Raw genomic sequence first — 60,948 nt, 5'->3', positions numbered from 1 at the left:
CTTTGGTTTGCTCTTTTGTTTGAGCCATAATTTTTTGGTCATGTTGGAGCCTGTTATGTAATGAGGGGCAACCCAGTCACTGGGTTGTGATGCTGTATGTGGGGGCAGGATCCGAGAGGGAACAAGGTGCTTGTTCCTCTCTTTCTCTGATTTCAGTCCCCTCCGCCACTTCCCACAGCAACTTGGGTCCTTCTGATGCTGGTTCCTGGGTGGGTTAGCTTGTGTATGTTCTAGAACCCTGTGGGTCTCTCCAACCAACTCTCCTGTGAGGCTGGGAGTCTCTGCTGGCACCTTTTCAATCAGTGCTTTTAGGCTTTATTTCCTGGCGCTGGGGTCCTGGGTTGTGCGGTCTGCCTTGCTGCCTGTTTTTGCCTAGTCTATCTGCTTGTGAATATGTGACCCAGGTCAGCCCCATGCCATCTGTGCTCCCGGGTCTGGCAACCACCACCTTTTCCTGCTGCTACGCCTCTCTGCAGGCCACTGACTCCGCCCCTCTTACCGGTCTGGTTGAATGGTTGTTGGACTTCCATACAGTTAAATTTTCTGTCTGTTCTGGTTGTGTTTTTGTTTCTAAATCTTTGTTGTCCTTAATTTTGGTTGTGCAAGGAGGCACAGTGTTTCCACCTATACCTCCATCTTGGCCAGAAGTCTGCTTAAATAAATAAAATCTTTAAAAAAAGAATCCAGAGGTTGATTTGATCACTTAAAGAAGTGATCAAGGACACAGGCTCTTTTCCTCCCCCACCGCGCCGTATTCAGAACACTGCCTTTCACGTCCGGCTTGTCCCCTCGTGATCACGAGGTGGGTGTCAGACCACCAGACATCACATCCAAAGCAGAAGGAAGTTGGCAAAGGGCCCTTCTCCTGACGCTACTCTCTTTGGTTAAAAAGGAGAACTGTCAGCTTGCCCTGTGGTTCTGTGGCAGAGAGGCAGGGCAGATGGACAGATATGTTACCCGACTCAAGCTGAATTTCCAGCTGGAAATCAAGACATGCCAGTTCGCAGATGGGGTGAGGTGTCTGTGAGGGACCTGGGTGGCCAGAGTCAGAAATCAGTCTATGGGTCAGTGATTAGTCTTCGGCCAGGGCTAAGGGTCAGCATTGCCTGGGTTGGTCTGTAGCCAGGATCACAAATAGGTCCATAGTGTGGGTCAAGAATCAGTCTACGGCTTGAGTCAGGGGTCGTTCTGCGGTCAGGTACCACCTAAAGCAAGGGTCAGAAGTGTGGTTTAATGTCACTCTCTCTGTGCACTGCCATCCCTCTTGTCTTGTTCTCCTCTGGAAAGACCTGTTGGAAGCTTGGCAACTTGGGTCTGCAGGGAGGAGAGAAGGAGGGTTGGGTAAGACCCTACAGAATGGTATGTGGAAGAACCCAAGGGGACCAGAGGAAAACGGCAGGGAGAGGGAGAAAATAGATATAATGTATGTGGCCATATGGTGAGGAATGAAGGGCTTTGCAAAGCTGTGGCTTGTGTGACATAGTGGATTGAGTGCTGGGCCTGTGAACCAAAAGGTTGCTGGTTTGATTCCTGGTCAGGGCACGTGCCTGGGTTGCAGGCCAGGTCACCATTTGGAGGCGTGTGAGAGGCAACCAGTTGATACTTCTCTCCATCTCTTTCTCCCTCCCTTCCCCTCTCTCTAAAAATAAATAAAATAAATCTTAAAAAAATACACGCGCCCACAAACACTGACTCTGCATGCAGAGGATGCCTACAAGCCATGTGGACACGAGTCGGTGGGATGATGCCATCGGTCTGGGGTTTCTATTGCTCCAGACTGTCCTTTCGGCAAAAAAGTAACATGACGTTTAGAATGTCATTATTCCCTTTATATTTTTAAAATATTTTATTTATATTTATTTATTTTTAGAGCGAGGGGAAGGGGAGGAGAAAAAGAGGGAGAGAAATATCAATGTGTGGTTGCCTCTCACATGCCCCCTACTGGGAACTGGCCCGAAACCCAGGCGTGTGCCCTGACTGAGAATTGAACTGATAATTCTAAGTTCACAGGCCCACACTCAATCCACTGAGCTACACCAGCCAGGGCTATTTCCTTTATGTTTTATACCCTCACCTCCACAACACCCACAGACTGACTCAGTGTATGAGACAAATGCTAGCAAACACCTGGACAGGCATTGACTATGCACAGGCACCTTTGTAAGCCTCACATGTGTTAACATATTTAAGTCTAACAGTGTGTCCGTCCACAAGGTCGGTGCTGTTATTATTCCAGTTTTACAGATGAGGAAGCAAGCAGAGAGAGATTACATGACTGGCCCCACGTCACAGGTCACACAGTCCTTGGAGCAACAGGAGTTCCTAATGTTTGTCAGCTACGCCCGCTTGTCAGGCACTGGAGCTGGTGGGGAAGAAATGCAGAAATGAAAGAGAGGTGGGGTTGCACAGGTGGGGATCTCCCAGGCCTGGTTTTCTGCGTGCACCACCGTGGGACTGCACCTGGACCTGGAGCTGCGGAACAGAGGCAGGCGCTGGGGCCAGAGTGGGCCACTAGGGGGCAGCAGGGGCCAAGGAGCTGGCCTCCCGCTGATCTGAAGCCGCCTGCCTCGGCACCCGCCAGCTAGTCCGTAGACATACTGGGAGAAGGTGAGGTTTTGCGGAAGCTTCGGCCGCTGTGCTGCTGCTGTCAGGTAACTTAAGACAAGTTAATCATCACAGGAGAAGCTGGCGCCACCTGGCCTTCACCCATCGTGACATGCACTCCTCACCCCAACACTGTGGGCTGTAGGCACTTCTCTTACCTGTCTTCTGTGGGGATGAAACTGAGGCCCAGAGTGGTCAAGCACACTGCCCAAGGTCACACAGCTCCATTGGCAAAGGCCGGTTCAAAGAGAGGCAGGATGAGGGTAGAGCCCTTGCTTCTCTGAGTCTCGGTGTTCTCGCCTGTGAATGGGGTGTAAGGATATGGGGGTGGTTAGGGGCCGGGGTGCATCATGGGCGAGTCCCACGCAGCAGTCCCAGCTGCTGCGAGGAGCCAGTGAGGTCGTGCCTCGCATGGGGGCTCAAAGCCTCTTGCTGGGTTTTTTCAATGAATGACTTTTGTAGGAAAATAACATCAGAAAAGTTATTCAACAGGATGTTAACAGAGATAGATACGTGTTCAGAAACATTCATCTGTGACACCCACGTGTACCAGGTGCTGGGGCAGAGGTGGGATTTCCGGTGGTTTTCTCTTTCCTATTTATAACTTTAGGTTTTCTCTGAATCAGAGGAGGCTGGCACGTGCCGATTTAGTAATCAGAAAAAAGTCAGTTTTTTGGTTAAAAAAAAACTAAAGGAGATGCACACAACACCTAGAAAAAATCCTTGTAAAATCAAGGCGGGGGTGTGTGCAGAGTCGGGGCATTGGGACACCGGAATCAGTGGCCCTGGAGGGCTCCAGGGTCAGCTAAGCCTTCCCCAGGGGGCCGGCCACGTCCAGGCCCCTCTGAGCCGCTCCACCTCCGGCCCAGCCTGGAGGGGGCGCTGGGAAACTGCGCAGCCAGCATCTCGCTCTGGCCACACCCATCGCCCGCTTCCAGCACTGGCCGGGTGGAGAGGGGAGGCAAGCCTGGTCCGGGCCCGCCTGATCCGCTAGACCCCCGCCTCGCCTCGTGGCTCTTGAGGCAGACGTTTGGTGCAGTCGTGTTCGTCTTCTCTCTTCCTGTGTCTTTCTGGATCTTCTCCCTCGAGGCTGAAACAATTAAGTTGTGGTGGACCAAAATGAGCCACTAGCCCTGCTCTGTCCAGTACTGTAATCACCAGTCACAGGTGGCTATTTAAATTTAAAGGCTATTCCACAAAATTTAAAAATCATTTCCTCAGTCACACGTTCCACATTTCAAACGCTCAACAGTCAGGCTAGTGGCCCTGTGATGGGCAGTGTGACGTTTCCGTCACGGTCAAGTTCTGTTGGGCAGCACTGCCCTAGACGCTCTGTTGTCTTGCTGTGAAATCGCTTCCTAATTTTTGTTCTTTGAATCAATGCTCTCTTTTTTTGCTGATTTCCTTCCGGTAAATCTAAAATCAAACTTTGATCTATGCTCATAATTTGAGAAGTGTATTTTGACAATTGCCTTTCCATTATTAAGTATTTGAATGATGGAGTGAATTGCCAGGTCTAGCGTGGAGAAGTCCTGACCAGGGAAGGAGTGGGCATGCGCCAGCCGGCACTGGAGGGTGAGCCGGGGACACCCGGGCCGGGCAGAAGCCAGGGGCTCCCAACTCAGATTTAACCAATGGCAGCGGGAGCCATCAGAAACTTACAGGAAGTGTGAAGGAAGCCTGGAGCAGTTGCCAGGGCTGAGAATTCTAGATTTCTAAGCTGTTTGTACCTTCTGACTCTTGTCACCCATGCCCCAGCCAGGCTGGAGTAAACCCAAGAGATAACGAAGATGATAATATGGAGACTATCTTTCAGACAAGACTATGACACAGATTTTATTATCCTTCCTTTTTTTTTTATAAAGGCACAGGCAAGATAAAAGGGACATAGAAAGCAGAGGAGTCTAGGGCTTCACGCCCCAAAGGCCCCTGGGGTTTCATGCCCAGTTTGGAGACCTGTGCCTGGGAGGGCAAGGACCAGATTTTAAGGGGACTTTCCAAGTCTTTTGTCAAAAAAAATTCCAACAAAGGCCCTGGCAGGCAGCCATTCCCCGGTGCCAATCAACTCATTCCTGAGTGAGAATGTCAGCAGTGAGGACGTTAACCACTCTGAGCGCTGGCATCAGGGGACCTGAGTCCTCCACCTGTGCAAGGTCAGAGTCCGACTGGGGAAGACTTCCAGTGGCTCCATTTCTTCCCCGACTCCTGCTTAGGGACAGGTCACATTTTGGGATTGGGGAGACCAAAGAGAGACTGGTGTCTATTGGCCCCTGCTTCTCGGTGGGCGGGGCTAAGTGTATTGAGGCCAAAATATAAATTCCTAACCGCAGTGCCCGTTGTGGCCAAGCCTGTCTCCACCACTGTCCCTGGTTCGCCAGCTGCAGCCGGTCTTTCTGTGCAGTGCGTGTGCCAAGCTCCTTGTGCCTCAGGGCCTCGGTGCTCGCTCCACCCTCTGCTCAGAACGCTCCTCCCCTCGGCCATCCTGGCTCCTTGTAGCTCCTCCTGTCTCAGATCCTGTTTTCTTCACAGCCTCCACCAGTATTTGCAATGTTTCCTTTTCTCTGTTCGCTGTCCCTCTCCCCCACGGAACTAGAACATCCAGGAGGGAAGGGACCCTGTCTCACTCAGTCTCCTCAGCATCCAGTGCGTGGCTCTCCTGCTCTCTGCTTCCTCCTTCCCTGTGCTAAACTGCAAATGGGGGTGTGGGGAAGCAAGAACAGTGGCCTTTCTCCAGCTTTCCTGAAACTGGGAGGCTGGATTTAAATCCTGGTAAGAGATGGGGGAGGTGTCTCTAATTCTCCATTCCAGCCTCCCCACGAGCAGCTAATTCTGCACTATCAGCCTGAGTTGACAACTGGGGTCTCCTTTTCGTGTAAAATCCTGAGTAGAGAACAGCTCCGGCCTCCATTCTGTTGGACTCCTAACCCAACTGCCTCTCCACCGCCTACACAAAGGTGCTCCTTCTGTTTGCTGCTTAACTTTTAAATTGGATTTTCTGAGACAAAGCTCAGGCAGAGTGGGTAAGAGCTGACACCTGACAGGTGCCATGCTATACATGAGACGGTGCGGCTGGGAGCTGTGCAGTCGGGCCTGGATTCAACTGTGTGACTCCAGGCATCCCTAGCTGTGCAACCCTAAGCTAAACCTCAAGGCCTGCTTCCTCAACTGTAAAATTGGGATGATACTTGGACCTGTCTGCTAGTGCTGGCATAGTAGATATACAGCATCTAACATGTTGCTTGGCAGTAAACAGGTATGGCTGGTTCAAGCTCCGCCATTCACTGTTGATCTTAACAAGTCCCTCTTCCTCTCTAGAGCAACGTTTCCCCATCTGTAAACCATGTGTGTGTGTGGGGGCTGTAGGGGTGGAGGTGGCTCTGGCAGCCAAAGGGTTAGCTTTGGGCTCAGCACAGTGCAGACATTTTTAGCAAACATCAGGCTGCATGTAAGGTAGTGAGCTCCCCGTCACCACTAGTGCATTGTGCAGAATACCAGAGCAGGAAGGAACCTCAAACGGCCAAGCCCCTCACCTTGCAAAGGTAACAAAGCAGCTACTTGGGGACATAGAAAGATCACATAGGAGGTTAAGCTTCCCTGCCTGCCTCTGAAGCCCACTCCACCATGCCACCTACCTACCTAGATGTCCAGAGCAGGTCAGCTGCCGAGGCTGGGTGACAGACACTGCCTGGGCTCAGCTACAGGGCTGCCACCAACCAGCTGTGTGACCTCAGCAAAGTGGAGCAGCAGCTGCTGCAGTTACCCCTGAAAGCAGCCATCCAATGGTGATGGGAGACAGTGCACAAACACCCCAGCCTCCAGCCCCCCGCCCTTTGCAGGGACACCACAGGTGTGTGCTGTGCACAGCTTTCCAAAGCTGCCGGCAGGACGGAGCGGCGGCTGCCACACCAACACTGTCAGGTAACACACCCTTTACTGCCTCCTGCCCTTCCCTGCCTCACTGCCCCACTTCCTGGGCAGTTTCCTGGGAGCACTTCCTAAATCAACTAATTGTACTTGAACCCCCATCTCGGGGACACCCAAGCAGAGAGAGCAAGTTATTTAACCTCTTGGGCCCGGCTCCCTGGATGGAAGGGTTCGATGAGTCGGTAGAGATGACCCACTCCCCATGGCGCCAGGCAGTGTGCTTGCTTCATCAGTGACGAGAGACACAGAACCTTTATTTATAGAAAACGCCGCCCCTCCCACCCCGCCCTCCTCAGCAAATACAAACCCAGGTCTCAACCATCTTTGAGATGCACACACACAAGCATTACTGAACCCCAGGTCTGAGCCAGCGTGCAGGATGGAGGTGCCCGATGTCAGTGTCTGGAACGCCCAGCTCAGCCAGGTCACAGGCACGAGGCTCTCCCTCTGGCCTCTGTGGCTGCCAGCAATGGTGTCCGTGGGGGCGCAGACCGGCCCCAAGGGAGCTGGGTGTGTTTATTCTGGGGATGCCACGCTTAACAGGAGCCCAGCCTTACAGCTGTGTAGGGCTCTGGCAGCAAACTCACCGCGTGGTAATCACTCCTTTTCATGGGCCTCTGTTGCCCTGACTGAGCAGCCCCCACGGTCCAGATCCTGGCTCCAGTGTCAACCTGATGAAGCTCCGTCCAATGAATGGCACCTCTGGGCAAATAACCACCTTCCCAGGGCCTCACTCTCCCATCTGTTGCCCAGGCCTCCCAAAGCCCCCCCTGCTGGCCAGGTTACTTTCTAGGCTTGGCATCTAGGCCAGTGACATGGCAGCAGCTGGTCCCAGGACTGGGCAAGACAAGGGCTGTGAGGGCCTAGGTGGACAAAACATGCCTTGCGGGGACATGATGGGGAGGGTACGCTGGAGAAGCTGTGGACCGATGAGGTGGCAAGTGGCTCCTCCGAGTCTCGGCAACCTGCCGGCCGGGCTGCCTTGCGGGAAGGCGTTCACAGGCGCAGGCGAGGGGCTCGCAGCAACCAGGGGGCCCTCGCCTAGGATGCACTCGTGCACACGGGCCCTGCAGAGGGCGTGGCCGCCACTTGGAGGCTCCGGCTGGGGCTCTGAGCATTGCTGGGGCCAGGCGGGAAGGACGGGGAGGACTTGCCCTCCAGGGGAACCCCACCTGGCAGGGGGTCTGGGCCCCTCAGAGGGCTCGTTGGGGGCTCGGACCTGTCTTCACAGTGGCAGCCACAGCAGGGGCTGGACACAACATGGGCCTGGCCATGCTCCTCCTGGCTGTCACACCACTTCAGGTGGCCGCAGAGGTGGCAGGTAACGGCTGAGTAGACAATGCCACTGCCCAGGTCGTCCCCGAGGGGGTCTGTGGTCAGCTCCAGGGAGAGCAGGGCCTTCTGGTGGTCCTCCCCCTTTGCCACTGGCTCCAGACTGGGGCTCTTGGGGCGGCTGCTTGGGAGGAGTGAGTCCTGAGAGCTGTGAGGCGGCTCCATGTCCAGGCCAAAGGTGAACAGGGGTTCAGGGGCAGGAACCCCTGGGTGGCCAGAAGTGAGGCTCTGGCAGGGCCTGTAGCACCCCTCCCCACTGCTGGCCTCAACTCCAGGTGTGCCTGGGCAGGTGGCACCGTGGGTGAGCAGGCTGGAGAAGGCCTTGTACCCAGCTGCTCCGGAAGGGCCACAACCGGACGACCCACCGCCCAGGGCGCTGCCCTGCTGCACCGCGCACACAAACTCCCGATAGCCACTGGGGGCGGCCGTGGCGGGGGCTGCGGCTGCCCTGTGCTGCAGGACGCTCCGGCGGAGGACCTGCTCCCAGGTTTCTGGCTCAGGCTGGAGTGCAGCGGGCAGCTCGGAGGGCTGGGGAGCAGAGAGGATGTTGGGGTCCCCTCCCCCCAGGTGTTCAGACAGCTGTGCATCTGAGGCAAGCTCTCCTGCACCTGAGGACTGGCTCAGGAAGTCGCTGAAGCTGCGGTAAGAGGGGTTGTCGGCTACGACTGCGGGTGCCTCTGGGAAAGCCAGGTGGGCGGGGCTCTGCATCCGAGGGGCTGACTCCGGGCAGAAAGGCTCCTCGTTCTCGCTCTCCTCGCTCTCCTCACTCTGTAACTCAGCCCAAGGTCTCTGAGCACTCCCGCCTTCTGAAGGTGGACGACAGCAGGACTCCCCCAGGCCCTGCGGGCAAAGGCCCCCATTCTCAGCCCCGAGAAGGTCCAGGAACAGGCTCTCTGTCAGCCGGGCCGCGATGCCCTCCCTGCTGTCCTGGAAGCTGCCACTCTCAGGAGACGGGCAGAAGCTCCCTTTATCTTGCTCCACCTCCTCCTCCTCCTCACTCTCCACCGGGGCCTCTAGCAGCTCCACACACTTCACCACGCTGACGCTCTCCGGCGAGAGGATCGTCGTGCTGACTGGCCCAGGGCACCGCGGTGATCTTCCAGGCCCCTGGGAAGGCCCCTTTCTGGCAGCCTTGAAGAAACTGTCATCCCTTTCTGTGTCATGCTCCAGTAAACAGGGCAGGAGCTTAGTAAGACAAGTCTTCCAGTGTCTGCAAAAACAAAGAAAGGTGTGGTCAGGGTTCAGTGTCTCCACTTAGAAAACTCCTATTCATCCTTCAAAGCCCAGCTTAGTATCACCCTGGGCTGATGTCTGTCTATCGCAGAGATGCTTCCTGACTTTACAGTCACGAATCCACCAGCCTGTCCTACCGCCACCCTGGGAGCTCCCTGAAGGCAGGGCCTGTGTCTTACTTTGGGGTGTCTGAAGACCAGCACACAACCTGGTACTTAGTACAAACTCATCTATAAACTAGGGAAAACACCGTGTCAGGGATGATGGCATTTAAAATACTTATTGCCACACAGCATAAGTAATGACCAGTTACAATGGCTGTAGGGTCCTGGGGCTCCTGGCGTCCCGAAGTCCCCCTCTGTGCCAGGTACAAACCCTCTAGCTACTGGACTGTGGGCAGGCCCAGGAGGCCCTCGGCAGGAGTTAAGGAGGCCAGGGTGGCGGCAGCACACTCAGGGTCTAGATAGTGGTATCTGCCAACCAGTGTGCAGTGACTCGGCATTTTAACGGCTGGCACCGCTGCACTGGCAGTCCACTCTGCCTGCCTTGCTCGGGCCAGACTGTGCACTCCCAGGGGGGTTCAGCACGTGCCTGACGCACCAGGCAATGCAGGGGGCTCGGTCAACAGCCTACCTACCCAGCCACTCCTCCTCTGCTGCCCCTCGAAGGAAAAGTGCTGAGTGTGCTGAGTGCCAAGGAAGAGAAGGCAGATACGGGGGGGGGGGGTGTGACCCCCCTCTCATGGTGGCGCCCACCACACCGATTCCACCCCTTCCAAATCCACACAGGCTGTGACCCAGGCTCATATACATACGGGCGCTTGGCTGGCTCCTGGCCTCCAGGTTTCTTCCCCCACGGTGACACCTGGAACAGAGACAGCCAATGAAACTCGGCAGAGAGCCCCCCAGCCCACCTGGCGTACGGCGATGCTCGGAAAGGAAGCACTGCGAGCCTCAATGCTGTGGGAAGGCTGTAAGCCTTGGCATCACACGGTCCGAGGTCAGATCAGCTCATTCAGCTCTCTGAGCCTCAGTTTCCTGAGAACTAGCGAGATGACCCTAATATTAGGTTGCTGAGGCTGATGGGAAAAATGGCCATAGTCATTTACAGCTCCTCCCACATCTTGAATCCAGCCTGGCCACGTGACTTGCTTTGACCAATAGAATGTGGTACAAGTGACACTGTGCCAACTGGACCAGCCTGCCGGAGGATGGAAAACACATGGCTTAGTCACGTCCATTGGCCCAGGTAAGAGTCAGACAACTGCCAGACCTGTGAGGGAAGCCACTGGGGACGAGCCAGCCCAGAGAAGACATACCTGGCCTGGCCCAGATCCCCCCAACCCAAACCCGCTGCTGAGCCAACCTGCAAAAGCAAGAGTACAGACATGGCTATGGTTTCAACTAAGGTTTGGGATAATTTGTTACACAGCAAAAGCTGACTGATACATAGTGACGCTATGCGCAGGACCCTGTAATATACACTTTACATGCATTGTCCCGGTGAAGTCCCATTAGCCCTGTTCCATAAACACTGCTATAACCCACTGTGGAGGACGGTGAAGGCTGGCATCAAAGCTAAGGTTGAGTGCTTGTCAAGGCCGCACTTGACTGCTTGTATCTGCAAGGCAGATCGAGCCAGCAGTGACAACAGCAGGGACCCGCACGGGTTGAGGAGACAGTTAACCGCAAGCTTCAGCTGAATGAGACTGTAACTTTTGCAGAAGAAATATTTATCATTTAGATAGCCTGGGAACAGAGCAATTATGCCTGCAGTTTTTCCCTAAGTCTGCAAAACGTCCTTGAGTTTTATCCAACTATTTCTTATAAAATAAACACAGAGAGCATGTTCAGGGTCATTGTCTCTCCATCAGAGGACAATGCCCCACCTGGCCCCTGCTTTTCCTTAAAACTGTCTGTGTCTTTCTTAATTTCCCATCACACCCCGCCCCCCAGGGACCTCCTCCCCACGCTGGTCGAGGCAACCCACATGAGAAAACTGAAGCTCGGAGAAGTTCAGCCATTTGCTCAAGTCCACCCTGCAGGTAAGTGGCAGAGCCAGGGTTCAAAGCCAGCACCACCGGACTCCAGAGCCTGCCATAGGGTCCCTGGAGAACTGGGAACCCTCGGACCTTCTAGACACGACCTGCATCCCCGCCTCTCTCCTTCCTAGAGAACCCTGACATAGTTTGGGCAAACCACACAGGCCCTCCCACTGGGGAAGCTGGGCCCCCCCCCCCCCGTGGCCACCTGGTGGGTCTCAGGCATTCCCACTCCTTACAGGGGAATGGTTTGGAAAGCAGCATGTGATGCAGTTCAGGCCAATGAGAGATGAGGAGGGGTTTGCTGCCACCTGACCCTGACCGGAAGAGGGAGACACGGGAAATGCGTCCTTGCCTCCCTCGCCTTTTGACCACCTGCCCTGGTACAAGTACCTCCCCAGGAGATGACACGCAGATGACCTCAGGGGCCATCCCCTCCCCCAGGGGGGGAGGGCGGGGGAAGAACCCAGACACCAACCTGAGAGGAACCCACCAAAGGCTGAAAAAGTAGCTACGAAAGCTGCGCGGAGGGGAGGGAAACCTCTGGGCTCCTAACGACCACACTGAGTGAGCTGCTGCATCCACCTCCCCTGAAACGCCCCTGACGGCTCAGGTGCCTTCCCAAAGCCAGTGGGTGTCTTTAACACCCCGCACGTCCTGAATCCCACTTCCTGATACAGGCAGTCCAGAGCATCCGAACCAACCCACGCTCCTACCTGAGGCTCCTGGATGACGATGGTCACGAGGGGGCTGTGGGCTGGGTTGGGGATTTGGTCCCACCATTCTCTCTTAATCCTGAGAAAGGAGAAAGAAAGGTGTTGGTCTCTCCTCCCATAAAAATGATCGCAGTCGCCGGTTCTTACCAGGGGTCAGACACGTGTTGACTGGTTTTGGATGTCTCGCCCTAATCCCGCAGAACAGGTTCTGCTGCCAACCCCACTCACAGATGAGCAGACCGAGGCCCAGAGGGGTGAAGTGCCGGCCAACAGGCAGAAGAGCCGGTTGTGCCCCCGCATTCTGCCGCCCAGAACAGGGGTCCTCACTCGACGTCTCCATCCTCAGTGGGAACAAGCCCCAGAGAAGTAGGAGAGACTCAAGCTGCAGAGAATTCTGGGCTTTCCCATCAAAATCCCCTCCACAGAGCAGCCGAGAGCAAGGTGCCAGGGAGCGGCAGGGGCGGCCTGAGAAGCCCAGGAAACTCAGGAGAAACAGATTCCTTCCTCTCCCTGGGTTGCCTGGAGCCACGGAGAGTCAGCTCCGAGAGGGAAGGTCCTCAGATTCCCCCTGGATGAGCCTCTGCTGACTCCACTCAGTCAACATGCCTTTACTGAGCACCTACTATGTACCACTCACCGTGCTAGGCTTCAGGGACACAACAGTGAACAAGACAGACAAAAGCCTTGCCCTCACAGAACCGACCTTCTAGAAGAGGGAGACAAACAGATACTGAATGAACACATGACACCCCGTTGAGTGCCATGAATAACAACAAAGAAGGGAATAGAGAGGAATGGAGCGTGTGATCCGGGAGGGCCTCCCTGCAGAGATGGCCTCTGAGTGGCAACTGAAGGTGGATGAGGAGGGTTCGTGGCGGTGCCTGGGAAAGGGCTCTCCGGTAGGGAGCAGAGAGACTGCAAAGGCTCGGAGGGAACTTGCTCGGTGCGTTCGAAGAACAGCGAGGAGACTGGAGAGTGCTGGGACACAGTGCGTGGGGCTGGGAAGGACAGGAGATGGGGAAACTGAGGCTCAGAGAAGGGGAAAGACGGCCCAACGTGGCTAAGAGGTGACGGTGACAAGACATGCAGAGGAAAACTTGCAATCCCTGCACACTTAATGTGCGCCCAGCAAAGTGCGGGCGCCCTGTGTCAACCCTCAGCCGCCACCGACCCTTGCGTGGAGGGCAGGGCTCGTCAGTCCCACTTCAGAGACAGGAAGACTGAGGCTCTGAGCCGCCACGTTTCCTCGGGCTCAGCCTCACTGGAAACCAGGCTCCCCCCGCCCTGCAACCACCCAGATCCAAGACTCTCTTGGGGCCCTGGGGGCTGACAAAGTAGGTCCTCACTACATCCCGGCCTGCAAAGGAGGAGCCCAAGGCTGACGGTTGCACAGCTGCCGAGCACCAGGGCCGGACCTAACCCAGGTCTCCCGCTTCTGTCAGGGCAACTGTGTAGAGTTCTCGTCCTCCTGTCACGTGCCCCCCACTGTCTGTCTGGATCACACCCTGGGCACGATCCACCTCCCTTTGTCAAAGGAAGTCCCTTCCCCAACCCCACCCGGTTCAGCTCAGCCCCCCAGTCAGGGCCTGCCCTGGCCTCCCCACCTACATCAGCACCTGGAACGTTCCTGCCCTTCCCCTGGTTACATTTCCTTCAGCCATGGATCACCGTGGAAACAGTGTGGCTACTTGTCAAGCTCACATCTGTCTCCCACAAGGAGCACAGATTCTTTGTCAGTTTTGTCTCAGCTGTTGCCTCAGTGCCTCGCACACAGCAGCTGCTCAATAAACATTTATCGTTGAGCAAAGGACTGCAAGCCGGTAAATGAGAGGGGAGACTCCTGCTCACTGTGCACCCCAAAGTGGCCAGCCCAGCACTCACTTGATGATGCTGAAATAGCAGGACACGCAGATGACCAGAATGACCATGCAGGCGATGAGGACGCCAAGCGGCAGGTGCTGCTCCCAGGATGTGTAGTCTGGAAGTGGGAGGGAAGCCGTGAGCCTACATTGTGCCCAGCGCAGCCTGGCTTCACTCCCCAGAGCTGGAGACCCAGACTCAGGAAAGGGTCCTCCCAGACCCTGCACCATCTGGCCACCCCCAAGCCCTCCCGCCTCAGCCCCTCCTCCCTCCCTTGTGCTTTGAGCTCTTGTCACACTGGTCCTCAATGTCCCCTGCTCCTCCAAAGCTCAGTGCCACCTCAGGATCTTGAATTTGCTGCTCTCTTTCCTGAAGCATAGAGGTCAAGGGCAGTGACTCTGGACCACCTGAGTGCAGTGCCTGACTGTCATATCCTCACTGGTGACCCAGGACATGCCCTGCACACCCTCTGCACCTTGGTTCCTGATTGGCACAGTGGGGTGGACAGTGGCACGTGTCTCACAGGGTCAGGAGGGTCACGTGCTACATTTGCCAGAATCCCTTGCAGCTATGAGTGGCCATGTGGCCAGTTTCACCAATAGAGCATGAGAGGAAGTGATGTGTGTCGCTTCCAGGCTGAGGCTTTTAAGAAGCAGGTGAGGGCTCCCTGCTCTCGTTCCCCTTCTGCTGGCTGGATGCAGACAACGGCAGGGCCCTTAGATATCCTTAACTTGGGGTCCGCACACCTCCAATGAGGTTGCAGGGTCTGGAGGTCAAGGGTCCTGGAACTTGGATGGGGCAGAAATAACATCTTTATCACTAACTTCTGACACCTAGCACTTCCTCCCATTAGGAACGGAGGGAGCAAACCACAGTAAGAGCAGCATCAGTCACTTAGCTCCCAACAGGAGTCACAGCTATTCTCATATCACATTGCAGCTGCCAGACCATGAAATATCACTTCTGCTCGTCTACTCAGAAAACCTAGTGTTTATGAGAACTACCACCAGATCTTGTTTTCAATGTGTGAATATATATTCCTAGATAACAGATACATTTAAAATATTTTTATAATTGCATTTCAATAAAATTAGTTTTCCCCTGTACCCTATGTATTTTCAATGTTTATTTATTATATTATTTTAAAAGATTTTATATATTTATTTTTAGAGAGAGAGGAAGGGAGAGAAATAGAGAGGGACAGAAACATCAATGTGTGGTTGCTTCTCACATGCCCCCTACTGGGGACCTGGCCTGCAACCCAGGCATGTGCCCTGACTGGGAATTGAACCAGCAACCCTTTGCTTTGCAGGACGATGCCTAACCAATTGAGCCACATTGATAAGGGCTATGTATTTTATTTTATGCATTAAAAAAATTTATTTTGGCCCTGGCCAGTGTGGTTCAGTTATTTGGAGCATAGTCCCATAACCAAAAAATTGCAGGCTTGATTTCCAGTCAGGGCACACACCTAGGTGACAGGTTCAATCCCTGGGTAGGTGTGTATGGTCCCCAGTCCAGGCTTATACAATCCCCCATTCAGGTGTACACTGGAGGAAACCAATCAAAGCTTCTCTCTCACATCGATGTTTCTCTCTCTCCCTCTCTCTCTCAAAGCACTGAAAAAAATGTCCTTGGGTGATGATAAAAATAAATATATAGATTAACTTGGGGTTGATTTATTTATTTTAAGTAAATATTAAAAAATAAAATACAGCCCTGGCTGGTGTAGCTCAGTGGATTGAGCATGGGCCTGTGAAGCAAAGGGTGGCTGGTTCGATTCCCAGTCAGGGCACATGCCTGGGTTGCAGGCCAGGTCCCCAGTAGGGGGTGCATGAGAGGCAACCACACACTGATGTTTCTCTCCCACTCTTTCTCCTTCCCTTCCCTTTTCTATAAAAATAAGTAAATAAGATATTAAAAAATACATAAGATTACAGGGGAAACTAATTTTATTGAAATGCAAGTATCAATACATATATTTTACTCTAAACAGGGTCCACTCCACAGGCTTCACCAGACTGCCGAAGGGGTCCATGATACAAAAAGGGTTCATCGTCTTTGTCCTAGAAAATGATAAGGCCTTCAGGAGGAAAACCATCCACAGGCCAGCAAAGTTCCTGTCGGACGGTTACCCAGGCGAGAAATACATCTGCACAGTGTTCAAGCACAGGCTTTGTGGGCTTGTCCGTTCCTGCAGCCCAGCCTCCCCGCCCGGGCCAGTGCGCTGCGTCAGTTTGAACCCTGTGACCTGCAGCTAGAGGCGCCCAGGACACGGCAGGGGGAGCGTCTGGCTACACAGTGAAAGTGGGGAGGAGAGACTCTAAGTGCTCAGGACTCACAGGACACTCACGGTTAAGCCACGTGACGCTGGGGCTCCACTCACTCCAGGTGCTGTTGTATCTCTGGGCCCAGGCCCTCACCTGCGCGCGGTAGGAAGCCCCAGGCTTTAGGGTGCTGGCTGGGAGGTGGAGGGTGGGCTCCCTGTAGGTCACATTATGGACTGTGTACTGGTGGAGGAAAGGAAGACATTACTGCACCAGCTGGGGGAGGGGAACACCAGCCCCCACTCTGGCTGCTGACCTTAGCTGACCCCACGGTGGTTAGAAGTCACCGACCAGCCTGGGTATTTGGTTATTCCTGCAACCCAGGCATTGTTTGGCACCTCCACCAGCGCTGTGGGGGATGGGTCCAGACAGTACCCTCCCCCACCCTCCCAACCCCCACCAACTGGCCACACGGCATGACTGGGCAAGAAAGAGTGTTTCCTCATCTGTAAATTGACGGTAAGGGTGCCTCCTGTCACTTTCTGGCTGTGTGACCTTACGTAAGTGACATAACCTCTCTGGTCCTTGATGTCCTCTTCTGCAAAATGGGGATCATAAAAGTGCCTACCTCCCAGGGTTGTTGTGAGGATCAGTGGGTTAATTAACGGAGGTGAGCCCTTAGGACAGGGCCTGGCACGCAGGGAGCGTGACAGTGATCTTCCTGAAGCACAGACAGCATCGCTGTGCCCCTCTCTCTCCTTTGTGGGCTCCCAGAGCCTCCACGGTCCAGCCCAAATTCACTGGCCTCGAATCCCAGCCCCGCCCACTAGCCCCCACTGGGAAGAGACGTCCAAGGTCTGGTGTTAAGTGGGAAAGGTGAGCTGATGATTAGTATGTGTTGTCTGCTGCCTTTCGTGTTAAAAAAATGGTGGCAGGCAGACTCTGAGAGTCCCCCACCCTGTATCATGCCCGTGTGGTCCCCCTTCTCGAGTGTGGGCAGGACCTGTGACTTGTCTCCAACCAACAGATGGTGCAAAGGCAATGGTGTGCAGGACTGTACCTGCGTGACTGTGTTATGGAAGGCTGTAATCCCAGCTGGCTAGGACACCTTGCTCTGCCCCTTGCTGGCCTGGAGAAGGCCACAAGGTATGGAGGGCAGCCTCCTGCCAAGGGCCAGCAAGAACCTGAGGCTCTTGGTCCGACAGCCCCCAAGAAACCGAATGCGGCCAACATTACGGGAGCTTGGGAGGGGCCCTTCTCCAGCCAAGACTCAGGTGGGAACACAGCCCTGGCCAACTCCTGGCTGCAGCTGGGGACCCAGCGAGCTGTGCCCAGACTGCTGACCCCCCGAAACTAAGGCAGTAACTGTGTGCTGTCACTAGTATGTAGCAGTGGGCTCAGGGGATGGACACGCACGTTTGCCTGCACAGGCGTGCACCCTCTCCGGAAGGAGACTCGTGCCTCAGCCCCGCCCCCGCCCCAGCCAGCCTCCCTGCCCTCCCGGCAAGAGGCGGAGCAGCGGTTGGCCTCTGGGAAGAGGAACTGGAGGTTGCAGGTAGAAGAGAAACACGTTTTCCTTCTAAGTCCTTTTCCACTATTTGAAATTTTTACTTCACATAAATACTACTTTGATTTTGAAAAACTTTAAAAAAATGAAATAAAGCCTGTGTTTGAGATCAATTCTGCCAGCAAGTGCGTGGCCCGAACCCTCTGCCTGGGGCTCCTCTCCCTGAGGGGCCGACCCCCTGTGGCTCTCCCTCCCCCTCAGGCCCCTGCAGCGCCTTCCTGGTGCTGGCAGCTCCAGCAGTTCTGCTTCTGCTTGGGTTGGAAAGCGCTGGGGTCAAAGGTCTGGTGTAAAGTGAGCTGAGGACAGGCTGCTGGAGAAACTGGGGAAGCCGGAGCTCCCACAGGAGCTGAGGACTGGGTGGCAGCTGAGGACAGGGTGAGAGCTGTGGGACACCAGAGCTGAGAGACGACAGCCTCTCAGCCTCAGTGTTCCTCTCTCTAAACATGATTTAAGTTGGAAGCAACAGCTGGACCTGCTTCCCCAAGGAACCAAACACCTAGAGATGAGTGGAATGATGGGAAATGTGTTGTTACTAAGGAACAAAAGAGAAATCAAGCTCTCAAGGAACACTCTGTGGTTGGTTTGTTTTTGAAGAAAAGGCCAGGTGTTTGGGAGACCCCCTCAGAGAGGAAGACCCTAGCAGGAGAGACAGCGTGGGCTCTGGAGGTTGGGTCCTGCTGCAGGTCCCAGCTCCACTTTCCCAGCAGCAGGACCCTGGGCGAGTGACACCACGTTTCCATGCCTCAGTGTCCCCATCACTAAGATGGAGACAAGCACTTCCTGCCTGCAGGGCTTTCACAACTGTTGGTGACTATGCTGTGAGTGGCACATAATAGGTACACAAGGAATGGTAACCTCTGTGACCACGAGCATGGCATTTATGGCCTGGAATGGACTGGTGCCCTCATTTTTTGCCCCATATATTCCCACCTCCCAATAATCCTCAGACATGCCATGAATTTTCATATCTCCAAGCCTTTGCTCAGATCGTTCCTTCTGCCTGGCCTAGTCTTCCCTTCCTTCCTTATCTAGGATACTCCCACACATCCTTCAATGCCTCGGCCAAAACCCCACCTGCATGATGGAACCTCGTCTGGAAATCAGCTGGGACAAAGAGTAGCTCCTTTTCCAAAATCCCACAATAAGCTTCTAATATCTCTTTTTAGAATTGATCCCATTCAGTCTGAGCCACAGCTGGTGTCTGCAATACTGTAGCAAATACGGCTGGACCCCGGCCCAGAATCTGTGCCACTGGGGTCAGGTGCCCAAAGCTCAGGGCAGGCAAGCCTCTGTCTGCAGCTCCAGGGTTTGTCCTCTTTGATGTAAACCAGAGATGTTCAGCTGGTGCACTGCAAGAAGTTTAAAAACATGCAGTACCTGACTATTTAGTCAGGGGCACTGACCTCTTTTCCCCTGGACTGTCAAATAAAAAAATAACAAAGCCAACACAACAATAGCTGTCCAGTGTGAATGCCCTGTTTTGAATCATAAATGCATAGGTCATATAAAAGAGTTGCATCTTATTGACCACGTTGCATCATAAGGTTAAGTCTGATTGATTAATTCTTGGTAACAAAAATCTTTATACACAAATACAGGCACCTGATTTTCTAAAAAGTCACTTTGGAGCAAAAAGGGTAGGTAATTACTATTTTCTTTTTGTAAACAAATCAAAATTATACTTTTTAAGATTGACAAAAAGTATATTTTTTGGTGTGCTGTAGAATTTTAGTAATTAGTTATATGTAGCATGAAATGGAAGAGGTTGAAAATTGCTGGTCTAAACCAATTGTGGCCATCCATCCCTAGCCTTTGATTGGTTAGAGAGGAGCATGTGACCAGTTCTGGCCAATGACTAATAAGAGGAATTCTTCAGGTTCAGCTCTGACCTTGGAAAAAGAGCCATGGGGAAGGAATGCCTCAACAGCCTCTGCCCTACCGACAACAGGAGAGGCTGGACCTGCAATTCTGAGGCCTGGGATGGCTGAGCACCTACAGGCCCACTGAGCCATGTCCCAGGCCCACTGACCGGTTCATCCTCTGGCGGGAGTCTGGCTAACCCGGGCTGCATTCCAGCCCGCCCAGTCCCTGTTCCCCCTCCCCGGAGTCTCCTTTGGGGAACCACCCCCCTCATTCTCAGCCCATCTGGCTTGGGTGGAGCTGACCACACCTGCAGGTCCAGAGATGGGCACATGACTCATCTCTGGCCAGTCAGAGCGTGGCACCATTGCCCTCTCTCCTGCCCACAGCCGGGCCCAACGACCCAAGCCCAGGACTCTTGTTAGGACTCTCTGGAAAGAAAAACTTTTCCCACTGCAGCCTTGGGACCTAGGCCTGGAGCTGCTTGTGGGCATGTTGGCCACGCGAAGGAAGAGCCTGCCTGAAAACCAAGCCAATGCAGAACAAAGCCAGGCCAAGCAATGGGTAGAGTCCTGGAAGCTGGGTCCAGCCAAGAGAGGCAAACACGTCCGTCGTTTGGACACTTCTCTCCCGTGCAGGCTGTGTCCTGAACAGGCACAGGACTCGGGGAGGCTAATGGACAAAACTGGACCTGCCTCTTCCCTTGGCATCTGTGCCGCCCCCTCCCCCCAAGTGCTCTCTGAGCCTCACAGTGCGCAGGCCCCACTCTGCTCCTGGCCCGCAGCCTGGCCCGGGGCCGAGAAGGAACCACAGCTGAGAGATGGAAATCCACACCCACGGCCTCCCTGGCTTGGCCAGGAAGAGAAGCGGCAGCAACGGAAGCTGATGTGGGGGCGTCCTACATATGTGGCCCGCGCCCTGGTGGCCAAGGGCAGGCCAGCCAGGGCCCAGTACTAAGGCACGGCCCAGCGCGGGCCCCCGACAACTCTGACGGAGGGCGTTACAGCCAGGGCGCTGGAGGGCGAAGCCGATGGGGATTCCCAAGGCCTGTGGCCGCAGGCGGAAGGGAGGGGGTGTTTATGACATTCTTCCTGCCAGGCATGGGGGCTTGTCTGTCACCCACTTTGTGCTCTCAGTAGCCCTACGGGGCGGTAGCCTCGTCATCCCCAGGGCAGAGATGAGGAAACTGAGGCACAAGGAGGTTAAGGGACAGGCTCAAGATCACGCAGCCCGCAAGTGGCTGGGCAGACGTCGGAGCCCAGCACTGTGGGCCGCAGGGGCCCGAGGTGTGCAGATGTCCTCCAGCGGAACGTCCAGGGGGAAAGGTGGTGGCAGGAAGTGACCTCCACCCCCTAGAGGGACCGAGCCCTCCCTGTGTGCAGCCTGCCGTCACTCACTTCACAGAGAAGTCGGCTCTGCGTGTGCAGAACGCCAACACACTCCTTTAAAAAGGGGCCGCCACCTCTGCTGCGACTGGAACGCAAGCATCGCATGCCATGGGGTGTCACGGGAAAGCACACGCAGTGAAAGCCCGGCCAGACGGCTGTAAGTTATGGCCAGACCTGTTTTCTGGGGGACGGGTCTGAGCCGCAGCCTCCCACCGTCACACCAGGGATGAGCGGCCCTGTCTGCTCAGCTGAGGCCTCCCTCACCGGTCAGGGTGGGGAGGGAGGTGATGCTGAGCGACTGTCTCACTGTGGGACTCAGTCATCTAAGTGTGTTCCTGAAACCTCAGTGTCCCTCCTGGCCCCTGGGAAACTCAGACGTGGCCCAGAGCCTTCCTTCGCAGACAGAGAGCAGGCCCAGAAATAACGTCCCTTCTCCGCGCACTGGGCATCGGGCCAGGAGGGAGGTGCTGGCCCCGCACAGAGCCCGGGCAGAAGCTGGGACTCTGGGTCCCTGGCTGCTGTCAGCTCCGCCATCCTCTCCATCTCCCACCCCTGGGCCTGCGTCTCCACCCACCAGAGTCCCGAGAGGTGGTGCAGAGCCCCCGCAGGACCCACTCACCGACGCTGGGTCTTCTTCATCTGAAACGATGACCTGGTAGGAGAGCTCGCGGTGCAGGTAACTCTCCGGAGGGTACGGGTTGTCCCAGCACAGCTGCCACAGGCGGGGGACGACGGCTTCGACTGTGAGGTTCACAGGGGCCCTGGGCTTCACTGCAGAGAAGTGGCGTCTGGTGAGGGCCTGTCGGCCGCAGGCCCCGGCCTGTGGGGCTTTCGGTGAGCACGGCCTCCGTGCGGCACGTCTGTACGGTGCCGTGACTCTGCTCAGTGCTGCGGTGGCCGTGACCACCTTCCTCCAGTGAACGCGACTGTGCCCACTGAAGGTCCCCAAGCTCCAGCATCTCCTCTGTCGTCCCGCACACTGTGGCCACATCTGTGTGCTGTTATTTACTAAGTATTTCTCTTTATCTTGATTCGTGTGTTAAAAAACTTAGTCTCTTTTTAGGCAGTCAGACCAGTATATAATGTGCATCAAAATGAACATACATAAGAATTATTTTACTTTGTGGGTCTGTTCACGGGTCAATCCAGACACCTCCAACCACCAGCGGGATGAGCAGGCCCTTCAGGAACTGCTGATGGAGTGGTGGAGGCTGTGAGCTCTGTGACACCTGTCACAGATTCCTCTGCTGCTTAGTAGCTGTGTGACCTTAGGCGGATTACTTGCCTTCTCTGTTCTACAGTTTACTCAATTGCAAAATGGGGATAGTAACTGTCTTCTGGGAACTGAGGCCCAGAGAGGTAATGTGACTCGCCCAAGGTCACACAGTGATGAACAGTGCTTTGAACTCCTGAACTCCTGTCACCCCACCCCAGTGAGCTCCTGGGAAATGTCTGCAGGGACTCTGGGGGGCAGGACAAGGTCAGCCTTCCGGAGCAGCCCACAGAGGGTGGAAGGACAGTTCCCCCTTCAGTTTCTGATCTGCAGCAAGCATGTCTTCTGTCCAACAGGCCTGCTCTCCACACCCCAATCAGGGCTCTTAAATTCTGGGGCTGAAGTATCTGAGCTGAAGGGGGCCGGATGGACCGCTGAGCCCAGCCAGTCCCATTTCAAAGATGGGAGGACCAAGGCCCAGAGGAGAGCAAGAACCCAATCAAAGAAGAGGCTGCAGGGGCCTTCCCCTGCCCCGGGCCCAGCCGGCTTGGGAGCACCCGAACCCTGCCTGGCCCCACTCACCGTGCTCGCCGGGCTGGAAGGAGCCACTCCACAGCAGCTGCTTCCCAGCCCACAGGTCCAGCTGATAGGTGTCCGATTTGACCATGTCTTCCATCAGCATATCGCACAGGCACAGTGTGCTTTCTATGTTCTCAGGGATGCACGTGTGGTTTCTGCAGACATGGGGCTGTGTGAGGCGGGCACGCACACACGGGTGTCTCCAGAACATGCCTCAAGCAACCATATGCTCTTCCAGTTTCCTGGTTGTCCTGCCTCAAGGGCAAGATCAGGGGACTTGGAAGCAGAGCAGCCAGGGTGAGTGGTGGGGACAGTGGACCAGGATGGCCTTCCCTGCTGGCCACAGCCCCCACCACACCCACCATGGATTCTCATACACCCCTGGCGATGACCTTGGTCCCAGGACTCAGCTCGTCGCTAGAAGCCAGTGCAAGGGAAGAAGCCGTGGTGTTAAAGAATTTGTAACAGCCTCTCTGTGTGTTCTAGCCACATCTGGGGAGCATGGCCCCCCCAGTGTGCAGAGAACTGGGGTGCATGCTCTGTGCACCAGTGTGACCCTAGAGTGCCTCCCCAAACAGCCAGCCCCCTGTCTCGGGGGCTGGGCCAGTGGGCGGCAAACGTTTTCTGCAAAGGGCCAGAAGGTACAAGTTTTGGGCTTTGGGAGTCGCAGCATTTCTGTCCCAACTACACAGCTGTGCTGACCTATCACAAAAGCACCCACAGACAACGCATAAGCAAATGGGCGTGGCTGCGTGCCAACAACACTACATACAAAACCAGGGGATGGACCCTCTGTGGCGCATGGGCCCTAACTTCCCATCTCTGGTCCCGCCCACTGACCATGCTCAGAAGCACCGCCCACCCACCTTAGCAGCTGAGGAAGACCGCCTCTCTATCAGTGCGTCCGAGCTCAGGGTGGCCCCGACCCTGTGCGCCCGACCATGTCCTGGGCACTGCCTGTCACAGTGCCCTGTGTACACGGGCCACCCCGGTGAGCCACAGAGAATGACGGGCCCCACGGTCCACGGTGAACTCCACCACCAACACTGCGCCTCGAACAGTGGTCTGGGCCAGCGGGTCTCCGAGAGCGGCGTGGGGACCAACGGGGCCAAACCACTTTCACAGTCACACCGAGTGTCATCTGCCGTTCTACTCTTTCTCCCACAAGCGTGCCGTGGGGTTTTCAGAGGCTACGTGGCATGTTATGATGTCGTTGATCTGATGGCGTGTGTGCTGGTGTGATTTAACTTTTCTGTTTTAATTCCTTATCAGGTAAACATCGATAGCTATGAGCCAGCGGCCCCCAACCTTTTTGGCACCAGAGACCAGTTCACTTGCTCGATGGCTGCTCACCTCCTGCTCTGCAGCCCGGTCCCTAACAGGCCATGGGCCGGGACCAGTCTGCAGCCCAGGGCCTGGGGGCCTGCCATACGCTCCCCAGACAAAAGCCTCTGGGGCCCTCACTAACTTCTAGGCAAGTGAGAGTCTCGAGACCACAGGTTCGAGAACTGCTGGTGCGGCCCAGCACTCCATCCATGGCCGCAGGCCACTGCCTCGGGGACAGTGTGCCCTTCCGGGGCCCAGTCAGCCCCAGGCCCTCCGGGGCACTGCCGGAACCAGGAGGACTCCCAGCGCCAGGCTTGCCGCCCGCCCACTCCCACACAGGCTTACTCAGAATTCGGGAAATCCAGCTGGTAGGTGAGGCGGAGCTCAGTGCTGCAGTTGGCGGGGCGGTCCACCCTCCACTGGCAGGTGGAGGTGCTGATGTAGTCGGAGAAGCAGGTGGGCCGACGCAGGACCTGCACACTCCCTGGGGAGACACAGGGGTGCTCTGAGCAGCCAGAACCCAACCAGCAAGAGGGACCTGCGCCACCAGGACAAGGCGCAAACCAGCCCGAACAGGACCAAGGGGCCCATCACAAAGCCAGGGAACCACAGCTCCAGACCCGGTCAGGCGCCCATCCTCACAGAGCGGGGCCAGGACCGGGGCTCCTGGAGCCTCCCAGCTGGCACTGAGGTGATTCCGAAGCTGAAGAAATGCCCTGGGGTGCAGGGTCCAGTACAGGGGACACCCCAAATGCACTTTCTGTTATGCAGCCACACCCCAGCTCCAGCCCCGCCACAGCTGCCACCGGTTTGCTTCTGTTCTCCAGGTAAAGGACTAGCCGTGCTAAGGAGAGTCTTATATGTCTAATAAATGTCTGACTCTCCTCATGAGTCCCTGCTCCCCAAAACCATACCCCTCTGCACCTCAGAAATGATGACTGTGTCCTTCCTGGTTGCTCGGCTCAGAAACCCTGGGATGCCTCTCTCTCTCACCCTGTTCCAGTCTGTCTTCAGATTTCCTCTCTGCTGGGCCGAGCCGCCCGGCAGCTGGGGCGCCTCCCCCCCGGCCCCCCCTGTGCTCACAGACACAGGGGTCCCTTTTAGTGCAAAGGGCACGCTGCTCCTCTGCTCACACCCTGCAAGGTCCTTCCAGACTCGGCCACCCCGGCACCTGGCACCGGGCAGCCTGCTCTGGCTCCTCCTCCCCGAGACCCTGCTCCCCAGACACCTGCACGGCCCCCTCGTCCTTCCAGCCTTTGCTTGACTGCCACTCAGGGGGGCCTTCCCGGAGCACGGGTTTTAAATTGCAGTCTCTCCTCTGTTCTACAGGGTCCAGCACAGACAACGCCCCTTTTTATTACAAAATCTTAACCATGTGATTCTGCAACGTAACAATATCACACTCAAGCACACCACGTGACATTTTAGGTGAAAAGTTCACATTAAAACTATGAGTCACTACACCCATATGATTACCCCACCGAGCCCACTGCAGCCGGCCTTACTTCTGCCAGACGCTGTGCACTGTCTTCTTCCTCCTGAGGGTCTTTAGAATGCACCTATAATTAGGGCCACCTGTCCCTGGCTGTCTCCTCCCACTACGGTGTGGTCTCCTCAAGGCCTGGGGTCTTTGTTTTGCTCACTGAGCGCTTGGCCAGAATGGGCCGATGAGAGGTGGTGACTTACCGGAGCCTGCCGCCCACGCCAGGACCAGGAAGCTCACGGGGAACGTGAGCCCAGAGCCAAGACGCCCCATTGGGAGATCCTAAGGCACCTGCTGAGAGAAAGCGACCCAGTTAGTGCCGACTCATGGTCCCCACGACCCCCGTCACCCTGAGTGCAGCCTCCAGAACTCACCTCACTCCAGACACAGCTGTGCCCGCCTGTCACTGAGTCTCTGTCAACACCCGGCCCTCCGTGTCCCCAAGACGTGTGTGGATAATCACGAAACCCAACCCAGACGCACAAGGCCCAGAGTGAGAGCCACGAGACGCCTGTCCCAAGAGATGCTTGGGACGTGTTGAAAAAAAAACAAAAAAACCTCCCACAGCCCGCTAAGTCTGAGCACCGCCCAAACGGGTGGAAGTTCACACTGCACATCTGCATGGAGAGGCTGACGGGCCCTGCAGTAAGGGAAGGCGTTTTCTTCGCTTGTCTCAGTGACCACCAAACTAATTTCCACACCCAACCTTCATTTCAGGGTGTGTCAAAACCCTCATTAACCCCCTGGGGGATCTGCAATTCCTTGAAACACAGTTGGAAGGCGCTGGCCTAACCGCCCAGCCTCACAGAGCAGGTTCGGTGGCTGAGGGTGCACCCAGGCAGAGAAGGGTGCACTCAAAATGAGGCGACTGTGTTAGCCCGATGGCATTAGCGGCCCCGATGCTTCACTCCTGTGTCCATGTGACCTCACAGTGTGGCCCCCCTGCCCCGGTCAGAGCGTCCTCCCTGCCCTGGGACGCTGGGCTGGCCACGAGACTCGCTTTGGCCAGCAGAGTGTCAGCAGAGTGAGGCACGTGAGGCCCCTGGCACCACGCTGCCTGGAGAACGTGCCCGGGCCAGCCTGGTGGAGGATGGGACAGGCAGGAGCCGGCAGTGTCCTTGCACTTTAGACAATGGGCAGCTGTCCCCTGCCCTGTGAGTGGGTCACGCATCAGCAGGGCTGACCTCAGATGCCTGCAGGAGCCTGTGAGACCAGCCACGCCCAACACTGGCCCCACTGTCCAGCTGAGTAAGTGCCTCCGTATGTGGCCCTGAGGCTCTGCGCCCCTTTGTCATACAGCACGGGTGCTGGTTCCCGTCATCGCCCCTGACCCGGAGGCCCTGTGGTTTGTATCCATGCAATCGGTGGAACCCTGTACTTCCCTCATTTTGTTCATGACATCGCACAAGACATGACTGGGGAATAAAAATGAGGAGGTGCAGACACCCAAGAAGAAAACACAACTGAACTCGCCAAATCGCAAGGCCCAGCAATAACCCCACTCACACATGAACATCTGTCCTTTCAGAAGCCGCTACGAGTACAGGGAGGGAAATACGAATTTTATTTACCAAAAATAGCAGCACCCTCTACATACGACAGCTTACATTTTAAACCCACTATATCGTTAATATCATCAGTTCATGCCACAAAATTTGGAACCAAAGCACTGGGCTTCACCGCGTTTACCCCTCGTGTCACTCGGCCGCGCACGGTGGGGTTTCTGGGGCACCCGGGGGGGCCACCGCCACACCTCTCGGCCCAGAGCCTTCAACGTGCACACCTGCTGAGCTTTACTCGGTAGGAACCTTGAGCAAGCTGCCTAACACCTCCATGCCTAAGTTCCCGAGTCACTGGCAGGGCTGCGAGGATTAAGTGAGCTGACAGCTGTGGAGGCCTCGGGCGGCGACCTGGACACAGGCGCGGCTGCAGCAAGGTCGCCACTTATCCTCACTAAGGAAAATGCTCAGGAGCGGAATCCTGTCGGGTCAGGGGCGTGCACTTCCCCCACACTCCTGGCATGCGACGCCTAATGCCCTCTACAAAGCAATGTCCTGGGGCACATTTCCGGTCACGCTGACAGCGCCCACCCACGCCCCCACCCGGGTCTCGGTTCTGGGGTCATGTTCAGAAAGGCCGATGCCCAACCTCCTCCTGATGCTTGGTAGCTGCGAGCCCTTCCGACAAGTTACTGGGTTTCGGACTCTGGCTGCTCCGTCTGCAACACGGGAGTGACGCCCAGATCAGGCTCCGGGTGTCCTGCTGAGGAAAGGCAGGTGTGGACCCAGAGCACCTGCACAGTGTCTGGGGCACGGAAGGGCTGAAGGCCACAGCAGGGGCCCCACGCCCCCACTGCACGCTCTCCAGGGACTTCATCCCACTGGGAGGCTCCACCCAGCCGCCCCTCCCCCCCAGCCCTCCACAGCTGGGCCTGGCGCCCCTGCCACCTGCACCCCTTCACTCCCTGCTGCTCCTCAAACGCACCACCTCATTCCCACGCCCACACCTTTCCCCTCCTGTCCTTTCCACTCATATCTCCCCCCTCAGCTCCTCTCTCTCACCTATTTAGTCACAAGGAATAAATCAACCCCCAACACTCTCCTGTGCAACCACAATGCAACCGTCACAATCAGGAAACCGCCATGCACGCACGACGGCCATCTGGTCCCCTCACCCTCCTCCAAGAGTCTTGGGTCCTCGGGCCCCTGCACACTGGCACTCCCTGCCCTTTGGTCCCCCGCGGCCTTTGCCCTCAGAAACCCCGTCACCCGAGTAGGAGGGTTCCCCTGCTACTCCGTCACAGCACCCTGTTTTCCTCGGGCGCATACTTATCACCATCTCTAATCTCACCACTGATGTTACGCGTGTGAATGTTTATTTCAGGACGCAGACGGCAGAGACGGAAAGCTCTGACTGCAAACGCTTTTCAGTTTCCCCAGACCAAACGTGTCGCAAAAAGACACAGCAAGCAGAAGGCTGGAAAAAGGTGGCATCTGCACCCAGCAATCTACACCTCGGACGGTTAATGGCCTTAATCGTGGCCTTTTTGTGAAGGCCTTAAAAAATCAGTAAGACAAACATCCTTTACGGAAAAAAAGACAAAGGACATAAATGGTTCTCCGAAGAAGGATCCTGTGCTGCCCCCACGCGAGGCAGCCCTTCCCATCCTGCGGCCAGTGCACGGAGCTGGGCGTAACCTGCGCGGTCTCACTGTTCCTGCATTTGGGAGTTTGGGACCGGCCAGGGCTAGTGCACGAGGCCCGGTGGGGGCGGGGCTTTGCGTCGCCGTGGGCGGTGCTCCGTCCGCAGCGCCTGCGCAGCACCTGGCACACGCACAGCCTGTGCTTATCAAACAGCTAGTAAATGGTTGGCGAACCTCCAACAATTACAAGTTCAATAATCTACCTTTAAACACAGGTATATACCCAACTTTTGTCGCTAATAATTGCTATGCACAGATAGTGCTAATTAAGTGCCTGGCATTGTTCTCAGAGCTTACAAGGTATTAATCAACTTGGTTCTCACAACTCTATGGGGGGCACACTAAAGACCCCATTTTACAGGTGAGGCACAGAGAGGTTAGAGCACTTGCTGTGGTCACGGAGCTAGTGACAGCCTGAGCCAGGAAGACAGCAGAAGCGCCTGGAGTGGGAATGCACCCCTGCGGGCAGACAAACACATTTAACTCACTCTTTTTATTGGGGGGGAGGTGAGTGGCGAGTCTGGTAAGTCAGAAGACCGCAGCGGTCGGAAGTGACGGAGGAGGCTCTTCCTGAGCCAGCGGGTGTATGTAACAGGCCTCTTGTTCCTCGGCTGACTCTTGACCTGAAACCGGCTTGAAGGGCCTGGATCACAGACAGGATGCACTCAGGCCCGGGACAAGAGGCGTGTGGAGAGGAAGCCAGCGACACAGCAGGGGCTGCAGGGGCCTCCCCTGGGAGCCACTGATCCCTGAAGCTCCAGTCTTGGGCCAGCCTGGAGCCTCCTCTGGCCTCCGAGACAACTGGGCCAGTTTGGCAGGGAGCCAGGGACACACTTCTCCCTGAGGCAGCAGCTTTCCCAGAACTGCTGCCTGGCTGGGGTTCCCAGAACCGGCAGCCACGTCAGCAGCCCAACCCAGGACGGTGGGGCAGGCCAGGCCAGAGTCCCAAAATGGCCTGGGCTCAGCCTACCTACCCCACCTCCAACCCAGTGAGTGAGGGAGGGGTGGCAGCAGCTGACTCTGCTGCTACCAGGGGCAAGAATCAGTAACTTCAGCCCATAGAGCCCACGGACCTACTGTGTGCTCCAGGTCCTCACCCACTTGTTCATGCCCTTGTGTAGTCTTGTTGAAGGTGTTTTCTGATCACCTACTATGTGCCAGGTACTACAGATGCAAAAAAGGCCATTCATTCATTCATTCATTCTTTTTTTCCTTCTTTCCTTTGACAAATATTTGAGTGAGAAGAGAAGTTACTGGGAGGTTTGAGCACAGAAGTGACATCATGAGACTTTTCAAACCATCCCTCTGGCTGTGTCATGCAAAAGGCCTGTGGGGTCAAGGGCAGAAGCAGGGACCAGGGAGGAGGCCACAGGGCTGGCCCAGGCAACAGGTGCTGGCTCACACAGGGTTGTGGGGAGGGGCTGGTAAGAATGGGTTGGATTCCAAATGTCTTTGAAGGCAGAGCCAACAGGGTTTGCTGACAATGGAACTTGGCAGTGGCTGAGAGGACATAGGGTTAATGAGACTGGAGCCCCTGAAGGATGGGGTGGCCATTTACCTGGACCGAGTGGGCCACGGGAGGAACCAGTGTGAGAAGCAGGCCCCCAGAGAGCAGTGGGGACACCACCATCGGAAAACGTAGGAGGCAGGCAGGAGGGGGCTGTCGGGGAGCGTGCCCGCTGCCCTCGCACGCTGCCCTCGAGGGCTGGGGTGGGGTGGGAGGGTGAACAAGGACTCTCCGGGCGAGGGGAGGGGTGGGGCGTGGAGAGGAGGAAGAACGTCCAGCAGAGGGCAGAGACCGAGTCTTGTCCACACAACCCGAATGCCGAGCCCAGTGCTGGCGGAGCGGGCACTGACCGAGTGACCACATGCACCTCACGCTGGCCTCACTGTTGGCGTGCACAGAGCTTCCTGAGTGCCAGGCACGGTTCCAGGTCCTTTATAGCGCCCCCTTGAGGTGAGTACAATTCTTAAACCCATTTTACAGATCCTGAAGGATCTGGAGAGAAAAAGGAATGGAGGGGAGGAGCAAGTGAAGAGTGGGTGAATAGCCAGGTAGGAGGGAGGGCACAGCCCAGTCCCCGCCACACAGGGTGGGCCCTTGGCTGCGGCGATGGGTAAGAGAGGGCAGGACGAGAGCAGAGAGGTTGGCAGGGCCAGAAGGTGACACTGTCTCCCAGGTGTGGTAAGCAGTTATGACTCCATCCCCAGGACAGTGGGGGCCACTGGAGGCAGGTCAGCAGGACAGGCACTGCTTTCCAGAAATCCCACTCAACCGGTGTGAGCAGATGACCGCAGGGCAAGATGGGGTGGCCGCGAGAGGACAGGGTGCTGCTGGAGCTGCAGACGAGGGGCTGACTCCAGCCTTGCTTGGGAAGTGGGCATGGCAGAGCTTCTGATGGCTGGTGGGGGGCAGCTCAGAGTGGGGAGGTGGCCTCGGGCAGACAGTGGTGCTGGGAAGGGGAGCAGGCTTGCTGGGGGGACCACACACTCTGCCCCGCTGCAGACACAGTGACTTCACGTGGGCGGTGGGCCCTGCGAGCCATCCAGGAGGACAGACGTCCCCGTGGCCTGGGCTCAGGAGGAAGGCTTGGGCTGGAGACAAATTTGAGGGCCACCAGCTATGGCTGAAATCCAGGGGGGGGTTGTGCACAGTGAGATACGACTCTCCTGAGAGGGACAGGAAGGGTCTGGAGAACAGGACCTCCTTCATGGGAATGGCCAGTCAGAGCCCCTGGAGGAAGGCGCCATCTCAGGGACAGGCTGGCATCTTGTGCCAATGGCCACTTTGGGGCAATGTGTGAGCTAGTGTTGGCCGTGGACACACTGAGTCCAAGCAGCCAATGGGGCCCCCGGGAAAGCATCCAGGCAGTTGCTTTCTAGAGAGATCTGGAAGCCACGGCCATCTGCAGAAAGCATTGGAAGCGGAAGCTGAGGGACCCGAGTCCAGACACCACCTGCTCAGGACAGGCGGCTGACCCCTCCCTCCAAACCCTTCTCCTGCTCTACTTCCTGCTCAGCACTTGACTCCCTGCAGCACGTTGCGCACACTCCCTGTTCATGTCCACGTGGGACGCAGCCCCACAGCCCAGGACCGGGCCCAGCACAGGGCAGGGGGCCCACAGACGACGTGCTGCTGGACGGGAGAGTGAGTGAAGAGACTTCCCGGGCCATGTGCAGGGGCCCGGTCAGCTGGCATTCTCCACCCCTCACTGCTGGGTAAACACTGGCCAATTCTGGCTTGGAGTCTCCTTAATACCCTAATATAGGCGCTGATGGGCCGCCCGGGGGGAGGGCCGACCTCCGGGGAGCTGGCAGCTGGGGCCTTACCGTGATGTGATTATCACACACCTCCCCGAAGAGCAGGCACGTGACGGCAGGACTCGGGGCCCTGATTAGGTCTGGCTGTGTCAGGAGCGGTGACAGCCGTTACCGGCCTTGGAAATCACCACAGTTGCCTCTGAGCGGCCCCAGTCCCTCGAGCCAACAGCCACCGTGGGTCGGCTCCCTCACAGCTCTTCTGCCCATGGGCTCCGCCCTCCCCAACCAGGGGAGCATGGCAGGCGCAGCAGGACTACCATTCCCATTGCAGACACGAGAAAACTGGGGCCCAGGAAGGTTCAGAAACCTGCCTAAGGATGCACAGCCAATAAGTGGGTGGGCTAGCCCTGGCTGGTGTAGCTCAGTGGACTGAGAGCCAGCCTATGAACCGAAAGGTGGCAAGTTTGATTCCCAGTCAGGGGCCATGCCTGGGTTGCTGGCCAGGCTTCCAGTTGGGGTCGTGTAAGAGGCAACCAATCGATGTATCTCTCTCACATCGATGCTTCTCTCCATCTCCTTCTCTCTCCCTAAATATAAATAAATCTTTTAAAAAAAAGTGATAGGGCTGGGATTTGAACCTAGACCCTCTGCCATAACCTTGGTGCTGTTACACACTTCTCTGCTCCCCCAGCAAGCCCCTCTGTGAAAAATGTGGCCAAACCTTCCTCCTGCACAGAACGGGACACCAAGGCCCAGAGGGGTCCAGCAACAGCCCAGGGTGATGAGGCAGGAAGTGACTGAGCTAGAACTTGGCCTCCGTGCTGTCTGCCAGTCCTCTCCAGTGACCTTGTCTCAACAGTACCCGGGACTCTGCCCCAGGCAAACCCAGAGCCAGTCACAGGTCAGCACTGACAAGAGCTTCCTGTTCATTCTCCGTCTGCACACAGGCTTGTGGGGCAGGATCAGGGGGAGACTCTGTCCCTCGAGTGCTTGCTGTCTCGCCCCAGTTCCTGGCAGGCAGGCTGCACAGATGTGTGGGGCCACTCCTGTCGGCAGGGGCCCCAGGGCATCTGAGACACAGGGCATAGTTCTGGGCCCAAGTGTGCGGGCCCCGCCTTGACCGTCTGGGAGACTTGGCAAGCTGGGGTCCTCTCAGAGCCTCGGTCTCCTCATCTGTCAGGTGCAGGCAGAACCTCCGCATCACGGCGCGGCCGCAGGGAGGCAAACAGGCCGCGGCTGGGCGGAAGCGGCCTCAAACAGTGTAGACGGGGCGGGTGGCCAAGGCTCACCTCTAAGCACCGAGTAACCTCTGAGGCCCGAGTGCAATGACACTGCTGTGACCACACAGACCGGCCTCGTGGGCACGGCTGAGCGAAGAAAGGGCAATGCTGGTCCATTTACATAAAGTGCAGGAGGTGACGACCCGCTCTTGGGGGTCAGAGGCCAGGAGTGTCCTCTCCTCAGAGGTGGGGTGTGGGGGGAACCTCCGGGGGGGGTTGATTATGCTTTTTTAATAATCCTCACCTGAGGACATCTTTTCTTTGCTTTTGAAAGAGAGAGAGAGAGAGAAAAACACTGATGTAAGAGAGAAACATCCACTGGCTGCCTTCTTGTACATGCCCTGGCTGGGGATCGAACCTGCAACCTGGGTATGTGCCCTGGAACTGCCTGGGAACTGACCCCAAGACCTTCAGTGTCCACAGGACAACGCTGCAACCAGCCGAACCACACCAGCAGGGCCGTGCTTTGTTTCTTGACTGAGTAATCCATGCACATGTTCACTCTGTGAGAACGAGTGAGGCTGTGCTCCTGTCTGCACATTTGTGACAATACAGAGGAAAAGAAAACAGATGGACAAGGGGGAGACATCGGCACAAACAACCCAGGGTACTAGCGGGCTGTGTCAACAAAAGGTCTCAGGAACGTCCATCCTCAGGGCTGGAAGGATCCCCAAAGACCCTGAGTCCACTCCCACTGCCATGGAGGTCCCCTGGGCCTTCACAAGGGGCCATCAACCTTCTGTTTACCTGCCTTCAGCACAGGGCACTCACTGCCTCTGGGGGCAGCGCCCGGCCCTCTGCCTCCTGCTTCATGGCCACAGAGTCGCCACCTTCAGAGGAAACTCAAATACCTGTGAGAACGCAGGGAGCAGAGAGGGGCCGGCGGCGAGCCTGTGCTCAGTCCCCAGGGGCAGCTGCACGGCTGCTTCAGCGGTTTCTGACCCAGGAGAATGAAGGCACAAGCATCACTAGGTCTTTGATTTTTCAAAAGAAACCAGAAATCCAGGCTTTTCTGTGCTACCCCGATTTTCAGGTGTTGGAAAAGAGTTCAATATTTACAAACCACACCCCACATTCGTGGGCCCTCTGTGAGCTGGTGTCCTCCTGGGCAGATGTTCTGAGATGCCAGCACAGCCCAAGTGGGGAGGAGCAGCAGGCAGGGCCCCGCACCTTCCCCAGCACCAGCACCCCCAAGGTGAAAGGCTGCCTTTCAAATGTTCCCTGCCTTCTGTCCCTATTACCTCTTGCTCACTACAGGGTGCTGGTTGCTATGGTGATGAGAAGGGAGGGGCCTGGAGACACCCCATGGCCCATTCTGTGTGGCTGAGTGGCACTGCGGTATCAGTGAGGATTCCAAAAATTCTGCAAGGCCCTCCGCCTTCCTCCTCAGTGGGGGAGGGCTGGGACCCAAGAGCAGTCCCTACAAATCCTGCACTCTCCCGCCCCTGCCCCAGCTGTCCCCAAACGTGCCACAGACGCCCCGACCCGACCCCTGCACTTGCCTAGGGCCGGTGCTCAGCCCCTCGGAGCCCTCCTCCTGTGCCCCCACTCAGGGAGCTGCTGGTAAGGCCCTGCTCTTTTGCAGCCCACCTCCCCGCTCTGCCTCGCCCTCCGTCCCGACAACCTTTCCATTCTCGGTGACAGTGAGCTGCACTGTTGGGGACTGCTCTGCCTGGTTTCAGGAACTGTAAACCGTCTTCCATGTCTAAGGCTGTGCGCGACCTGCGGAATGTGAGCCACTGAGGAGACAAGGCTTGTCTCTGGCAGCAAAGATGCTGCCCCTGCTTCATCTCCCTGCCTCCAAAGTGTGGTCGGATGGTCAGAGACAGGTGAGACCCCTCAGAGGAGGGGCCACCTAGGCCAGACACGATCACTTGGGAGGCCATCATGGAAGGACTCGGGGGGCTGCGACAAAGAGGGAGTGATGGACCCTCACCCTCCAGCTTTGACAAAGCCCAAGTCCCCATGTCCCCTGGGAGAAGTGCTTCCTGGCTCTACTCCACTTAAGCCTGAAGACCTGTGACAGGGAAAAGGGAGCAACCTTTCACCAGCTAGCGCAGGGCTCGGGGTAATCTGGCAAGATACAGAATTCTTAACAATCCTGTGAGACCTGCTTTGCTAAGAATGCTTTTAGTTAAATGTTTTTATTTTCCCCCAGTTTTTTTAGTTGATAGACCCTGATTTAAGGAGAAGCCCTAACAGTTCTTTGTGTACTATCTACTGTTTACTGCCTATCCATGATTAATAAGTTATACCTGAACTCCTGTGCAAAAAACTCAATAAAAGGCTGTCTAACCAAGGGTAGGTGAGTTCTCTCTCTCCTTGAGAGAGAGTTGCCCAGCCACCCCAAGCCGCTCTCCCCTTGAGAGGGTGGCGAGGCTGTTCTGAGGCCCTCCCCCCTTGAGGGAGTAGCCTTGCTGGCCCTTTTCCTCCACAGGACTTGGTAGTTTGTGTGACTTTGTCTCACGTCTCATCCACGATGCTGCAGGCACTGCTGGTCAGTACATGCGTCACTGCGTCATCATTTCTCCCCCTTCCCAGACTGAAAATTCCTCCAGGCCAGCCAGGGACTGAGTCACAGGGGGTAGCCAGACAGAAGACACCGGCTGTCTCCTGCGGGCATGATCCCACCTCTGGCCTCCACACACGTCATCCTTACCACCTGGGAAGCCGGCTGTGTTCACACCCAGTGACCAGTGTGGGTACAGGGGGTGGTGTCTGCCATGTCTTTCATGTTCACTGCTGCAGGTACTTTCACAAAAACCCAGACAGAAGGGCAGAGCAGGCCCTGTCCTTATTTTACAGACAAGGAAATTGAAGCCTAAACAGGAAATGACTTGTCCAAGATCACTGAGCAAGTGGGTTGCAGAGCTGAGGCTGAGACGTAAGTTTTGTCTTCAGTTCACCTGGCTACCAGACTGGGGCCACATCAACGTCCTGGAGCCTTACAGTCAAAGAAAAGAACGTAAAGAACTGGAAAAGGAGTGAAGAAAAATGCAAATAAAGATTATACGTATAGGAATATTAACACCAAATAAAACGGAATTCAAGGCATCAAAGTATTGAATGAGAGAAAGCTGGCTGTTTTATACTGATAAAAGGAGCAACTGACCAAGAGGGTATAAAACTCACGAATCCTTCTCCTATTCACATACAGGGTGTTCTATCGATATGCATCTAATAACAGCTTTGAAAAGAAAGCAAAATACGAGAGAGGGCCAAGGAAAAAAGAACGGATCCTCTATCATAGTGGGAGATTAATCAGGTAGAAAAAACAGATAAAAACACAGACAATATAAATGATATAGTTAGCAAGCTTGACCTAATAGAAGTATTTCTAGAACTTTATACCCAACAGACAATATATCTCCTTTCAAATGCAACAGGAACGTGCAGAAAAATTAACCAGAAAATCTCACAAAGAAAATCTCAACAAATTCTCCATCCTGATATCAGAGAAGCCACCAATATTGACCACGATGCAATAAATTTAGAAATCCACTAAAAAACTTCCAAACGTTCCATCCACCTTAAAACATTTTAAAAGCACATACATGTTTAGACAAAAAGGTAATAGTGAACTACTTCAGCAGTGAATGAAACTGTGACAAGATCAGTGGAATAAAGCCAAAATAGTACTCGGAGAAAAAAAAATATACCCATTGCCTGAAGCAGATTTATCAGAAATTAAGAAAGACTGAAAATGATGGTTAGTCTCAAACAAGTAACCTCAGAGTGGAAAAAACTTTGATCGACAGGAGCTCATGAACTCCGGGATGAGTGACCTGCAGGTTTTAACTGACAAGCCCAATATGACCCCAGGTGGACGTGGCAGCTACTAAGCACGACTGCAGGTTGCACCAACAGAAGTACGGGCTCTGCATCCAGGGAGGTAGGTGATAGTCTCCCTCCTCTCTGACTGAGCAGGCTTTGTGGGAGGTGATGGGTTTTATGTGGGACTCTGACCAACTGGTCCATGTCCAGAGCTGGACTGAATTCTACAATTCCCTGAGTCAGGAGGAATGATTAAAAGAACTGTGGGCACCCTGGCTGGTGTGGCTCAGAGGAGTGAGCACCAGCCTGCAAACCAAAAGGTCACAGGTTCGATTCCCAGTGAGGGCATATTCCCAGCCAGGGCACAGGCCTGAATTGGAGCCAGGCCCCCAGTGGGGGTGCCTGAGAGGCAACCACACACTGATGTTTCTCTCCCTCTCTCTCCTTCCCTTCATCTCTCTCTAAAAATAAATAAATAAAATCTTAAAAAAAAAAAAGAACTATGGCTGTGCAGTCCTCAGAGAAGCACCCAGCTGAGGCTGGAGGGCGATGACCACCACCTCCAAGGGGCAGAGCCAGAGCCAGAAAGTGAAAGCTCCTGAGAGCTCGTCTGTTTGGCTAAACCTCAGGAGGATCTCCTCCCAGCCAGGCCGCCCGGTGTGGAAATCGCGGCCAGAGCCCGCGCCCCGTCGCCGCCGCCTGGACCGCGGGGACCTGGGGCCCAGAGGCCTGGCGTCTCTCCGGGCAAGTTCCGCTTCCTCTTCTGGGAAGCCTGCTCCGGGAGAGCCTCCCTCCGCTCTCCAAAGCGGTTCTCAGCGACTGTGCGCCCTTATTTCCGATCAAGAAATTCATTTCTTCGAAACCCTCCTCCCCGTGGCGGTCTGGCTCAAACTGCGGTGCAGTGCAAATCAAAGACTCCCCGGTCAGCAGCCCCGGGTTTGACGCCGGACAGCCCTTGGGGTTGTGTCCGCGGTGAGTCTCCGCCCGGAGCCCCGGTTTCCTCCTCAGGGGATGGGAGGCGTCGGGTCACCTGCCGCCTCCCCCAGCACAGTGCGCGACGTGGGGCGGGGCTCCCTCCGCGGCCCGTCTGGCCTCTGCGCCTGCTGCTTCGGTGTGTCCTCGCTGCCTGACCCTGGGGAGGGCGCCCATTGGTAAATGGTCTGTAAAATGACGCCAGTCCTGGCCTGACCACACCCGCAGGGCTGCTGGGCTGACCTGAGGCCGGCGGGCCCACCAGCAACGACCTAAGCAGGAGGTGGGCCTTCAGCGTCTGAGCCCGTTTGGGTCACATGTTTAAACACAGTGGCGAAGACTGACGACTACGGGGCTGCCGGCTTCTAGCGCCGCTCTGCCACCTTCCAGCTGGGTGACACCGGACAAGTGACTGAACCATTCTGTGCCTGTTTCTTCATCTGCAAGATCCGGGTACGAGCAGCTCCTGCGTCGCAGGGTTATTCTACAAGTGGAATGAGGTAAAGCAGGCACCTGGCTCCTGTTTACCTCCCCGACCTGTGTTCCTGCCCCTCTCCGCCTGGACCCAACTGCCTCGCTCACTGGTTGTGGGTCAAACGAACCAGGTCTGTCCCCACCTCGGGGTCTTCGCACTTGCTCTTCTCTGCCAGGAACACTCCCAGACAGCCACTGTCTCTTTACTTCAGATCTTCGCTTAAAAGTCACCCCCCTCAGAGTCACCTCCCCCCACTAGACTGTCAGCTCCTTAAGGACTGACTGGCTGCTGTGTCCCCAGCCCCTGGCGTGCTTGCTGAGTGAATGTAAGCCCTGAGCCCAGGGCTGGCACGCAGGACGTTACTTTTAGCTTGTAGGCTGGATGGAGGCTGTTCCTTGAAAAATCCTCTGCTCAGAGCTACACGCCCTCCCCTCGGGAAATCTGTTCCCCAAACCCTGGAGGGCCACGCTCTCCTGCCCTGACCAGGCCCCACATCCTGTCTTTTTCTGGGAGGGAGGAGAAGGGCAGTCAGATGTTGGCCGGCTGGTGGGGGTCCCGGCAAGTCGCAGCATCCAGACCTGCCTGCACCCAGGCGCTGGGTTTCTTAACCAGCCTCCAGGAGGTGAGGGGGCCCATGGGGGCCCCCAGAGTGCGAATGAGTCAGTCGGAGCCAAACCTGAAACCTCGACGCCAACACCACTTCTTGAAAAGGCACAGACACGCAGTGACTGAAGTGACAGAACCGGGAGTGCTGAGTGGGAGGGAGCAGTGGCCCGGAGGAGGGGTGGGCGGGAGGGACAGACCTTCTCTACTGAGGCCCCTCCCCCGGCCCCTCTGCCAGGCCTCTGCCCCTGGTCTTTCTCATGCCCCCCCTCCACCCTGCTTCGCTCCCCCTCCCCCCTCCCCACTTCCTGACAGGGGCAGCAGGCCCCGCTCTCCCGTGTGAACTTCGGGGCCAGGCGTGTTTCCCAATCCAGAGCCACTCAGATTATAGGAAGGGCATCGTGTATAAAACACCAGCCGACGAAGCACCCACCCCACATGACCCGAGCAGCACCCCACTATCCATCTCAGGAATCTCTCTGCAGGACGGAGGCGCGCTCACGCCAAGGAGGAGAAGTGAAGACCCCAAAGAGCCTTGTGGTCAGTTCACATCAGGTCATGCTCCCAACAGAGTTATGAAAACCTTTCCGTTTTCTGAGCTCACACGTTTCAGAGTTACAGCTAAGGGGTGTAGATCTGTGGGTATACACTTGTTGGTGTATTGCCTGTCTTCTCGACTAGAACTGAAACTCTGGGAGGGCAGCACTCTGTCCAGTGCCCTGTCGGTGGCCCCTGGCACATGTAAGTGCTCAGTAAACACATGGATAGAAAATGAATGAGGAAGCCAGGGATATGGAGGAGTGACTGTCTAAATGGGGAAAGAAACAGCAATCACTGAGCCACAGGCAAGGTGCCTATGAAAATTATCACATGAACACCCATTTTACTGACAAGCAAACTGAGGCTCAGAAGGTTAAGCAACCACTCCAGATCACAGCTAGGAAGCAGCAAGCTCACATTGGAACCTGGGGCCCCCATCTTCAAGCCTCTGCCTCTCTCTGTGCCTCTAGCTCAGAGAAGCAGGGTGACTGGCTGGAAAACACACAACAAAGCAACGGGAATAGGGCCCATCGGATGCTGGCTCCCGCAGGGCCCTGCAGCCAGCGCTTGGGTTCTCCCATCCACCCCCTCGCAAGCGCAAGTTCAAACAACATCCTGGCAAGCCGCTGGCCTCTCTTCTAGACTAGCCAAGGGAAGTCTGGCCAAGCATGACCAGGCATGTCTCCACAGTGCCGGCCACGAGCACTGCTGGGAAGGCTGTCCCTCTTGGTCACCCCAGCAAACTGGAACGTAGGAATAAACACAGGCTGGGGAGAAAAGCAGGTTCAAACCCCTCCCTCTCTCACTCCTAGACGTGGGACCTTAGGCAAGGCCACCCCACACATCTCTGATTCTCGGTTTCCTCACCTGCAAAACGGGTAGACTAACCCCCCCTTTAATGGGGTTCCTTTATTGAACAAATACATAGTGCTTACTCTGTACCAGGCCTTGTTCTGTACGCCTGACATTTATTAATTCATTCCGTCATCCCTACCACAGTGTGAAGTAGTCACTGTAATTTCACAAATGTGGAAACCGAGGTCCTGAGAAGTCAGCTACGTAGTCAGGAGCACAGCCAGCCTCCGAGCCCGGGCGGCGTGGCTCCAGAGCCCAGGCTCTTCCCCTCCAGGCTATGCTGCTTGACAGAGGACAGCGGACGTGAGCGTTTGCTGTGGACGTCCTATGTGCTGCAAACTGTGTTAACTGTCTTACAAAACACGATGCCATTAGCTCTCATGAAAGCCCAATTGCACAAACATGGGGAAACTAAGCACTGAGGGCTCTTTGGTCCCCGGCCCCTCCCAGGTGCATGGAAAGCAATCGAGGGCAGTGAGCAGAGGGTAAGGAGAGAAGGGGTCCAGGAAAGGTTCTATTCTCACTTCTCTACCCCTGACCTCAGTCCTTTCTAAATCTGAGCATCAGGAAACAGAAAGCCTTCAGGCATGGCCTCCGCAGGCCCTGCTTGGGCTCTCTGCAGTCCTGGACGTGCTGCTCGAAGCTCCTCAGCACTGAGTCACTCACTGCCCGACTGCGGAAATCCTCAGGTCGCCCCAGATCTGCTGGTAAATGGTGTGTTGTAACCAGGGCGACTCACTAGTGGTTTCCCCCCTGCTGCCTTCCCATGGCCTCCCTCCAGATTCCACTCCAAAGGCCTGGCCGGGGCCCAAGAACAGGTGCTGAGACTCTCAGGGCTCAGGCAGAGGTAGAACCCACTGGCCTACTCCTCAGCGCGGCGTTCGAGAGCCCACAGGGGTGTATGACCTTCTGGCGTCTCTGGGCCACACTGGAAGAAGAGCTGCCTTGCACCACACATTAAATACACAAGCACTAATGAGAACTAGTGAGCACAAAAAGCTTTTAGGTAAATGTACGATTCTGTGTCGGACCGCATTCACAGCCATCCTGCGCCGCGGGCTGGACCCCGCTGCGTCTACATCACCAGGCCCACCTTTCCATCCTTCTCTGGCTTCTCCTCACTCCCTAGGCACCACCTGCCATGCCGTTCACACTTCCCAGCCTTTGTCCATGCTGCTCCCACTGCTCAGCCTCACTTTCCCCTGCCAAGCTCCTCTGCTCCGCTTCCCAGGCTAGGTCAAGGGTCCCTGCTCCGTGAAGCTGTCTCAGTGCCCCATGAAGAGTTGGCCACCTGCAGGTGCTCCCCCCTCCCAGAGGGAGACCTCCTTCAGGACAAACACCAGTGCCCGGGGCAGGGGGAGCCCTGTGAGTGCTAGTGAGTGCGGGAATGGCCGGGCGGGTCCCCTCCGGGTCCACATCAGCACCCTCCTCGGTAATCAGGTTGGACTAGCTGAGTTCTGGGGCCTTTGCAGGACTCTGGAATCCCCTGACTGTGTGGGACACCCTGACCAAATGGGCGCCGGAGCCTTCCATTTCCTCAACACACTTTAGAATTTTAATAAAGGCACTGATGTCCCAGCAAATGCTCCAGCTCCCAAGAGACCACCCACAGGGGTGTAGCTGCAGGGGGTCACAGCTCACAGAGGACCGGGACAGGCAGAGACTAGGACTCAAGCAGGATTACTGCCGGCCTGGGGGCAACCTAGGGGGGACCCCAGCATCAGCAACCAGCCTGCTGGTTGCCAGTCTCTCCTGATTATAGGAAATACAGATTTTGGTTTTTGTTTTTGAATCCAGATTCCTTGATTTATTGAAGGTGACTATCATGGGAAGGGGCCTGGGAATATGCAGTGTAATCAAATCCCCCGGAGAATTTGTTTATGGGGTAGTTTGACAAATACTGTTGACAGGTGGAGGGCAGCAGGCTTTCGTGGCAGAGTGTCTGAGTTCCCTTCCTGATCCACACTTTCCAGGTGGGCCTCACCTTGGGCATGTTATCGAAGCTGCCTGTGCCAAGGCATCCTCATCTGAAAAATGGCCATACAACAGCACCAACCGGACAGGTTATTTTGGGATTTAATTCAGAATACTTTCTGTGTTCAGAAGAGAGACTGCACAAAATAAGCCCCAGAAAATTATCCCTAGTATTTGGTCTGTCCAACAATACTCAAATAAGGAGGCCAAAGGTGGGAAGGACCCTATTTCCTCAGATTCTTTGACCTCGTATCCACTCGTACAGTTTCAGAACTGTCCACCCTTTCTCTGCCCACAATCCTTACCAACACCCAGAGAAGGGGCCTGAGTAGCCCAAGACCTGTATCACCCCACTCTTTCCACATCCCCAAAGCCCCCGAGAGGCCGTCCCCGCTGATGTCCCAGACAGCACGAGTTTCAGGGAACCAGGCTTCTGAGCACCTGGAGGCCAGCCTTCCTTCCCAGCTCCGCACCGCGGCTGCCCTTGACCCCGTGCACCGAGCCGGTCGCTACCCAAGTGTGGGTCGCAGCATTCCCGAGGCACCGCGCCATGCCCCGCCGGCAGCCTAGCACTTCTCGGAAGACGGCTACACAGTTCGGGTCACCGCGCCTGGCCCCACCTCCACCCCGCGCGAACCTCCGCCTCTGCCCTGCGCTGCCCCGCGTCCCACCTGTGTACTCCCGTCCATTCCACAGCCGGTGCACGAGCGAGAAGTGGGGACCCGGGGACTGTCCAGCCGATGGCGCTGCGCGGGACTTTCCGGGGTGAGGGACTCGGCCCGCCCTCTTTCCTGTGCCCGCCCCCAAGTTTGCGAGCAGCGCCCCGCCCCTTGAGGGCGCGAGATCCGCGTCTTCGTCACTGTCCCTCCGCCCCCTCAGAGTCCGCCCGCTGACTTTTCCTAGGGACGCCCCTAGCTCGCCATTTCCCCAGCAGAAGCCGGAGGTCACGGCCTCGGAGAACCCGCAGTAGTTCCCCGGTGCTCTCAGAATAAAGGCCCATCTCCCGACGAGGCCCCATTCGCTCTGGCCGGCCCCTGCGCCCCTCCCGCCGCCCTTCCTGCCTGGGCTCCCAATTTACTCTGTGGAGCAGGCAGCAGTGCGTTTTGGGCAGAGGGGTTGGGCAGCTTAATTCTTCCCTCCCCAGCAGCCTAACAACTGCTGAGTGCCAATGTGTGTTCCTTCCTCCCACAACTGTTTACTCAGCGCCTGCATTCGTGTGTTAGGCTCCAGGAAAAGTTAGATAGTAAAACAACCCTTCAAATCACTAGCTAGTACAACCTGAGAGGCCCCGTGCTGTATTCACACAGCAGATGTGGCATTCGCACCCAGGCTCCATAGATCACTAACCACTGGACATCCTAAAAGCCCCGATGCAACCAGAAGGTAGGAAAAATACTAAATGGACAAAGAATTCCAGGTAACAAGAGGTCCCAAGAACAAAGTAAAAAGAGAGGGATCTATTAGGCCAGTGGGTCTGGTGGTTAGAATTTATCCTTGAAGAGGACACATTGAGCTGAGAACCTGAAGAGGATATGAGGAGGACAAGTTTAGGGAGAGAGAACAGCAAGTGCAAAGGCCCTGGGGTGGGAACCAATTTAGTATGTTGCAGGAATTGCCTGAAGGCCAGATTGGCTGGAGAACATTCAGGAGGCGAGAGCAGAGAGAGAGGTGAGGTAGGAAAGGTGCAGGCTCAGGCTCGGCAGTGCTGGGGACCCAGGAAGAATTCTGATCCCACCTTGCCCTCAGGGAGCGGCTGGTCTGAGAGTGGAAGCAAGCCCCTTGGAGCTGAGGGCAGCCCAGTGAGTTTGTTGTGGTGGAGGGTGGGCTAGGGAAGCAGCAAAGCCTCTGGTGAGTGAGGGTGGGCTTCAGGGTGATGGGAGCAGGGAGGGACAGTACTTTAATTCTCTTTCACTGTTTTTCACACACTCATTCTTTTTTGGCCTTACTGTGTGCCTAACTTGTGACAGGTGCCAAGGATGCAGATATGAAGATACGGAACAGACATGGGTCCCGCCCTCTGAGACCTTACAACCAGTGGGCAAGACAGCCGCTGATCCTCAAGTACATGACAATATAGTGGACTCAGTCTCCCGGAATAGTCAGTGGCAGCCTCCTGGAGGAGGTGGCCTCTGATGATGCCTCCAAAGGTCAGTGGAAGGGAAAAAGGGGTAGGTGTTCAGGTGGAGAGGACTAAAGGAGCAAACACTTGGAGGTGAGCCATGGTGGGGTGGGGTGGGGTGGCACTGGAAAAACAGCATTATTCAACATCTATTTATTGATACCTCCATGTGCCAGGTCCTGAGCAGGGTGCTGGAGAGAGTGAGAAATAGATGCTGGCCCTGCTTTCCTAGCCCTGGGGGTGTGGTTGGGGCCCTGACAAGTAAACAGACACGAGCAATTGAGTGTAATGAACTCTGTGATGAGGTTAGGGTTAAAGTTAGGCTTAGTGGAGGGGAGAGGAGAGGGACTTTAAGAAGGACCTGGGAGCCTGGGCTTCCTGAGGGAGTAGGAACTGGCTGGACAAGGTGTGATCTGCACAGGTCAGGTAGGAATTCCACATTCACATTAGACATGAATTTTACAAGACACATCCAGGCAGCTCCAGTGGGTTGCTTCACTGAGAAGAGTTTGACTCTGCCTAGAAAAGCTCACACACACTCATACTCACCCACATATACACTCACTCACATCCACAGACCACCAGCCCAAACACTTTCACTCACACTTCATACTCATACTTCACACCCATGTACTCACATATACACACTTGCACTCCTCACATATTCACACTCATATTCACCCTATGTTCACGTTCACCACATTTAGTCCCTATGTGCCACACACATTCATAGTCAGACATCCATATACCCCCTCATGTTCACACTTACACACACATTCATACCCACGCCCAGACTCAAACTTATACACTCACACACATCACTCCCTTTCACACTTGTACTACCTCACACACCCACAGCCACACTCATATTCATTACTTGCACACCCACACAGGCAGTATTTGAGTCCAGGCAGTGTAGAATGAACATCATGGGCTTCCCTTTGTAAAAAAGAAACCTTCTTTCCTGCAGCCCTGGTGCCTCTGAGTTTGTGCCCAATCTCATCTGGACATGACAGCATAAGTCTCACTTTGGGAATATGTGGCCTGGGCTGACCGGTCCCAAACTAGGCTCCCACCCTGTGTTCTGCATCTTTAAGTCATTCTTCATCTTTCCTCACTTGCCACCAGGCCCCCTGCGTCTGAACAGCGACCCAGCTACTTGCTGACTACGTGACTTTGGGCAAAGCAGATCAGTGCCTTGCCTCAGCTTCCAGGTCAGCAAAGTGGGGGCGATGCCGGACCAGCACACCTCAGACGGCTGTGTGAGGGCGGAGGGGTGAAACACCGAGAAGGGCCGGAGACAATGCCTGGCGCAGGTGAGGTGCTCAATCCGTGTTCACCGTTGTTCTTGTCAGAGTGACGAGGAGAAAAAGAAGCCAGAGCAGAGCCTGCCCCTTGGCCTGTTTGCCAGCTTGTGAAGAGGGGCGGAGACTGAAGACGGGAAAGGACGGAGCAGGTGGGGGTGGGCGCCAAGACATTCGGGAGATCTGGGGGGAGGGGATGTGGTACTTTTCTTGCAACTTTTCTGTGAGTCTGAAATTATGTGAAAACTAAGAGTTAAAGAAAGCAGGGCATTGCCCTGAGGCCCAAGAGAGATGACAAGTGTGAAGGTTGCTGTCTGGCACTCAGCCCCTGCCCGAGCTGTCCCGCTGTCAGGAGCTGTCCCGCTGTCAGGAGCCGCTCTGTGTCAGGCCTTGGGGAGGGGCCCGGAGGCCCCCGAATGATACAAACTCCGGCCCTCGATCCAGGGCCTTCCTGAGTATGGGCCCCAATACAAGTTCGGCTCTCATTATGATACCACATTCTCACTTGTTTTAAAAAAATAATAAAAGTGAATTTAAAAATTTTACAATTGTGGAATTACAGAAAAATTGATAGCCCAGAGAGCACCCATAAATCCCCTCCCCTGCACACAATTCCCCTCGTTATTGACGTCTTGCATTGATGTGGTATTGGCGCATTTGCTCCAAGTGGTGAACCGACGTGTAAGCGTTATTGTTACCTTCAGTCCGGAGTTCACACTAAGGCTCACTCTTTCTCTAGTGCAGGGCTGCGGGTCTCGACAACGGCTTGTGTCCACCCAAACAGCAACGTAGAGAACAGTGCGACCTCCTAACAGCTTCACCTATTCATCCTCCTCCCCTAAACTTTGGATGCCACTGACTTTTTACTGTCCCTGGAGTTTGGCCTTGGAATCGAACTGCAACCCACTGAGGGTTTGCAGGCTGGTGCTCAATCCACACCAGCCAGAGCAGCCTTTGCTTCTTTGTCAAAGATCAGTTGACTATATTTGTGTGGGCCTTTTTCTGGGCTTTTATTCTGCTCCATTACCTTGTGTGTCTGTTCTTTCACCGATACCATGCTGTGTTGATTATTGTAGCTTTTTGTAAGTCTTGAAGTTGGGTGATGCTAGTTCTTCAACTTTGTTCTTCTTCATCAGTATTGTGATGGCTATTTTGGGTCTTTTGTCTTTTCATAGAAACTTTAGAATCAGTTTGTTAATATTCACAAAATAACTTGCTGGAATTTTATTGGGATATGTTGAATCTCTAGATCAAGTTGGGAAAAATTGTCATCCTAACAATATTGACTTTATTTATTCATAAAGAGAATATCTCTCCACTTATTTAGGTCTTTGATTACCATGTACTCAGTTGTCACATTTAATCTTCAAACAATCTTATATGTTCCCATTTTATAGATGAGGCAATTGAGACTCAGGGAGGTTAAGTAACTTGCCCAAGGTCTCACCGCTAAAGTGGGAGAACCCTGGACCACGCCCAGTATCTGCCCTACTCCGAAGCTTGTGCCCTCACCCACGCTGCTATACTTCCTCTCTGGGATTCTATCCAGAGGCTATACCTATGGCCTTCCTTTCCTTGATAGAAGGACCCAGATCAAAATGAGCCAATGTCCTAACGACTGGTTGGCATCGTGGCCTATTTTCCCACTGTAGTATAGATGTTGTTGATGCTCCACCCATATCTCCTCACACTTACCAGTTCCACCTCACCAGTCACTGCCAGCACCTGCAACTCTGCCCAAGGGCATTCTCTGGCCACAGAGCCAGTTGCACCTGAGCAGAGGGTATATGGAGAGTTAGTGCTCACAAGAGCAGGCCTCAGCCATGATGATTGTAATTGGAGGATAAATCTCCCAGTTTCCTCACTTTTCAGGGAATGCTGAGGGACAACTCTGAGACATGTTTAGCAGTCTCCCAGAAGTCCCAGAGAAATTAAGTCCCAGTCCTTTAGCTCATGAATGCACCTCCACTGGCTTTTAAAAATTTTTAATCCTCACCAGAGGACTTGCCTATTGATTTAAGAGAGAGGGGAAAGGAAGATGAGAGACAGAGAGAGAAACATTGATGTGAGAGAGAAACATTGATTGGTTGCCTTTTGTACATGCCCTGACCAGGGACCTAACGCTAGGTATGTGTCCTGACTGGGAATCAAACCCATGACCTTTTGGTCAAGGGGACGATGCTCCAACCAACTGAGTCACGCCGACCAGACCTCCACTGGCTTCTTTCCCTCCTCCTTTCACTTACCATCTCTCTCTCACTGTGTCTTCTGGGATCATCTCTCATGTAAGTGAAGTGCACTCCTTGTCTCAGGAACTTCTGGGGCTATCTAATCCAGTCACCCCCTCCTGTAGCATCCTTGATATCTCTGAAAAACCACCCTCCTTAGCTCTCAGTCCAAATAAATTACGTAGAATTGGCTCCACTCCAACTCCAAAAGTGGGTGGTTGACTCAGGAATAGCCAATCAGAACACTTTGGTCCCTTAGCCTTTGTGATTTGGTCAGAGATAGGCATATGATCCATCAGAGCCAATGAGATGCTTTGATATTTTGAGGGGGTGGCCGAATAGTCACCTCCCCTTTCTACTGGTGTCTCTGACCTGCACCAGCTGGAGGATGTAGGGCTGCAACTCTGGCAGCCATCTTGCCTGACACCAGCTTTACTGCTTTTTCTGAATGTAAAGATAGAACATATTTGTAGGAGATTGCACTGATGGTCCCAATTCTTTACACCTCCTTGTACCCATATTCCTTATCTTATAACTTGTAAGTACTTCTCACCTGGAGTTCAGGCTCAGCCACATGACTCGTTTTGGCCAATGAAACATTAGCAGATATGATGGGGCAGAAACTTGAAATTCACTTCCATGATTGGACTTATTTGCATTTATGTCATTGTCATGAGGATGTCTCCAGGCTGGGTTCACCCATAGTATAAGAAATAATGTGGCATGGAGTTACTTCCACCGTCTCAGTCAAGGCCAGTCTATGCCCACACATGAAGAGCTCAGCCAAGGTCAGCAGTCGCCTGGCCAACCACTGAGCATGAGCAGTAAATGCTTCCTGTTGCAGGCAACGGAGGGCTGCTGCAGCATTGCCAGAGCCGTAGGTAATGGAGGCAGTTCTCGGTTAGAAAGTTAAAGCCATACAGAAAAGTATAAAAAATTCAGTGAAAATCATCTGAAATCTCAGAGGTGCCCACTGTGACCTTTTGGCGAGCATCTCCCCAGGCGCATGTGCACGCAGACCTTAACGCCTCCTCCCACAGCCACAGTCACAGAATTAATATCACTTTGGCAAGACTGGGGAGGATCCTGGTGCAAAGGCCACAAAGATAAGGCCATGATGTCATCCTCATGAGAGTTGCTTGCCTTAGCTTGTCTAGGAAGAAGCAACCATTATGAAAGGCCTGATATTGGGCATGGAGAGAAGAAAATGGAAAGACTAAGGTCTCGGGATAATTAAAGGAGGTTGTAAAACATGATGGTTAAAAATTAGACATATAGGACAATAAAATAAGCAGGAATGGGGTCTTGGGAAAGAATCAGGCTGGTTTATTTAAAACCCTGTCACCCAGAACCCTGGGGTTCGTTTGTTCGTTCATTAATTCATTCATTCAGTGAATATCTATTGATGACTATTATGTGTCAGGACATCTTAGACTAAGGACTGCAAAGGTGAGTAAGACATGGTCCCCGTCCCCAAGGAGCTGTGGTCAGCTGGAGGGAAGACTGACCAAGTAATGAGGTATAACATGATACCAGTTCTAAAAGGGAAGGATAGGAATAGAGAGAATTTTCTAGAGAGAAGGCCAACCAAGAGAACATCTGACAGATGAGTAGGAGTTCTCCAGTTGGAGGGTGAGTGAGACCAGTTTGAGGTGGGGAGTGACCCAAGGGAAGGAACAGAACCTGCAAATGTATGAAGCAGAGACCAGTCACTGGGGTAACTGATGTGAGATCAAAGATGCTGAGGGGCGGGGAGAGTAACAAGACACAGATTGAGAAAGCAGTAATTCACCCTGCAGCTGCCATTCATTCCGATATTTTCTAGTCTGCCCTATTTTGTTTTTAAAGTGTTGGTCAGGGGCAAAATAAACTGATCACAAAATAGTACACATTATATAATTTCATTTATGTGAAATTCTGTAACAGCAAAACTAAGCTATAGTGGTAGGAACAAGATCAGTGGCTGCTTGGGGTGCATGTGGGTGGGGCAAGGTTAACTGCAAAGAAGCGAAATAGAACTTCCTTAGGAGATGAAAATGTTCTCTATCTTGATTGGGGTGGTGGTTACATGGGCATATGCACTTGTTAAAAATAAATACATAAAAATAAGTGCATCTGAGGGAACGTTCTGGGGTGGTGTTGATGTTCAATGTCTTGATAAGGGATTTGCATTGCACAGGTGAATGCATTTGCCAAAACTCACCAGATGGAACACTTAAGATTAGTGCATTTTGTTGTATGTAAATTTTACCTTCAAACAATGGAGCAAGGTTGAACTGTAGCTGCCAATATGCATACTGAAGTGTTAGGAGGAAGTACTCCATTATCTACAACTCACTTTTTGAAATGCATCAAAAAATAAGATAGATTGGTGGGTAGCTAGAGGAATAAGAAGGTTGACAGATATATTTTAAACTAAACATAATAAAATGTTAAAACATGTCAAGACAATTCAATGAGAAAAGATTAGCCTTTTCAATAAATGGTGCCAGGATAACTTCATATCCACATGCAAAAGAATGAAGTTGGATCCTTACCTCACATCATATACAAAAATTAACTCAAAATAGATCAAGGACCTAAATGTAAGAGCTAAGCTATATTACTCTTCAGAGAAACCATAGATGTAAATCTTCCTGAATTTTGGTTAGGCACTGGTTTCTTAGCTAGGACACAAAAGCACAAGTAACAAAAGAAAAAATAGATGAACTTGATGTCATCAAACTTAAAAGCATTTGTGCTTCAAAGGACACCATCAAGAAAGTGAAAAGATAATTCACAGTTTGGGAGGGAATTTTACAACAGTTACAATTCACTGATTACAAAACAAACAACCCAATTTAAAAATAGGCAAGGATCTGAATAGTTTTCCAAAAATACATATGCAAGTGGCTGAGAAAAACATGAAAAGATGCTCAGCATCACCAGGAAAATGAAAATCAAAACCACAATGAGATATCACTTTACACCCATTATGATGGCTCTTATCAGAAGACAGACAGAAAATAGCAAGCATTGGTGAGGATGTTGAGAAATTGGTACCCTTCTACAGTATTGATAGGGCTATAAAATGGTGCAGCCCCTTTGGAAAACTGACAGTTCTTCAGGTGGTTTAAACACATAGTTACCATATGACCCAGCACTTCTGCTCCTAAGTATATACCCAAGGGAAATGAAAATGTGTACATATATAAACTTGAACATGAATGTTCACAGCAACACTAATCATAGTAGTCAAAAGGTAGAAATGACTCAAATGTTCTTCAACTAATAGTGGATAAATAAAACATGGTGTATCCATACAAGGGGATTTTATTTGGGAATTTAAAAAATGAAGTACCAATTCATGCTACAACGTGGACGAACCTTGAAAGCATCATGCTGTGTGAAAGAAGCTGCTCCCAAAGGCCCGCATGCTGTGTGACCCTGTTTCTGTGCAATGCCCACAACAGGCAAGTCCGTAGGAACAGACAACAGTGGGCGCTGTCCAGGCTGAAGACGGGCCTGGAAGAGCCATTGGCGGTTGAGGGCTTCAGGGTTTCTTCCTGGGTGACGGGGATGCTCCGAAATGGGTTGTCGTGAACGTCGCACAAATCTGCAAATACATAAAAAAAATTGAATCGTACACTTTAAATGGATGAGTTTTATGGCTTATATCTCAATAAATATGTTTTAAAACATCAATGTGACTATAAATGAAAAATGGGTAAACTGCACTTCAGCAAAATCAAATGCTACTGCTTTTCAAAAGACACTACTACAGAATTAAACAGACGAGCCACAAACTGAAAAAATATTTGCAAATTATATGTCTGACAAAGGTCTTATATCCATAAAATGTAAAGAACTCTCAAAACTCAGTGAGAAAGCAACTCAATTTTTAAAAGTGGGCCAAAGACTTGAACTGACATCCCACCAAACAATACAGATGTATGGCAAATAAGCAGAGGAAAAGACGCCCAACACCAGCAGTCATCAGGGAACCGCAACGCAGAGCCACAGTGAGAGACCTCAACTCGCACGTTGGAACGGCTCACACCGATAGGTACGTGGATGACGCCAGCTGACACAGTGAGGACTGAGATAACTGGAATTCTCATACCTGCTGCTGGGAATGCAAACTGGTGTAGTCATTTGGAAAATAGTTTGGCAGTTTCTTATAAACATGTAAAACATGTTTTAACCATGCAACCCACTTTCCTAAGTATTTACCCTAAAGAAGTGAAAACTTAGGCTCACACAAAAACCTGCCTACAAATGTTTGTGGTGACTTTGATTGCTTATTGCCAATTAATGAAAACAACACAGATACCCCTCAGCTGGTGAATGGATAAATAGTACATCCATACGATGGAATATTATGCAGTAATTTAAAAAATCTGATGACAATGTATAGGGAGAGAAAACTGGTCAGTGGTGGCCAGGGTCCTAGGGAAGTAGGGGACACTGCAAAGGGGCAGGAGAGAATCTTTCGCACTGAAGGAACTGATGTGGACCCTGGCTTGTGGGGTCCACCACATTGTGGATGAGACACGAGAAATTCACACGGACTACTGAGTCCTGTGGAGGAAAAGAGGGGACTACTGAGTCCCCTTTCTCAAGGGGAGAAAAACTTGGCTTCCACCATGACAGGCCTTTATTTCTTTTTCTTGGCACATTACATGATGGTCCTCATTTACTATTCACAGGTTCACTTTACGTGGGTACAGAAAACAAAGGAGATGCTGCTGCTAATCACATCACAGAAGAAGGATATTTGCAAATGCAAAGGGAAAAGTGGTTGAACCGGTTACACTCCATACTGGGGAGTTTTAGCACAGACTTTAGGAGGTTACAGTAAGCGCTTGTGTCTCAATTCAGGGTGAGGGAGTTTTAGCAAAAGCAAGTCTCATAGCAGTCTAGGTACAATGCAGGCCTGATTCCCCACAGGAGAACCTATCCATGAGTGTGGGTCCTGTGCATCTCCAAGTGGGAGCTGGGCCCACACCAGGCAGAATGGTTTCCTACAAGGAACAATTCTGTTTTCATGGCTTCAGGGGTGGCTACTCAACTGTATTCACAAAACTCAGAGAACGGTACACTAAAATGGGTGAGTCTGACCGTATGTAAGTTACACCTTAATCTAAAAAAATTGAAAATTATAAATTAACAGTTGAATCTAGATGATGGGGCTATGGGTATTCACTGTTTAATTCTTTCAAATTTTTTGAAAAAATGTATTTTATTGATTATGCTTTTACAGTTGTCCCATTCCCCCCTTCATTCCCCTCCACCCTGCACACCCTCTCCCACCCACATTCCTCTGCTTTAGTTCATGCCCATGAGTCATAAGTTCTTTAGCTTCTATATTTCCCATACTATTCTTGCTCCCCCCTGTCTATTTTCTGCCTACCATCTATACTACTTATACTCTGTACCTTCTCCCCCTCTCTGCTACTCCCACTCCTCTGTTGATAACCCTCCAATGATCTCCATTTCTGTGGTTCTGTTCCTCTTCTAGTTGTTTGCTTAGTTTGCTTTTGTTTTAGGTGTGGTTGTTAATAACTGTGAGTTTGCTGTCTTTTTACTGTTCATATTTTTATCTTCTTTTTCTTAGGTAAGTCCCTTTCATATTTCATATAATAAGGGCTTCGTGATGATGAACTCCTTGAACTTGACCTTATCTGAGAAGCACTTCATCTGCCCTTCCATTCTAAATGAAAGCTTTGCTGGATAGAGCAATCTTGGATGTAGGTCCTTGCCTTTCATGACTTGGAATACTTCTTTCTGGCCCCTTCTTGCCTGGTAAGTCTCTTGAGAAATCAGCTGACAGTCTGATGGGAACTTCTTTGTAGGTGACTGTCCCCTTATCTCTTGCTGCTTCTGGGATTCTCTCCTTCATTTGCATCTTGGCTAATGTAATTATGATGTGCCTTGGTGTGTTCCTCCTTGGGTCCACCTTCTTTGGGACTCTCTGAGCTTCCTGGATTTCCTGGAAGTCTATTTCCTTTGCCAGATTGGGGAAGTTCTCCTTTATTATTTGTTCAAATAAGTTTTCCACTTGTTGCTGTTCCTCTTCCCCTTCTGGTACCCCTATAATTCGAATGTTGGAGCGTTTAAAGATGTCCTGGAGGTTCCCAAGCCTCTCCTCATTTTTTTGAATTCTTGTTTCTTTTTTCTTTTCTGTTTGATTGTTTCTTTCTTCCTTCTGGTCCACTCCATTGATTTGAGTCCCGGTGTTCTTCCCATCACTATTGGTTCCCTATGCATTTTCCTTTATTTCACTTGCTGTAGCCTTCATTTTTTCATCTAATTTGTGACCAAAATCAGCCAGTTCTGTGATCATCCTGATCACCAGTGCTTTGAACTGTGCATCTGATAGGTTGGTTATCTCTTGGTTGCTTAGATGTATTGGCTCTGGGGCTTTGATCTGTTTTTCCGTTTGAGCCATTTTTTTTGGGGGGGGGGGTCTGGTCACACATGTTATGTAGTGAGGGGCAGAGCCTTAGATGTTTACCAGGGCAGGGCAACCCATGTCACCGAGTTGTGATGCTGTATGTGGGGGTGGGGCCAGAGAGGGAACAATACCACTTGCTCTGCTCTCTCTCAGATTTCAGTCCCTTCTGCTGCTTTCTACAAGCAAATTGTGCCCTTCTGGTGCTGATTCCCAGGTGAGTGGGCTTGCGTATGTTCTAGGCCCCTGTGGGTTTCTCCAACAAACTCTCTTGTGAGGCTGGGAGTCTCTCCTGGCACCTCAACCCCCACAAATATTTTCAATCAGTGCTTTTAGGTTTTATTTCCCAGTGCTGGGGCCCTGGGTTTTGTGGTCTGTCCTGCTGCTCGTCCTTGCCTAGTTTATCTGTGTGCGAATGTGTGACTGCAGTCAGCCAGCCGCTTGCACGTCTCACTGGGTCTGCTCCTTTTCACCCCACACCTGGGGTCTGCTGGCCATCACCTGCGGGCCTGTGTTCGTCAGCCACCACTTTTTCCTGCCACGATCCATCTCTGCTGGCCGCCGACTTCACCTCTCTTACCAGTCTGGAGGAATCGTTGTCGGACTTCTGTACAGTTCAATTTTCTGTCAGTTCGGGGTGCTTTTTTGTTTCTAAATTTTTGTTGTCCTTAATTTTGGTTGTGTGAGGAGGCACAATGTGTCTACCTATGCCTCCATCTTGGCTGGAGGTCCTCTTTCAACTTTTTGATATGTTTGAAAGTGTTCATTGAATGTTTGGCAAAAAACATTAAAAAGATACTAGGTAGTTGATGAAAATAAATAAATGTATGCATTACCAAAACAAACAAATAACTAAATAAAATTAGTGAGTCATTTTACCCTTCAAATCTTAAATAATATGATCTCACTTATAAGTGGAATCTAATCAACGAAACAAACAAGCAGGCAAAGTAGAACCAGAGACACTGAAATTAAGAACAATGTGACAGTAACCAGAGGGAGGGGGGAGGAGAAAATGGGAGGAAGGAAGAGGAAAGGTTTTCAGGAACTTGTATAAAGGACACATGGATAAAGCCAATGGAGGTGGGATCAAGTGTGGGAGGTGGGGATGGCTAGGGTAGAGGGTAATAATGGAGGGAAAATGGAGACAACTGTATTTGAACAACAATAAAATAAAAGTAAAAAAATAACAATAAACAAATAAATATAAAAACTATAGCCCTGGCTGGTGTGGCTCGGTGGATTAAGCACGGGCCTGTGAACCAAAGGATCACAGTTCCATTCCTGGTCGGGGCACATGCCTGGGTTGCAGGCCAGTTCCCAGCAAGGGACAGATGAGAAGCAGCCATACATTGATATTTCTCTCCCTCGCTCCTTCCCTTCCCCTCTAAGGATAAATAAATAAAATCTTAAAAAAAAAAAACTACGGCATTATAGTCAGCACCCACTAAATCGATATTATAAGCTACTGATGGGCTATGACCTTCAGGCTGAGAAACTCTGCCTCAGGCCAGGCTCAGACCCTCCACCTTGAACCTGAGAGGGCTGGGGGCAGATTGGAGCCCCAGAGGTGGGCGGGGCTGGGCAGGGCTGATTCCCTGCTCTGGGGCGGGGCCAGTTGGAGGTCCTGGGGAGTAGCTGGGGCCTGTGCCAGCTCAGAGGGAAATGGCTGCCTGGTGTCCCCAGGGAAGCTGGGCCAGGGGAAGGACCTGGGTCCTGCATCAGGGAGCCAGCTCGGGGTGACAGCGGAGGGCAGTGCACAGTGTGGAAGTCACCCAGGTGGTCTAAACCCACTGGTCCTCACGCACCATCTGGACTGGACCCGACCCTGGATTCTCCCTGGACTCTGGGTGGGGGAGGGTCTAGACCCAGTGGCAGTGAGCCTTGTGTGCCTGGGCACATGAGGGCAGGTTTGATTTAATTTGTTAGTAAAATCATGTTTCCTGCATCCAAGACAATTATGGACAGGAAAAAAATTTTCCTTATTATATCTGATTTATATATTGGAGTTACAGTTAATTCAATTTATAAAGCAGTAAGAAACAGGAAAATGTTCTGCCACTTAAAAATGTAAGTTTAGAGACCTCTCATTCCACTTCTGTGGTTTTAAGCTTGTGGTTTTAAGACTTATTCCTGCATATGGGTCTTACCTGCCCATGGCCTTGGAGCTCAAGAGGAAACCTGTGTCTTCTTTAACGACTTCATTTCCTGACCCCTGTCCTATTTACCCAGAACACTCACAGTTCTGGGCAGCAGCAATGCCTGTCACACCTCTTTGCCTTTGCAAAGCACTTTTCCCTCTCTTGTCCCCCTGGTGCGCTCCTGTTCATCCTTCGGTACCCTGTTAAGTCGCACTCCATCTGTGCAGACTTCCCTGGGTTTCTTCACTTTGTGACAGAGGCAGTGATTCCTTTTTCTGCATTTCTGCCTATCTGTGCATGTAGCTGTAAGGCCAGGCTGGCTTTCTCTCTGGATCTACAAAACAACATAGGAACTTGTTGTCCCAAATAAAATGAAGTCTAATGCCTCAGAGTGCAATAAATTTCCTCAGTGGTTGCTGGAGTCCCTCCCTGCCTCCAGGGTGAAAGGGAGGGCGGAGGCGCCAGTGCAGTGCAGACACTCACGGAGAGCCCTCTGGGCTCTGATCCGAGCCGCTGTGGTCCAGCTCTCCCCGCCCCTGGTGGGTGGGTGTCCTCGCTGCTCCCTCCCAGCTTGGGCACGAGTGTCCAGGCAGTGCTGGCTGAAGCCTCCTCTCAGAGCTTTGCACAGTCATTCCCACTGGGGTCCTGTCACCTCCCTGGGTACCGTGAGGCAGCACTGCATTGTCGCACAAGCCAAAAATGCTTGCACCCCTCCTCCCAGTTTGGGGAGCTCTGACCCTCCTGAGGCCCCTGGGACCTTTCACTGGAAGAACAATGTTGTCTCACTTGCCAAGGGGAGGGGCAGGGGATGCTGAGCCAGCGAGTCACTTACTAGCGCACACCCTGTTACACATCAATATAACACTTAATTCACCAGTTTGCACTGATTTATTCCCCCTGCCCCCTTCCTCGGAACTCTGGGTCTTTTGAGGTAAAGGACTGTCTCCCTGACCTAGGTCTCCAAAAGGCCGAGAGTGGGCTTTCTAACTGTGTGATCGTAGCACACAATTCTAAACCTCTCTGAGCCTCGGCTTCCTTGCCTGCAAAATACCCGTCTTGTAGCAGTGAGGTTGGGATGAAACAGAGTAACGCATGCCATTCCCTTAAAACACAGTCTGCCATAATCCGATAGCTCAATGAATATAAGTCACTATCATTACTTTCTGTTCTCAATATTGTTACCTGCAGTGGTTGTTTGGTTGCCTGCCCAACAGTCATTCCAACTCCTTTCTTCCACTACAGAGACTGAAAATGCAAAGCACTCACCTCTTCATCCTTGCTTGCAGGTAGGGCATGGGCATGTGATCCAGTCTTGGGCCATGGGACTTGAATGGAAGTGTGCAAAGTCTTTCTTCTGGGAAAGACTTTCTTCTCTGATAAAAGACAGAGAGAGAAGAGACTCTGGAGAGGTGATGCCTGGAGCCATGGCAGCCGTCTTGTGACCAGGGGGGCAGAGCTAGGGATAAAAGTCAATGTGCTGAACATGACGGAGCAGAAAGAGGAAAGATGTCGGAGCAGAAAGAGGAAAGGGTCAGGGGCCTCTACTACAATGGTGAGCTGCTGCCCCAACTCTAGGACCTTGTACCTTAGAACATTTTTTTAAGTTGCATCTGAAATGTCCATATTATAAAGGCCACTTTTAGTTGGGTATTTTATACAGTATCAGCAGCTGAAAATATTTCATTGAATATACTATAGTAGAATATTATACTCAGTAACTCTTACAAGAAAGTGGCAGTGTCAGGATGGAAATCTTGAACTCCTGAAGCCCATGTAAGTGGGCTTTTGATGAGTGCCCTGTATTCTTCAGCCCCTACTGCCCTGTCCAGACTTACATTAGTAAAAGAGCTTGTTGAGGTTACAGATGGGTAATGTCTGCTAGTACATGGGTTGGCCTCATGGCAGTTTTGCAGTCTGCCTGTGGGAAAGTGGGTGAACATGTGGCAAAAGAAAGTGCAGAAAGAAGGGAGAAAGAACTCACTCACAAATCCTCGCACTTTGTTTTTGCTTAGTCTCATCCCACAGCCTTGCTCACTTAATATGGGGCATCCCACAATCTAAATTGCAACCTTGGATTCAGTCGGCTGTTTACTGGCAAAGAAATCATTACAGGTTATCTAGCCTGGTTTCACCAGTATTTCTAACTTAGTTTTGGTCTGTTATTCATTCTCTTGTATTGGAGACTCTGCTTTTCTGTTGCTGAGAAAAGGGGGGAGGGGGTTATGTTTCTCTGGTTTCTGGTTAATTTTGTGGCTAGAAAGAATTTCGTGGGAAAGACAAATGCACAACATATTTTTACCACAAACTACCGGTCCTGTGGTGATGCAGGGTGTTGCAGGAATAACCGGTGCACACCTCATGCAGGTTCATGTAGTACTCAAGTTAATACTTATTGGTTTGTTGGTCCTATGGCAGGTCGGAAAGTAGCTAAAAAGTGAGGAGTGGTGGGATAATACATTTAAGAATAGGATTCGTTGCCTGTAGCTAACAAATATCATCTCCGTGCCCCAGTGCTCTCTTTAGCTGCTGTGTTCTCTCCTGGTGTCACCGAGTTTCTGTGAGTCTGACCGCATTCCAGCCCCACACTTAGCACTTTCTAGGGTCCGCGATGGCAGCGTCCCTGGACACACAGGCCTTCTTTTCTGGCCCTCGCCCAGTCTCCTCCTCCTCAGCAGCCGCTCCTTCTCCGTGGAAGGACTCCTGCGTTGATTTACGGGACTTGGTGCCCACTCTCTGAGCACCTTCTGCTCTGGTTTTCAACCTGTCTGCTAAGTGGAATCGCCGCCGCGTCCTCCTTGTTTCTCCGGCACTCTCCCCTTGTTCAGCTCATCCGTACCCTTAGATGTTCCCGTTGGGCACATGCCCACGTGCAAGGCTCCAGCCCGTGTGCCTACATGAAGTCAGTGGACATTTCCCCGGACCTACCCCCTGCCCGGTCCCTCCTCCCAGAAGAAAGCCGTGAGTCAGGGACGCGCATGCTTTCGGAACCTGAGCAAGCAGAGGCGTCGTTTGACAGCGTGGCTTTGGCTGCAGCTCTGTGCTCACAGCCCCTAGTCTCTGCCTCTGGCCCCGCCTGTGCTCCCACATCCAGTGTTTGACCACCACACCTTGCGGGCATCTCCCCAGCTACCTCTGAGACCCCTCAAACTCCGAAGGCCCAAGGCCCCAGTCTTCATCTTTCTCCAACCTCCTTCTCTCTGTGTTCTCAGCTCCAGTGGGTGGTGTCACCATCCAGTTAAGCAAGTTGGAAACGATGTCGTCCTCTCTGACTTCCCTCTATCTGTTTCTCATTCTTCCTCTTCCCTTTCTCTCTCTCACACGAGCCGCCGCCTCGGTCTGTCCACCCCACGTCTGCATTCGTTTTCACGTCTCGCCTATTTCCCGCTCCCGTTGCTTCTGCCCTGGTCCAGGCCCTCACCCCTCTCACCCGCACTGCAGTGACATCCTTCCCTGCTTCCTGCTGCTGGTGGCAGCCTCTGTATAGAGCCCACCCAACCCCGTTGTAGCCTTCCTCCCTCCCTTGTCATCCAGGCTGCATGGCCCTGCCTACAGACTACGCCTGAATGACTGAGGCCAGTAACAGCAATCCTACCCCTTTAACAGTCTCACTTTCTGTGGCTCCTCTGCAGCAAGGGATGGCAATGGGATTCAGTTCTAGCCAAGAAGACATGCAGGGGAAATCTGGAAAGAGGCCCATGGAGAGAAAGACCTCTTCTCACTTCCTCCAGCCCCCAGTAACATCACCAAAGTACACAAAACGTTTATGTTTTAGACATTTAAACACTTTAGCTGGCGTTTAAAGCCTGTACAACCTACTTCTCCACTTATTTTTCCTCCAACATTACCCTGCTTACCACCTCTCACCACATACCCCCTGTGCGGCCTGGGCAGGCCAAGTGCAGGAATGTCCTCCATGGTAGCTGGTCTCCAAAGATGGCCCCGAATGAACCCCAGCTCCCAGGGTTCACAATCTTGTGCAGCGCCTCCCCCCACCCCAGAATCTGCGCTGGGCCTGAAACAGTGTAACTCCTAGAATGCAAAGGACAGGATGCTGGGCCAGTCTGGGCCACAGTGACCTAGAAGGCTCTGCTTTTTCACCCTCAGGAGCCCTAAGTCGCCAGGTAGGCAATCCATCTGCAGTAAGACTGCCGAGCGGTGGGGAAGTGTAACCTGACCTCAGGAGAGGAGGCCATGAGGAGAATGGAGAGCCTCAGCCAGCACAGAACACCAAGGCCCCAGACTCCTGACGGAGTTGGAGCCATTCCGACCAGCCATCGCCCACCTGGTCCCCTGAGCTGACAGCTTATGGAGCAAAGAGAAGCAAGCAGGGTAAGCTGGGGTGAAAAAGTAACTAAAAATCATCCCTAGTTAAAGCCAATCACTCTTCTCTTTCC

General features: G+C 53.4%; 1 protein-coding gene and 1 long non-coding RNA gene across 10 annotated transcripts; one reads left to right on the top strand and one right to left on the bottom strand.

The window, feature by feature from the left end:
* Positions 1 to 6,787: 6,787 nt before the first annotated feature.
* LOC119055092 (interleukin-4 receptor subunit alpha) lies at positions 6,788 to 43,106 on the bottom strand. Of its 6 annotated transcripts, none has more exons than XM_053671542.1 (10): positions 43,001 to 43,106; positions 25,597 to 25,684; positions 24,256 to 24,394; positions 22,588 to 22,739; positions 21,412 to 21,563; positions 16,064 to 16,220; positions 13,732 to 13,828; positions 11,851 to 11,929; positions 9,908 to 9,957; positions 6,788 to 9,070 (listed from the first exon to the last, which is right to left on the bottom strand). In XM_053671542.1, exons 2-10 carry the CDS (start codon positions 25,664 to 25,666, stop codon positions 7,570 to 7,572), a joined length of 2,397 nt encoding a protein of 798 aa, XP_053527517.1. In that variant the 5' UTR covers positions 25,667 to 25,684; positions 43,001 to 43,106; the 3' UTR covers positions 6,788 to 7,569. The 6 variants fall into 6 exon arrangements, with proteins under 6 accessions (XP_053527517.1, XP_053527518.1, XP_053527520.1 ...); XM_053671543.1 differs by having other exon boundaries at positions 25,597 to 25,687; positions 43,001 to 43,102; XM_053671545.1 differs by lacking the exon at positions 43,001 to 43,106 and adding an exon at positions 29,084 to 29,385.
* On the top strand, positions 43,023 to 46,237 carry LOC128628336 (uncharacterized). 4 transcript variants are annotated; one of them, XR_008392712.1, is made up of 4 exons: positions 43,273 to 43,712; positions 44,297 to 44,476; positions 45,577 to 45,662; positions 45,804 to 46,237. It is a non-coding gene; the product is annotated as an uncharacterized LOC128628336 (long non-coding RNA). The 4 variants fall into 4 exon arrangements; XR_008392713.1 differs by lacking the exon at positions 43,273 to 43,712 and adding an exon at positions 43,023 to 43,094 and having other exon boundaries at positions 45,577 to 46,237; XR_008392711.1 differs by having other exon boundaries at positions 45,577 to 46,237.
* The last annotated feature ends 14,711 nt before the right edge of the window (positions 46,238 to 60,948 follow it).

The sequence above is a fragment of the Artibeus jamaicensis genome, unplaced genomic scaffold, assembly GCF_021234435.1.
Source record: "Artibeus jamaicensis isolate MK-2021 breed Jamaican fruit bat unplaced genomic scaffold, CSHL_Jam_final contig_700, whole genome shotgun sequence".
In the NCBI taxonomy this organism is placed as follows: domain Eukaryota; kingdom Metazoa; phylum Chordata; class Mammalia; order Chiroptera; family Phyllostomidae; genus Artibeus; species Artibeus jamaicensis.
The sequence above is the reverse complement of the archived record's forward strand: the minus strand, read 5'-3'. Positions and strand labels throughout refer to the sequence as shown.

What these genes read in the sequence shown, in the direction of transcription:
- LOC119055092 (XM_053671542.1), bottom strand. Translation starts at nt 25,666, where the DNA reads ATGGGGCGTCTTGGCTCTGGGCTCACGTTCCCCGTGAGCTTCCTGGTC. An exon ending in GGCGTGGGCGGCAGGCTCCG is followed by an intron (nt 24,395 to 25,596) that starts GTAAGTCACCAC and finishes GTGTCTCCCCAG; the next exon opens with GGAGTGTGCAGGTCCTGCGT. An exon ending in CAGCGTCACGTGGCTTAACC is followed by an intron (nt 13,829 to 16,063) that starts GTGAGTGTCCTG and finishes TCCCACTTCCAG; the next exon opens with ACTACACATCCTGGGAGCAG.